Genomic DNA, 72,089 nt, shown 5'->3' on the forward strand with positions numbered 1-72,089 from the left:
AATACCAACAAACATGTTTCTTGCTCTCGAGCCTTCTTTGTTCAACCAATATATATATATAAAAGAGATGGTTGTAAGCATCTGTAAATAAAATTATGAGTCTTAGCATCTTAAATATTGTATCCATGAAGAACATAACCTCAATATTGATCTCTCTTACAAATTTCCTTCCTTTATCCCATATTACTTCAAATCCTACACCATTTCTCTTCTCATCAGCCTTCATTTTCATGTCATTGCTTTTTCTTACTTTTCTTAAATTCCTCAACCTAGGAGACAACAAATCAACTCAACTTCCATTACCTCCGGGTCCAAAACCATGGCCTATCGTTGGCTGCATACCGGCTATGCTTAAAAGCAAGCCTGCGGTGTTTCGATGGATTCACAATCTTATGAAAGAACTAAACACCGAAATTATTTGTATCCGTCTAGGGAATGTTCATACAATAGCCGTGACATGTCCTAAACTTAGCTGCGAATTCTTAAAAGCTCAAGATTCTAATTTCGCAAGCAGACCGATAAGCATGGCCTCACAGATTACTAGCAACGGGTACTTGACAACAGTACTTGTTCCCTATGGGGAGCAATGGCAAAAAATGAAGAAAATTGTTGTATCTCAAATGCTTAGTCAGGCGAAACATAAGTTTTTCTACGCGAAAAGACTCGAAGAAGCCAATCACCTTGTTCGATATGTGTACAACTTATGTACAAAATCCGGAGGGGGTGGCTTAGTAAACATCAGATATGTTTCACAACATTATGCTGGAAATCTGACTAGGAATATAGTGTTGAGCAAAAGGTCTTTTGGGGATGGAAAGAATAATGTTGATGATGGAGGACCTAGTTTTGAGGATGAGAAGCATGTTGGTGCAATTTTTACTATCCTCGCTAATACATATTCATTTTGTGTTTCAGATTATTTTCCATGCTTGGTGGGATTTGATTTTGGTAACCATGACAAACTTGTCAAGGAGGCTAACATGATTATGAACAAGTATCAAGATCCTATAATTGAAGAAAGGTTTCAAAAGTGGAGTGTTGGCAATGGTCAGGAAGCTGAGGATGTACTCGACATGTTTATTACATTAAAAGATGCTAATGGAAGCCCTATGCTTTCCAAACAAGAAATTCAAGCTCAAATAATTGTAATGTCTCTCTTTCTTTCTTCATCCACTAGGTTAGGTATGTTATATTCATTTGAGAAATTCTACTATAGATCGGAATCAGTAGTGGTCTCTCTGCTCATGATATTATCTGAGTAGAGGGAATACTACTGATCCCGGTCCACAGTAAAACTTTTCTATCTGTTAGACATCTCATATTACTAAATGAGAAAACTATATTGCTCCTTAAATATGTGAGGCATTCCTCACTCGTTGATGTATCTTTTAGTGGTGAGTTATACCTTTATTTACATGTTATCACAGCTATCAAGTGTCAGAACCTATTCTTAGAGGCTAGACTACTTAAATATTTGTTTGCCCCTTCACACGCCAAAACAATAGTTTTGGCATGGGCTAGGGCAAGACAAATATATAAAAGCAACCGAATCCCATCATTCAAACTACTTTTACAATTTTTTAGCTTTATGCAAGCTAAAAGGGTGCCGTTTTTTACCTGGAACGGCCCAAGAAAATATATACCCAGTTTATTAGGGCTAGATTTCATTTGCTAGGAATGAATTGTGCACTCCTTAATTATTGTTATTTTTTATGTATAAACATTCAAAATATATCAATTTAGCACTCATAAATAACAATAAGCATATCCTATAAGTGAATTATGGACCTGTTTCTGGATAGAGGGCGCGCTCAAGGGCGGAACCAGGGGGGTTGGGGTGGGCTCGAGGTCCGGCAGGCCGTCACAGAATTGAGAAATTTTTCTTTTTTAGTAATGGTGTCTGGTAATATTTTGGAGAGAATTATATTGACTATGTGTAATATTATTTCAATGTTTAAAAGTAGATGAAATGGTTAAAGATGCTTACTTCTATCTGAGAACGATAAGCATATCCTATAAGTGAATTATGAACCTGTTACTAGATAGAGGGCGCGCTCAAGGACGGAACCAGGGGGTTGTGGTGGGCTCGAGCCTTGGCAGGCCGCCGGAGAATTAAGAAATTTTTTCTTTTTTAATAATGGTGTCTGGTAATATTTTGAAGAGAATTATATTGACTCTGTATAATATTATTTCAATGTTTAAAAGTAGATGAAATGGTTAAGGATGTTTACTTCTATTTGAGAAGTACGTGCTGAACCAATTAAGAGGGTACTAGAGCACCTGGTGCCCCTTTTAGCTCCGCATATTGTTATTCATTTTGTTTACATTAAAGTGAAGACGTCTTTTATTAAATCTATTATAATTTTAATATTATATGTATGCAAAGATTATTCCATGTAGAATTACCATAAAAACTGATGTTTAATTTGCAGGAAATAATGGTTGCAATAGTGGACAATCCTTCAAATGTTGTGGAATGGGCACTGGCAGAGATGCTAAACCAACCAGAAATCATGGCAAAAGCTGTAGAAGAATTAGATAGAGTAGTCGGAAAAGAAAGACTTGTTCAAGAATCAGACTTTTCACAGTTAAATTACATCAAAGCATGTGCAAGAGAAGGGTTTCGGATCCACCCAATAGTTCCATTCAATCTACCTCATGTTTCCATGGCTGATACAACTGTTGGAAACTACTTCATCCCCAAAGGTAGCCATATCTTGCTGAGCCGTGTGGGTTTGGGACGAAACCCTAATGTTTGGGATGAGCCTGAAAAGTTTAAACCTGAGAGGCATTTGGAGGAATGTGATCACCTTACATTAACTGAGTCCAATTTGAGATTTATCTCATTTAGTACAGGAAAAAGAGGATGTCCTGGCGCGGTAATGGGATCTTCGATCACTTTGATGTTGTTTGCAAGGCTTCTTCAAGGATTTACTTGGAACATACCTTCTGATCAGACTTCAATTGATCTAACTGAGTCTTTTGAGAGTTTGGCTCTTGCTAAGCCTTTGGTTGTATCAGGAACTCCTCGTTTGCCAGCCCATCTTTACCTTGCTTAATCAACCTGAGCTGCTGACGCTTTAGCCAAACTGCTCTGGAGTTGCATTGGTGGAAGTCTGCTCTAGATTTCTGCAACTCTTTTATCTATGATCATCTTTGTTTTATTAAGAAATTTCATTTTGATTAGTTTGTTTTTTCTTTCCGTTGTATGAACCTTTTTCTGTTTCTTTTGATAATATTTGGGTCCAGTTGTAGATGTTGTGATATGTTATGTTATTGTATCAAGCTATATAGATGTTTAGCCTCTTTTATCTATGATCATCTTTGTTTTGATAGAAATTTGTTTTCATTTGTATAAATAAACATATGTTTTTCTTTAATGTGTATGCATTAATAAAGACATGAAAATACTTTTAATTATTTTAAATATATTTTTATGTATTAAAAAAAGAAATGCCTTTATTCGTCTTTTTGCACAAACCGCTATTATCAATCAGCTAATTTTTTACCAAACAGATCTACACAAAAAGTTAGTCAAATCAGCTAATGTAATCAGCTAACAGCTAATTCCCAAACAGGGATTATAGAATCATAAAATACTTTTTTGAACAACAAAAAAAATAAATAAATAAAAATGAAATAGAGCTGCAGTTTATGAAAACTTGCAAGGAGCTACTGTTCCAATCAGCAGCTGTATTTATCCAAAACAACAATCAGCTGTTTTTATCTCTTATTTAAGGCAATGCAGCAAACCGGAGGTCTAAACCATATAACATCATCTCAAATTAATGACTGATCCTAAATGTATCAAATCCTAAATGTTTTATATATATAGCAATGAGGCTCTAGGAAATCCTAATATCTTCTATATATAGCAATGGAAGCCTTCAGTGAATCCTCACTGATGATGGTAGAGAATCCTAACATCTGTAGCCTCTTGTATTGGAAAAAATTAAATAAAATTATATATTAATTTAAATACTAACATCTGTGGCCTCTTGTATTGAAAAAAATTGAATAAAATTATATATTAATTTAAATACCAACAAATATGTTTCTGCTCTGAGCTTTCAACCTTCTTTGTTCAGCCAATATATATATATATATATATATATATATATATATAAGAGATGGTTGTAAGCATCTGTAAATAAAAGTATGAGTTTTAGCATCTTAAATATTGTATCAATGGAGAACATAACCTCAATATTAATCTCTATTACAAATTTCCTTCCTTTATCCCATGTTACTTCAAATCCTACACCATTTCTCTTCTCATCAGCCTTCATTTTCATGTCATTGCTTTTTCTTACTTTTCTTAAATTCCTCAACCTAGGAGACAAAAAATCAACTCAACTTCCATTACCTCCAGGTCCAAAACCATGGCCTATCATTGGCTGCATACCGGCAATGCTTAAAAGCAAGCCTGCTGTCTTTCGATGGATTCACAATCTTATGAAAGAACTAAACACCGAAATTATTTGTATCCGTCTAGGAAATGTTCATACGATAGCCGTAACATGTCCTAAACTTAGCTGCGAATTCTTAAAAGCTCAAGATTCTAATTTCGCAAGCAGACCGATAAGCATGGCCTCACAGATTACTAGCAACGGGTACTTGACAACGGTACTTGTTCCATATGGGGAGCAATGGTTAAAAATGAAGAGAATTGTTGTATCTCAAATGCTTAGTCCGGCGAAACATAAGTTTTTCTACGCGAAAAGACTCGAAGAAGGCAATCACCTTGTTCGATATGTGTACAACTTATGTACAAAACCCGGAGGGGGTGGCTTAGTAAACATCAGATATGTTTCACAACATTATGCTGGAAATCTGACTAGGAATATAGTGTTGAGCAAAAGGTCTTTTGGGGATGGAAAGAATAATGTTGATGATGGAGGACCTAGTTTTGAGGATGAGAAGCATGTTGGTGCAATTTTTACTATCCTTGCTAATACATATTCATTTTGTGTTTCAGATTATTTTCCATGCTTGGTGGGATTTGATTTTGGCAACCATGACAAACTTGTCAGGGAAGCTAACATGATTATGAACAAGTATCAAGATCCTATAATTGAAGAAAGGTTTCAAAAGTGGAGTGTTGACAATGGCCAGGAAGCTGAGGATGTACTCGACATGTTTATTACATTAAAAGATGCTAATGGAAACCCTATGCTTTCCAAACAAGAAATTCAAGCTCAAATAATTGTAATGTCTCTCTTTCTTTCCTCATCCACTATTAGTTATGTTATATTCATTAAAAAAAATTGTATTGTAGATCGAAATCAGTAATGATCACTCCGCTTGTGACATCATCTGAGTGGAAGAACCACTACTGATCCTGATCTACATTAGAACTTTTCTATCTGTTAGACATCTCACACTGCTAGATGAAGAAGCTATATGGTTTTTTAAATATGTGAGGCAATCCTCACTCTTTGAGGTATCTTTTAGAGTGAGTTAGACCTTTGTTTACATAGTATCAGAGCTATCCCGTGTCGGAGCCTATTCTTAGAGGCTAAACTACTTAAATATTTGTTTGCCCCTTCACACGCCAAAACAATAGTTTTGGCATGGGCTAGGGCAAGAAAAATATATAACTGAATCTCATCATTCAAACTACTTTTACAGTTTTTTAGCTTTATGCAAACTAAAAGGATACCGTTTTTTACCTAGGAATGAAATGTGCGCTCCTTAATTTTTTTTTATGTATAAAAACACTCAAAAATATATCAATTTAGCACTCATAAATAACGATAAGTATATTATATGAGTGAATTATAAACCTCTGGATAGGGGAACCAGGGGGGTTGGGGTGGGCTCGAGCCCCGGCAGGCCCCGGAAAATTGAGAATTTTTTTTTTCTTATTAATGGTGTCTGGTAATATTTTGGAGAGAATTATATTGACTCTATATAGTATTATTTCAATGTTTAAAGGTAAATGAAATGGTTAAAGATGCTTACTTCTATTTGAGAAGTGCGCACTGAACCAATTAAGAGGGTACTAGAGCACCTGGTGCCCCTTTTAGCTCCGCATATTGTTATTCATTTTGTTTACATTAAAATGAAGATGTCTTTTATTAAATCTATTATAATTTTAATATTATATGTATGCAAAGATTATTACTCCATGTAGAATTAACAGAAAAACTGATGTTTAATTTGCAGGAAATAATGGTTGCAATAGTAGGCAATCCTTCAAATGTTGTGGAATGGGCACTGGCAGAGATGCTAAACCAACCAGAAATCATGTCAAAAGCTGTAGAAGAATTAGATAGAGTAGTCGGAAAAGAAAGACTTGTTCAAGAATCAGATTTTTCACAGTTAAATTACATAAAGGCATGTGCAAGAGAAGGGTTTCGGCTCCACCCAATAGTTCCATTCAATCTACCTCATGTTTCCATGGCTGATACAACTGTTGGAAACTACTTCATCCCCAAAGGTAGCCATATCTTGCTGAGCCGTGTGGGTTTGGGACGAAACCCTAATGTTTGGGATGAGCCTGAAAAGTTTAAACCTGAGAGGCATTTGGAGGAATGTGATCACCTTACATTAACTGAGTCCAATTTGAGATTTATCTCATTTAGTACAGGAAAAAGAGGATGTCCTGGCGCGGTAATGGGATCTTCGATCACTTTGATGTTGTTTGCAAGGCTTCTTCAAGGATTTACTTGGAACATACCTTCTGATCAGACTTCAATTGATCTAACTGAGTCTTTTGAGAGTTTGGCTCTTGCTAAGCCTTTGGTTGTATCAGGAACTCCTCGTTTGCCAGCCCATCTTTACCTTACTTAATCAACCCATCGTTTTCTGAGCTGCTCTGAAATTGCATTGGTGGAACTCTGCTCTTTATCTACACAACTCTTTTATCTATGATCATCTTTGTTTTATTGAGAAATTTCATTTTGTTGTTTCTGTTTTTTCTTTCCATTGTATGAACCTTTCTCCATTGTAATATGTTGTTGTATGAACCTTTTCCGTTGTGATATGTTTTTGTATCAACCTAGTTCAGATGTTTAGCTTCTTTTCTATGCTTAGATTTCCCCGTTTATTTAGAAAAATCTAAAAATATTACCTTTTTATTAAAATAATGAGTAAATCACATGTGGCCATTGACTATACCCTTGTTAATACTGGGGTTAAGGTGCAAAAATACCCCTAACGTTTTTTTATCAGGAGCAATTTTACCCCTAACGTCTAAAATGGTGCAATTTTATCCCTAACGTTGGAAGCCAAGAGCAATTTTACCCCTAACGTTGAGAAATTAGGTCTATTTCAGACACTATTATAAAACACAGATATTTTTGTTTTTTATTATGCACCAATTGTATAACAATTCGTTTTAAAAAAAAAAATCATATTTTTTATAATTTAATAATAGAATTGGAGATTAATATTTATAAATTCGGTGAATTTTTTGAATATTTTTGTCTAATTCGTACAAAAAGACAGTATATTTTTTTATTTTTTTATTTTTTTCACATCCCAACATATACTTGTGACTTGTTACTGATAAAAATGACTCACATGTGAAGTGTAAATAACAAAATTCATTACCGAGAAGATAGTTTGATGAATTATTTCTCAAATTGAACCAATTTATCAACGTTAGGGGATAAAATTGCTCATGGCTTCCAACGTTAGGGGTAAAATTGCACCATTTTAAACGTTAGAGGTAAAATTGCTCCTAACCCAAAATGTTAGGGTATTTTTGCACCTTAACCCTTAACACTGTGGTCATTACATAATTGGATAAAATTAAATTTAATGTATCATTCATTTTGCATCGCTCGGCCTAGCTGGTGATGCTATCATGAATATGTAGTAACTAATTGGATAAAACTGAATATAATTTGTCAAATTAAAATTGTATAATAGAAACTAGGATTATATCCATTTGGGTCTCTAAACTATAGCTTCAAAGTCAATTAAGACCCTAAACTATCAAAATCATCAATTAGGTCCTTGAACTAAGCAAAAATCATCAATTGAGTCCCTATTATTTCCTAAAATCGGAAACTGTGACTATTTGATATAGACTGTAATAAAATCTGTGTTGATTCAAAATGAGTTTGACAAAGAATGTATGAAATTGTTCAACCGAATGATTTTCGATGAGGCATCAATTGAAGATTTTTGTTTAGAATTGGGACTCAATTGATGATTTTTAGCTAGTTCAGGTACCTGATTGATGATTTTGATAGTTTATGGTCCTAATTGACTTTGAAGCCATAGTTTAGGGACCCAAATGGATGTTATGCCTAGAAACTATCAAAACAAAAAAATGGCCAAAATATTAACTTACAAAAGCATAAAAAGGTTGAAATATTTTTGGCATTATAGGAGGGTAACAAAAGTTGCTTAAAAAAAGAGAATTATAAAACTAGGTCAAATGGGAGGTCCATTTATATTTTCAGACTCATTATCAACCAATTTACATATATAGACTATGCCCTGAATACTTTCCCGAAATGCCCTTTATATATATATAAGAACTTATGCATTTCACCCCCTAACATTCGCGAAAACTCGAACGACAAACACCAAAAATTCGAAACGGCCAACATCTTCAACACCACCAATCTTTACATTTCTTCTTCCAGCGACTTCCAACCGATTCCAATGGCAAGAACCGACAAGAAGATATGTTATTTTGCGATTTAAAAGTAGGGTTTGCAAATTTATTGTGTTTTTTCGTTGGTTCATAGCTTCGTTTTGTTAGAATGATACTTAGAAATAGTTAAAATCAGTTGTGGCGACCAAATTTTACAGAATCGACCAATTCGCGAATATGAGTTTACTTCGCGAACATCGCAATATGCGAAGTAAACTCATATCCACGAAGCAGTCGAGGCATATGCTATTGTTCCGCAATTGCGAATTCGCGAATATTCTTCTCAGTTCACGAATTTCATATTCGCAAAGATAGTATTTAATTGACTAATTTGATCTACTTTATGATTTGAAAGGGTGATCATTCTAAGTCTAATTCCAAAAAGAGGAAGAGGACATCAAAGACACTGAGTATCAAAGATACCTTTAGGTACCCCTACGCCTATGATACGAGAGCTACTATCACAGTTCGTTCTAATGCTGAGGTGATGAAGAAAGTGAAAGAAAGATTATCCACAGTGCAGTTGGCCATGTTCAGGAAAACATGTTTCGGGCATTTGGTGGACTTCGAAGTGTATTCGTTGTCCTCTCCTCTATGCCATGGGGTTCTTACAATGGAGATCAATCCGAAAGAGGGTAAATCCGGAGAAATGTGGTTCAACATCAATGGTGTTGAAGTGAAATTCGGTCAGCGTGAATTCGCACTCATAACCGGATTGAGACTAGGTGATCCGTTACCAATTTTTAAACGGATGAGCAATTATAAAAGGGAAAACAGATTGAAGAATCTCTACTTCGGAGGTAGAGAGATCATAAATCACAAAAATATATTTGATACCTTCTTAGAGACTAATTGGGCGAAAAAAAATAACGATGATGCGGTGGCAATGGCTATGTTGTTCGTTATACATAGGTTCCTACTCACAACTGATCCATTGAAAAAGGGTGATGACAATATCATCAACCTAACTGATTTCCCCACTGTATTTAACTTGTTTCCATGGGGTGTGCCTACTTGGGATGAGCTGTACAAGACGATGGAACGTGCAATCCCAGGAAGGAAGAAGGCATTTGACACGTACAACGAGGAAGAAGGAAAGAAGAAGACCGTCCCATATCAGCTTCATGGATTAGCACAAGCATTCCATGTATGTTTCCTATATTCATGTGATTTACTTCATAGATTTCAACTGTAATGATTTTTATTTAATACTTTGTAGGCTTGGATACTGTAGATATTGCGTGCACCCCCTAAATACTATTTGAGGAGACCAAAGACCGTTTACCCTCGTATATGTCGGTGGATAAGTGCAAAGAATATAACTTTCGCAGAAGCTGAAGAAATATTTAAGGTAAGTACATATGTCTTGTGTACAGAATTAATGTGTGCTTTGGATGTAAGTAACATGTGCTTATGGAGTTGGGTTTGATTGTTCATGTGTTCAGTCAGCTGATGTGCAAGCATCTGAACTTGTTATTGAGGAAGACGAGGCAAAGTGCGATTGGCATGCGCCAATGAAGGATTATTTAGATGGGAAATCCGTAGACCTTGACCTTGATGTGTTATTCGAACCTTATAAGGGGTCTGAGCTAAGTGAAGAAGAGGAGAACAATGAGGAAGAGAATGAGGTACATAATGAGGAAGAGCATGAGGTAGAAAGTGAGGAAGAGAATGTTGTAGGTAATCAGGGCGAAGAGGATGTGGAAAATGAGGAGGAAGAGTATGTTTATATAGATGAGGAGGACAGAATTAGAAACGAGAAGAGGTGTAAGAAGAAGAATGAAGTGAATGTACATGCAAATGAGGAAGAAGAAAGGAAGGCAAGGATGCGGGAGAGATTTGAAATGTTGAAGGTGGAACTTAAAGATTCATTAGCAGATGAATTGGTGCGGAAGATGAGATCGGAGTTCAGTGAGTCTAATAGGCAGGAGAGGGTGGAGTTGAAGGAGAAGTTGAGGGCAGAGTTGAAGGTGGAGTTGAATGAGGAGTTGAGGGCAGATTTGAGGGCAGATTTGAAGGATGAGTTGAGGGTGGAGTTGAAGGAGGATTTGATGGCGGAGCTAAGGGATGTGAGTAAGGCAGATCGGATGGGAGAGCGTCTTAGATGTGATATGTATACGAATTTCGACTTTATGGGGGGAAATAGGTGGGGATGTAGGGGAGGCGAATGTTGTAGAACAGCATGGTGGAGAGGATAAGAAAGAAGATGGTGAGAGGAAGGAAGAGCATTATGGAGAGGATAAGAAAGAAGAGGGTGAGAGGAAGGAGGAGCAGTGTGGGGAGGTGATTGAAATCGGCGATGACACGGAATCACAAGAGATGCTCTCTGAAAAGGAGGAGCAGTGTGGGGAGGTATACGATAGTTTATATATATGTAGTTTTATATTTACTTTTAAATATGTTCCTTACAGTGTGTTCGGTCGTTATGTTTTGACAGGAAGCAATTATCACTTTAAGCGAGAACACACAAGCCATGATAGATGATGTGCATAAGACTCAGCCGTTAAGGGCGGTGCGACAAAGGAAGCGATCACATCATGTGACAATACCGTTCACCGAGGAAAAGAAAGGAAAAAGGTGTAAGAAGGTGGCTATGAAGGTAACTAAGCAGGTAGCCAAGAAGGGAACTAAGAAGGTAGATCAGTGCATGGATCTTGTCGTATCACATAGTCCCACCATTCCTAGAGCACCTCCTGTACCTATGTCATGGTCAGTCCGGATTGATAAGGACGATATGTCTACTTATGAGGTATGGAGGAATTTTTGCAGTAAAAAGACGTCAAGGCCCGTTAAAGGGGAGGTATTGCTTATAAATACAAGCTGAGACACCGGGAAAATATTGGGACGGGGAGGTATTGCTTATAAATATTATGGTTTGTTTGTTTGTGATGCATATGTTTGTGAAGCATGTGTTTGACTTATGTCTATATTTCTTTTTTAATTAGCACATCGATGCATTCCTGTATCTATTGCGGCGCCAGTCGTTCGAGAATGGTTTAGATGCGGACTGGACTACATGTGATAGCCAATTCACCGGATATATACAGTTGTCATATAATATGGATATGGGCCACGTGTGTAACACGATCAATGGTAGAGATGACATGTTTATGAGACCATGGAAGGGTTTGAAGCGAATATTCATGCCATTCAACATCAAAGGAAACCACTGGATATTAGGAGTGCTAAATACAACGAATATGCACATGTACATATATGATAGTTGTCTTTCTAATGACAGTGAGGAGAAGCTTGGTCAAGTACTCCAGAGGCCCATGACCGTACTTACATACGCTATTGGCAAAACCATAGGGTGGAATGGTCAAAATCAGGACAATCGAATAGGGTGGATGATAGGGGTCAAAAACCCCTATCTTTTAGTACGGTTTTAAGGACTATTTTGTATCTTTTATTTCCTTTTTATTTACTTTAATAGCAATTTATTATTGTTTTGTCAATTTTAGGTTTTTAAATTACTTTTTAGCTTTTTATTAAATATTCATAACTTTTGTCAAATATTTTGTCACTTTTAATAAATTAATCTCTATTTGTTATTTTGAGCTTTATCTGTACCCAAAATTAAGAAATTAACCTACCAAAAATAAATCAAATTTGACTTGGTAATTAAAAAGGATTTTTGGTAGGATAATTAATTAATTTTGGGTGAATTATCTAAATAATATTTTATAAGATTATGTGCAGATTTTTAGAGATAAATGTGGAGATTTTTAAGGATGAGAATCAAAGACCCACTTGGCACATCAAAATCAAATAAAAGTCATGCAGAATATTTTGGCAGATTTTTATGGATTATTTTTGGGCTTTTTGTATTTAAATAATTATATTTTATCCCCAAAGATAAATTAGTTTTTATTAGATAATAATTGGAGAGTTATTTTTCCATTAGAATAGCTCTTTGTTAATTAGTCTTTCGTTAGGAAAGCTTTTTATTAATTAGTCTTTCATTAGGAAAGCTTTTTATTAATTAGCATTTTATTAGAAATAGGTTTTATTAATTAGTTTTCCATTAGGAATAGGTTTTAGTTTTTCATTATAAATAGTTCCATTTGTTAGGAATGATGGTCATCTTTTATCTTTGTAAGTTTCTTAGCTTTTCACCTGGAGAAATCCTCTCCACCTCCTCCATATCCTTCAAACCTCCATTGAAGACACCTCCGAAGCTCCGCTCACCGAGGATTGCTCAAGCTCCATCCTTAAGTCCTAGGAAGACGCCTGCATTGGTAGACAGGTTCCCTGAAAGGGATTTTTCTTCTTTTATATTCTGTCTAGCCTCTGATCCATGTTATGAATCCTAGGCTCATTGTATCTTCGTGACAATACTTTCATCTTTGATATATATTATAGTTTTGTTTATTCAATTGTTTTATTACTTTAATCTTTGTCTTAAGCTTTGTCTGGTTGGTTTAACTCATTCGATAATCCCAAAATTAAGTTGGCACATATTGCGAGCTGAATCTGACCTTACAAGGGAATCACGAACTAGCGACCTCAAGAGGATAGGTAGGGTTAATCGCCTCGGACACAAGTGACTTAGATTAGGTTTTAATTCAATAGCTTAAACAATCTATTTTCATTATCATCGTATCCCTTCATGTTCCTTCGGATAATTGCATTGGTAAAAGATCACCTAGGAGTAGTTTAACTTAATTAGGGGTAGAGTAACTTAATTAGGCGTAGAATAACTTAGTTATAATTAGATAACTTAGCCAGGAATAGTATAATTCAACCTAGGAGTAGATTAACTTAAGCAAAACAAAACTCAAAACCCCGAAAGCCTAGATAACACCTGAGACCAAGTAATTCGATACTTGCAGAAATAAATCCTGTGGACGATACCTGGACTTTTCCAGAATTTTATTACTTGATAACGACGGGGTACACTTATCCCTTAGTGAGTCTCCTTTACGGGAGGCGCATCAAGTTTTTGGCGCCGTTGCCGGGGATTTATATCTTCTGCAATATCGAACCAAAGGTCGATTTGTTAGTTTAGGCATTCCTTTGTGAATATCTTTGTGAATATCATCTATACTTGTTTATAATCGTTTATACTTGTTTATATATAATCCTTTATACTTTTCTTTTTGTGAATATTTGTTTTTAATTTTTATTGTTATTCCTACCGATTCTTCTTTTTTGAGAAAATGGCTAGAAACAATGGAAATAAGGAGTCTGTTACGCATTTGCTAAACTTCCTATCTACTCACGAAGATTAAACTGACGATTTGTATGCCTCAATTAAAAATTTATGCATACAAAAAGGGATCCTAGTTGATTCAACCGCGGACGAATCAATTAAAGAACCCAATTTGGTAGGTCAGGTTGATCAGGTAATATCTTTTCCCATTAACAATGAAGAACTGATCCCTAATTATGAGAAACCAAAAGTTTCAATATTAATTGAAGAATCAGTTGAAATTGAGCCTCTAGAGAAGAATCCAAAAATATAAGAGTTCGGATTTGCTCCATGTCCAGAAATTTTCATTCTCTTTGATCTACCTAGAGAATCAAAAAGGGAGCAAACTAAACTTTTTCATAATTTATTTAAATTTGATCCTTTGTTTTCATTAAAATTCTTTGAAACTGATAATCCGTTTTGCAGGTACGGATTATTTATTCAGGAGTTTGAATTCCTAACGCGAATGTCAGCATACACCTAGGCGGGAATTCTATGTCGAGCTCACCGACTATAACGTATCGCTTCTTGGGAGGCAATCCAAGTTTTAATAAAACTTTTCAGGTTTATTTTATTTAGATTATACATTGATCTTTTAGTTTAGTTTTTAGTTTTCTTTTACGGTTTTTTTAAGTGTTCGAGTTTATAAAAAAAATATATATATATATATATATTCGGACCTTCTGCCTGCCAGCTCGCGACGAGCTGGGAAAAAAAATCGCCCCGGGAGGCCCAGCTCGCCGAGCTGGGCACTGCCGCCCAGCAGCCCGCTGGGCACTGCTGTCCAGCCCGCTGGGCACTGCTGTCCAGCCCGCTGGGCACTGCCACCCAGCAGCCCGCTGGGCACTGCCGCCCAGCAGCCCGTTGGGCACTGCTGCCCAGCTCGCTGGGCACTGCCGCGCAGCTCTGCCGCGATAAGCAAACTGTTCGGGATTTTTAAATCCCGAACGGAGTTGAAAAATAATAATAATAATAAATAAATAAATAAATAAATAAATAAATTTCGCGTCGCGTTGTTTTATTTTAATTTGTTTTAGTACGTTATAATCCCAAGAATTGTACACTCTATCCGAAGTTAAAGTTTCGTTATTTGTTTTTGAGGGCTGAAAACCGAATCTAAGATTGCATAACAACTAGTTTAGGTGTAGGACACAATCCTTGTATCTGTAAAAGTATGAGCTAAAGTTTGCATTTAGACCCTACTTTTGAAGAAATGCTAAAATCATTACTTAGGTAGATAACTTAAGAATTGAAGGCATGTGATATTAAACTTGAGTTTGGGGAGAACTAGTAAGCACAAAATTGAAACCCAAAGAATTGTGAGTTGAATTTGAGCCTAAGAGCGAACATTTTTTCTTGACATTTTTGTGTGAATGTCTTGACTTGTGGAAAGATTACAGATTTTGAACCTAATACTGAGTTGAACCTACATGCGATGATTTGAGATGTTAAACGATGAATCAGCCTCATTAGAATTAACCTTTTTCTTTACCTTATTTTATCTTTTTCATCTACTCTAGGAAGCCCCTTTGAGCCTGTATTTTTGTAGTTTGTAGATTTTTCTTTCGCTCTAACTCATTTTTTTGCAAACCATCACTTGGTTTGTTACCTAACCCAAATTTTTGCAAAGCTCACATTGAGCCTTTGTTTTCTTCTAGCGCTTTATCTTTGTTTATGGCATCATAGTAGCAAGCCAAAAGGCTAAGAAGTGAATGAACATTACTATCGAAAAAGAAAAAAAAACAGAAAAAGAAAAACAGAAAAAGAAAAGAAAAGAGACGAACAAAAAGGGGAGAACTTCATTCCCCAGTTCTTAAAATCAAAACGTCTCAAGAAAAAAATAATGAATAAAAAGCTCAATCACTTCATATTTGCTAAAGCCATTTTAACTTTGTTTTTTTTAGCGCTATAACTATTAACCCTTGTTGTACCTTTAACCCTCTAACCACATTACAACCCCAATTCGAGGCTGTTTTTGATATCATCAGAGTCATGTAGCATAGTAGAGGAACTCGGATGAACGTGCAAAGTCAACGTAATCCTAAGCAAGAACATAAGCCGAGAGTAAACACTTTGGCCACCAAAATTGTGTGAATCGAGTGAACTACCTATGGTGAGGTGTTTTACTTAGCTATCCCCTTAAGCTTGTTTAATTAAACATGTATTCTTTTTCTTAAAAATATGACCTGTGATAATTGAAATGCGGCTTTTGGATATCGTGTCTCTATTTTGTACTTCCGAATGCATGTAATTACAGATGCTCGAAATTGTGTCAGTCACCTAGTAAAACCAGGAGGTTTTCTAGCTTGGGGACAAGTAAAACTTTAAAGTGTGAGGAGGTTTGATAGGGGTCAAAAACCCCTATCTTTTAGTACAGTTTTAGGGACTATTTTGTATCTTTTATTTCCTTTTTATTTACTTTAATAGCAATTTATTATTGTTTTGTCAATTTTAGGTTTTTAAATTACTTTCTAGCTTTTTATTAAATATTCCTAACTTTTATCAAATATTTTGTCACTTTTAATAAATTAATCTCTATTTGTTATTTTGAGCTTTATCTGTACCCAAAATTAAGAAATTAACCTACCAAAAATAAATCAAATTTGACTTGGTAATTAAAAAGGATTTTTGGTAGGATAATTAATTAATTTTGGGTGAATTATCTAAATAATATTTTATGAGATTATGTGCAGATTTTTAGAGATAAATGTGGAGATTTTTAAGGATCAGAATCAGAGACCCACTCGGCGCATCAAAATCAAATAAAAGTCATGCAGAATATTTTGACAGATTTTTAGGGATTATCTTTGGGCTTTTTGTATTTAAATAATTATATTCTATCCCCAAAGATAAATTAGTTTTTATTATATAATAATTGGAGAGTTATTTTTCCATTAGAATAGCTTTTTGTTAATTAGTCTTGTGGGTTACTAAATCCAGCCCCATATTCACACTTCCAGCCCCGAAAAAAGACCTAACCGCCCTTTGAACAAAAACTGAAAATTTGAATCCCTCCCAAACTCTCTCAAAGTCATTTTCATCCGAATCAAAGACAACACGTTTGATGGAAGACAATCCGTTATCACCGAGAGTAGACGGGAGTGATGCTACGTCCGAATTCGAGGTATTTTTCTGATTTAACTTCCTTGCATTTCTGTAATTTGAATTGGAAAAAAAATCTGGTTCGGCAATCGGGCGTGTGAGCATCACGCCCCACCTCATGGTGGGGCGTATGAGTATCACGTCCCACCATGTGGTGGGGCGTGATAGCCACACGCCTCACCGTGAGGTGGGACGCGATACTCATACGTCCCACCATGAGGTGGGGCGTGATACTCATACGCCCCATCATGTGGTGGGGCGTGATGCTCACACGCCCGAGCATATTTGTGGCTGTTTTTCGGGTTTAGACACCGAAACGCTGTAGAAATGTCACATTTTGGAATGTAATGTTCGTTTTTAATCATTTACAGGAGGTTTCGTGGGAAGAATTTGACGGAAACGGCATAGATTACAGCTCGCAGTTTTTTCCCAAACAAACATTTCAAACATATCATGAAGCTATTAACTGGGCAAAACAGACGGCAATTGGGATCGGGTTTGAGTTAACCACAGCGTCGCACAAGACGGGGCGCAAGTCAAAGTGGATATTGGTTAAATGTGCTCGTGGTGTTAAGAATTATAAAAGGAAAAAGGATGTGGATATGGATGTTATACTACGGAAGAATACAAAAACAAAGTACTGTGGTTGCAAATTCCAGATAAAGGTTATGGAAATCGGCGAATTGGGCGGTTGGGTGGTGAATGGGATTCCTGGAGATAGAGGACAGCACTGTCATCAGTTGGCTGTATATCGTCAGGGCTACAGACAGATGAGCGGACTAAGCCCGACTTCTAAAAAACTTGTTCGTGAAATGAGTTCAGCTCAAGCTAAGCCTTGTGCTATTTTTGCTGCAATCAAAGAAAAACATCTGGAGGATTGCCCGACACAAAGACATATCTATAACTACAGGGAGAAAATCAGGACTGAGAGCTTTGAGGGTCGGGATGTAATCGGTCAGTTTTATCGGCTTGCTATAGATAAGGACTATATACATTGGACGCAAGCGGTGCCGGGCAGCAATATCGTGACTCACTTATTTATGGCACATCCAACATCGATCACACTGTTCTGATCTTATTACTTGTTTGTTGGTATGGATTCAACATATAAAACAAACAAGTATAAGATGCCATTCTTTGAAATCATTGGAATGACGCCTTCAAACAAAAACTTCTTGATCGCATATGCAATCATGAAGGATGAAACCGAGGGTAGTTACATGTGGGTGTTACAAAAATTGAAGCTTTTGCTCCAACCTGATGTGCATCCGACAGCCATTGCTACAAACCGGGAGTTAGGACTGATGCGTCCGGTTCGTGAGGTATTTCCTCATTCTCATCATTTATTGTGCACATGGCATATTAATAAAGATGTGGAGGATAGAGTTGGCAAGTTGAGTGGAATGAAGAAGTTTGGTGAAATTTTTAAGAATTCCAAATGGAAACGTATAATTGAAGCCCCGACAGAAGCTGAATATGAGGCGGCAGTGGTAGCCATGAAGAATACTACTGGCAACTGGCCTGGTGTGATTCAGTACGTGGAGACCACGTGGCTAGTGCATAAAGAGAAGTTTTGTCGAGCATGGACGAACAAGGTGTTGCACTTAGGAAACACCACAACCTGTCGAGTGGAGAGTTCACATGCACAGTTGAAACTGTGGTTGAATTCATCTACTGGTGCACTTGATACAGTGTGGGCGAAGGTGCACAGGGACATTGAGGCTCAGATCGAGGCGATCAAGTAAGACATTTATTCTGTTATTTGCTTTAATCTTTTAAAATTTAATACATTAGTTTTGTAATCCTTCATTGTATATAATCAGATACTCACTCGAGGACTTGAGAAGAAGATCTGCGGTGAATCAATGTGGAGAACCTTTCACGTATCTCGACTTACACATTTCACATTACTGCTTGGCTGTACTAAATGATGAGCTCAAGCGTATGCACGGATTGAGTATGGATGTTGTAAGTGAATGCGGATGCGTGTTGCCCATGACTCATGGCATTCCGTGTGCATGTGAGCTTAAAACATATATTGACATAAATGAATCGGTCCGTGTTGACCGCATCCATCCTTTTTGGAGATCTCTTGCGTTTGAAGGGTTGAGTGACATACCAGTTACTGCTCCAGTATATGCTGACGGGTCTGGGGATCACCGATTTTTTCAATCTCTTGTGGAAAAGGTTGAAAAATTAGATCCTTCAATGGTGCGTAGCATATCGATGATGATTCATGATCAGATAAACCCGGAACAAAGTGGCTTTAAAGAACCTAAGGTCAAAGACACTGTTAGGGGTAGACCAAAGGGAAATTCATCAACAAAACGAAATCCGAGTGCATGGGAGTACAGTCAGTCACCACGAGGTCGAGCACGGTCCTCAGGTTCGAGGAGTAGTCGTAGTCGAGGCCGTTCTTCATCCTCATCTGTGCATAACAGCCAGATGCCGGGTATATTTTATTTCATTTATATATATGTTGAAGTTAAAGTAAATATATTTTTATTGATAAATTTCATATATTAATATTTTCAGTCGGATTTGATGCGGATATCGCCAGTTACCACCATTTACATCGGGTTCAACGTCTCATCGTACCATTTATTACTGGATTCCATAATGTTGTAGTAGATGGTAACTGTGGATTTCGTGTTTTAGCTGATGTCATCATTTATAACCAAGAGGAGTGGAAGCTGATGAGAGTGCTCATAGAGAATGAGATGCGGGCAAACCGTGATCTGTATGCGCCAGTGTACGGGAACGGATTTGATGCTGCCCTCACACGTATTAAATGGGCAGGAGCGGGTTGTGGTGAGTCCCACTGGATGGTGAGTTCGGATGACTTATTTGCTGCTGCATCTGTATTGAACGCAGTAATTTTCCTCTTTACTACAGAACAATTAGGATGTTGCACTATACTGCCGATGCGTTCGGACGATGGAAGACCACCAGAGCGAGAGATTGTGATTTGTCATTTAGGGAGTTATCGTCACTACATACGTCTTTATTTACATCCTGCGCTTCCAGTGCCTCCCATTGCCACCCAATGGCGATTATTTTGTCATCACAGTGTTCGTCACTTGGAGAATCTATACGCTGAAAGGAGAGAGGCTTGGACTAGATTATATTAGTTTTATATGTTGTTATTAATAATATTTATTAATTAACTTATATTATTTTTTGGTTTTAAGTACAATTCTGTAGTTACGGGTTTAACGGACTATTTACGGGTTTAACGGCCTATTTACGGGATAAAAAAGCTATTTTTTTTGCCAATCCGATACGCGGGCGTGCGTCCATCACGCTTCACCTCGCGGTCGGACGTGATAGCGTCACGCCTCACCGCGTGGTCGGACGTGACAGCCACATGCCCGACCTTGCGGTCAGGCGTGAGGCTATCACGTCCTACCACACGGTGAGGCGTGCGGCTATCACGTCCGACCGCGAGGTGAGGCATGATGGCCATAAGCCCGCGTGTCGGATTGGCAAAAAAAATAGCAATTCCCCTTCCAAAACCCATGAAAGGGCATTTTTGTCCTTTCACGGGGCTAGGGGTGGGAAGTGGGGCTGGGTTTAACAACACCCTTAGTCTTTCGTTAGGAAAGCTTTTTATTAATTAGTCTTTCATTAGGAAAGCTTTTTATTAATTAGCTTTTTATTAGGAATAGGTTTTATTAATTAGTTTTCCATTAGGAATATGTTTTAGTTTTTCATTATAAATAGTTCCATTTGTTAGGAATTATGGTCTATCTTTTATCTTTGTAATTTTCTTAGCTTTTCACCTGGAGAAATCCTCTCCACCTCCTCCATATCCTTCAAACCTCCATTGAAGACACCTTCGAAGCTCCGCTCACCGAGGATTGCTCAAGCTCCATCCTTAAGTCCTAGGAAGATGCCTGCATTGGTAGACAGGTTCCCTGAAAGGGATTTTTCTTCTTTTATATTCTGTCTAGCCTCTGATCCATGTTATGAATCCTAGGCTCATTGTATCTTCGTGACAATACTTTCATCTTTGATATATATTATAGTTTTGTTTATTCAATTGTTTTATTACTTTAATCTTTGTCTTACGCTTTGTCTGATTGGTTTAACTCATTCGATAATCCCAAAATTAAGTTGGCACATATTGCGAGCTGAATCTGACCTAGTCAGTGCCTATAGGATTGACGACCCTATAGAAGATTAAGCCCAAATTGATGAGCCTTAGAGCTAGTTTCGGCCTTACAAGGGAATCACGAACTAGGGACCTCAGGAGGATAGGTAGGGTTAATCGCCTCGGACACAAGTGACTTAGATTAGGTTTTAATTCAATAGCTTAAACAATCTATTTTCATTATCATCGTATCCCTTTATGTTCCTTCGGATAATTGCATTGGTAAAAGATCACCTAGGAGTAGTTTAACTTAATTAGGGGTAGAGTAACTTAATTAGGCGTAGAATAACTTAGTTAGAATTAGATAACTTAGCCAGGAATAGTATAATTCAACCTAGGAGTAGATTAACTTAAGCAAAACCAAACTCAAAACCCCCAAAGCCTAGATAACACCTGAGACCAAGTAATTCGATACTTGCAGAAATAAATCCTGTGGACGATACCTGGACTTTTCCAGAATTTTATTACTTGATAACGACGTGGTACACTTATCCCTTAGTGAGTGTCCTTTACGAGAGGCGCATCAGTGGACTAGGCTACCGGACACTCCACAACAGAGAACAACACCGAACGATTGTGGGATGCTGGTGTGCATTGTTTCTCAACTTTTAACAGCTGGTCGGCAGGTGCATGAATTAGACCCAGAGGATGGAGATTTCTTTAGATTACGTGTTGTCCTTGAAATTTTCCATGGCAAACTGTATAAATTTTGAGTTGTACTATTTGTGTTATATATTGTGCCCATTTTGTGTGTTTACAGATTTTCGTATAACATCATATTCGCAAACACATAAATACCCGAAGTTGTTCATTTATTCGCGTAGTAAATACTGCATATTCGCGAAGTTAACCATGCATATGTGAAGCACATCATCTTCGCGAACATACCTCCTGCTCCGCAAACTAGTGTATTCGCGAAGCCGCTTGCAGTATACGAAGAACTGCAGGTTCGCGAACATATCTCCTGCTCCGCAAACACATATATTCGCGAATTCGCATATCCTCACATTCGCGAAGTTGTACATTTATTCACGAATTTGTTTCACACAAACTAAAACGCACATTATTTGGATACAACAACACAAACTAAAACACACATTATTTGGATACAACAACACAAACTAAAAAAAACACATTATTTGGATACAACAACACATAAACTACATTAATCCCTCATATCAATCCCAACAGACTGCTCGTTCTCAAAAATCTCTACAGCTTCATGGATTGTGTCGATATAACCAGATGGAAGACTTGACCATGGTGTTTCGGCACGTCCCCATACTTCACTGCAATTGTTTTTCTACGCACTTGCTCGTTGGAGAGAAATAGATGCATCACGAAAAGCTTGCCAATTTACACATAAAGAAGTTGGATAAGCATCATGAAGCTCATAAAATGCAGTAGACGGTGTCACTTTCAGGAAAAATATTACAGAAATATGTTTCCTCTGTGTATAGTTTGCTTTAAAAACCCTCGTGTTTTCAAACAACAATCGAGAAAAATACGCATTCCATGCATCAAGTGGCATAAACCATTTCATAAATGTTTGTATGTTTGCAGGAATAGTACCTCCACATAGACCGTCACACCATTCAAATAAAGAAAATTTCATTGGTATGTAATGCATGTAGCATAAGAACCAACACATGTGCATTGAGCTCCTGGGGAACTCTCCCCTTATTGGAAGTTTGAAACAAGACATAAACGGGAAATCAGGATGAAACATTTCCGGTTGAATAAATGTTTGTCCATAAGAGCGGACAACATCATATTGATATTCAATCATCTTTTGAGTACACTCAGACTGGTTGAGGGTTGTGATGATGCTATATTCCATGGGGAAGTTGGATGGATCCATTTTCACAAGTGGGTGATAATGGAGACTGAGATGTGTGGGTCTTATAGAAAGCATAAAACGAACTATCTCATGTGCTATCTACTGAATCATTACAGAACCCACTATCCCATGTGCTATCTACTGAATCATTATACAGAACCCACTATCTCATGTGTTATCTACTGAATCATTATAAAACCCACTATCCCATGTGCTATCTACTGAATCATTACAGAACCCACTATCCCATGTGCTATCTACTAAATTAGTAAACATAATCTTACAAAACATAATAAAGCTTCATTAGAATAATTAATCTCACAAGGCATAAGGATACATGTTCTTACAAAAACATAAGGATAAATTTTGCTCTTATAAAAACATAAGGATAAATTTTGCTCAAACTAATTGTTCGAAGTCCTAGAACTTCGTGAACTTGCTATTGTACTTGGAGTTTGACTTGTATTTGGCAACGGTCGGTGACAATTCAACCTATTATCCCCGCTATTCCCACATCGGCTACATACCATTGGCAATGGGTTTTCACCTTGTGACGGTCTTCTGTTCTGACTTCTTGGTCGTCCAACTGGGGCAGAACCTCTTACAGGGGGAAGCAAATTCCTTGGAGGGTCACAGTTTGTCCACTCCGTCTGGGGTCCGAGTGGGTAGATACACTCTGCGTAAGCTAATCTAACTGCGTTGTTGGTGTAGTATTTATCAACCCATTGATATGCGTTACTTAGTCGATTCTCACATGCAACTTTACATACATGTTTACAAGGAAATTGAGAAAGTTGCCATTACTTACACGTGCATGTACCTGCATTTAAGTCAACAAATCCCCCTTTTCCTCGGTCCCCAATCTGAAATGTGTGTTGGTTTATTCCAGTGAATGTACATGGTATAGCTTTCGTAACATGTTTCTTCATCTTCCGTTCATCGTACATTGACAGATAATGTTCTCGTGCTCCTGGAAATGGAAACATGAAGGTAATGTATTTATGTATCATCTAAATTCCAGAAATGACAACGTATAAAATATTTACCAGCCGCTGTTTGTCTTTCATAGAACCATCGTTGGATAGTAGTTCTAATGTACTCTATCAACATTGTGATGGGCAAACGTCTTCCTTCAACCATTACCGCGTTCCATGATTCAGCAATGTTTGTTGTCATTATGTTATAACGACGGGTATGAAAATATGCACGCGACCATCTCCGGATACCAGCTTGCTCTAGATATATTGCTGCTGGGCCATGTAGCTCACGTAGTCGAGCGAATGCTTCGATAAAATCTGAAACCTTGTAAGCTTTAGCAGCTCCCCAGTACACATCGTTTATCTTTCTAACTGACCTGAATTTGGCCTGCAGGTTCATTTTCAAATGGTGACAACAACATCCATGTATTGCATTTGGAAACACCAAATTCACAGCATAGTCAATTCCTTTGTGCCTATCAGAGATGACGGCAAAATTCTCTATGTCCCCAATACATTCTTTGAGCTTGGTCATGAACCAACTCCAAGCCTCGTTGCTCTCGTTTGGTCCAACCCCAAAAGCGATAGGATAAATCTGGTTATTACCATCTTTCCCAACTGCAATGTACAATTGTCCTGGATACTTACCTTTTAGGAAGGCTCCATCAACGCAAATGACAGGGCGAATGTGTTCTTTAAAAGCTCTAAGTGAAGGACCAAATGCCATAAAGAAGTACTGAAAATGATCAGCATCGTCAGTTTGAATATGTGTTACCGTACCTGGGTTGCATGCTTTCAACGTCTCACAGTAGTCCGGCAACAACATGTATGACTCTTCCGGTGAACCCATCACATCTTCTATCGCCCAATTCCTTGCTCTCCAAGCCTGCATATACGACAAGTTTATTTTATAGTGGGTCTCAAAATCTTTCACAATGTCCTTTGGTCTAAACACTCTACCCTGGATATCAAACTTATCCGAAAGTAGTATGCCAGCCACTCGTTTCCCCGCTTGCCTGTGATGTGGTAACAGTTGATCTCTAGAACATGTGTGTTTGTCCATTGTATCCATTCTTCGGAGCCTAAACAAACTTGAATTGGATATCGCAATTCCTCTAGCACGCCATTTACATACATCTGAATGTCTACATCTAACCTCAAACATGGACTTGTTAGACTTGTACACTTTCCATTCGAACCTGTTATTCACTGCGTAAGTGCATCCTGCAATTCTCGTTTGTTGGAGAACATGTCGTGTACCTTTAAACCGACGACCCCTTTCGATGAGCTATCTTCAATAGTAAACTTAGGTGCATCATGGATCTCAGGTAGCCATCGAAATGGATCACTCCTCTTCCTTATTGTTTCTACATTCTCTACCAATACCCTGCGTTGGGGAACAGCTTCGCAATGCGATTGTCTCGGAGGGGTAGGTTGTCCATCATTTACCGTTTCCTCTGTGTCATCATGACCCCAAATGTCATCATCGTACATCTGGTCCTCCGGACGATAAACCGGATTCGAGCTAATATCATCTAAACTAGGAGTGTGGGATGCAATATTGCACTCAGTGATTGGTTCTTTTCCTGGCCTATGAGGTGGGCATTCAACAGTTGTGTTGTCTACTTCAGGAGTTGTTTCAAATTCAACTGTGGCATTGGCATCACAACTTGAATGAATAACATTCTCTACCTTTATGACTCGCGGTTGGATTGTTCGTGACTCAAAATTAGCATATAGTGGGGTAACATCGTCAGTTTTCATCCAGCAATAATCTAAAAAACACTTAACATCACTTGAATCAACAATCAGAACTACTGCCCCAGGTAGTTGCTTTGGACCGTAAGTTAACTGCATAGTCATACGCAGATCAAATGACATTGGATCAACATGAGCAGTAGTGTATACTATCTCTTGCAGCCTTTCCAAGCTCATTCTCGGAGACATCTTCAGCAATTTCTTCTCACCCCCCTCGTATGTCATGTTCTTACCAATTGTTTTCCACCGGCCATTCCACATGATCACACACAATACAAACTGGGCTAACATGCTTCTATCAATAATAAACAAAAAAAGAATGAGATAACAGAATGAAATAACATAATGAAATAACATACACTTCGCATAATTCGCAGTTATTCGAATATGCGAATTCGCATATATCGCAAATACATTCGCATACTTCGCAAATACGTAAAATATGCGAAGTGTGCGAATCCAATAATGGAACATCATATCTTCGCATACTTCGCGTATATTCCATATGCGAATTCCGCGAAGTATGCAAATCACAAACGCATACACAACCTTCCATCAACTTCGCATATTAAGATTTCGCGAATCGCAATCATAATCTGCAAAGAACGCGATCTTCCGCGAATAACTTCAAGTACATATTTACAAATTTCTAACCTCAAAAACAACATCAATAAGTTAAAAGCGATTTAAACATATGAAACTAACATCATACTTACATGACAAGGATTGGGCTTGGATTGATGTGTTCCAATGAAGGATCTTAAGGAAAAATAAGAGAGAGAGAGAGCTGTGAGACTCGCGTAAAAGAAAAGAAGGGGGTGAAATTCTGATTAAGTAACTTATATATATGAAGGGTATTGTGCGTATTTCAAAATAAATCAGTCTATATATATAAGTTGGTTGATAATGGGTTTGAAAATATAAATAGTCCTCCCATTACACCCATTTTTTAATTTTCCCTATAAGAAAAAGGAGGGTAACAAACCTGTACTAGGAAGAGCAACTTAGTTAGCTTTAAGCATTAAAAATGATGCATTAGTAATCTCAACATGTAAATAACATTATTAATGCTTAATATGGTGGTTTAAAAATCCCCGCTTGGACCGTCAGTCAGTCGCTTTTTATAACACTGTCAAATCTTCAATGCCTCCAAAATTTCTGTTAGAAAGGAGAAATATTAATCCAGAAATTATAATCTAGAGTTTGCATTGGCCCTGTACGCTAGTTTCTTTTTTATTTTCAGAATAATGTAAATTTTAACTAGGGCAATTATTTACTGCAACTGGAGACAACATATTTAAAGACTTTGACAACAAATTCGTGAAAGATAAAGCGTGAACCTATATGCTGGATTAAGCTTTAATGCAGATAGTTCAAGAGATCCCACCAACCAATCAAAATCTATAACTTGCACCAAATCTAGTCAGCTACACTAACTCATAAATTCTAAAGTTGACGTAAAAAAAAAAAAAAAAAGGTTTCAACTAATGAGGCACTACAAAACCAAGGCACGAAATCCTGTAAATTCAAGAGCCTTTTGAAGGTTTACAAGCTCAGTTCCTAAGCCAGAACAGTGTTACTTCTTCGGCCATCTCTGTATTCCAAGATTCAAGCTTTTGCATCCATCGAATATTGAATTTTTGAGTCCTGCACGAGCAATACAGATCTCACCACCTATTATTGGGTGGTTTCACCTTGTAAATACGGATAATCCAGTTAGAAGTTGTAAATGCCTCTTCCAAGTGTTCGAGTTTGATGTCCTTGTTTCCAATTTCAACACCCCTCGCGCGATCATACCTTTCACCACAGAAGAAATCACAAGATTATAGTTATTACAGAAGCTGATTTTGGTTATCCTTGATTTAGGAGTCAATTAGCAAACCAAAACCCTAATTCCTAAGACTAAGAACACACTTATTTGCAGTGCCAGGTAGAGGACTAATAAAAATATTCATTTATGGAGTTGTAGTGCCATCATCCATCTGCTCTGATTAAATTACTATTACGCATACACAAGACAAAACAGGATCACAAAGCCGGCTCATAGGGAATATTCATAACCATGCCTTTGGATGCGGTTAACTGAGATGCTAGTAGTGTTAACTTTAAATAGAGAACTATGAACTTACCCTGCGGGCTTTCCATATTCTGTTATCATCTCCCCAAACCGATAATAGCATAGCTTGTACCTGTTCACCAAAATTAACAGTGTTACTTGTACACCAGAAGTTGCACCAGATGGTCTTAAAATGACATGACAACGTAAAATTTCAATTCAATCCATGTTAGCTGCTGCCATCGATTATGGAACACTACAATGCACAATTCCACTACAAAATAATTTACTTGTTGATTTACATTATGGTAGAATAAAATATGGTATAACGGATAAATAAATTATTTCATAGAGAAAATGAGCAATAATTAGTGATTCCATCATCTAAGTATCTAATGAAATATTCAGCTATTACCAAATTTCGCGAACTCTTCACATTATAGTTTTATCCAGATAAGTTGCATATCATACCACGATAAGCAATTTATGGCATACATATCTAACACACTAACACAACATTATAATAGCATTCACGAGCTTACTTCTCCTTTTATACCTGTGATCACTAAGAGACCAACCTAAGAGAAAATGAATAAATTGATTACATCCTAATAAGCACTACCTTGTAGTTAAGACTCATAAAAATATTTGCTTCAAATTCTAATTCCCTCTTAATTTAGTTCAACCATAAAATAAACAAATAAAATAATAGATTAGTAATTCATTGGTTAAGATTAATCAAATAATAAATCATGATTAATAAATTAATTAATAATGCAAATAAAACCATATAGTTTACATGTGTCAGAATTTAACAGTTCAAACATACATGAGAGTAAGCTATGATAAGTCTACTAGTGTAGTGAAACAAGAAAACGTAGCATCAGTTTACAGTCTATATAAAGTTACAATGGTTTTCCGAACATTTTTACTTTCTTTTCTATCTTTCGTGACATAGGTACTATTTTCTTTTCCACTGAAATTTATTTGTATTAGGTTACAATATTTGGCTATTACTTTCTTCCACTGTACATTAACAAATTGCAAACTCTGGGTTAGCAATACAGAGTTATTTCATCATCTAAGTTAAGCTTAGTCCTAAGTTTAATTATACAAATCCTTATCCTTTGATATGCCTGATTTGATACATCTGATTAAAAACTTAGACCACCTTTTCTCTCTAATTTGAGGACTCACTCTCTTCTTCTTCACTCTTACAGGAGCACAATTTATCCTCAATGCAGTGCATTGATCAGCTTCCTCTAACATAAGCAGAGTCATGTCAGTTGCCCCTCTTTCACCTTCTATGAAAGTCCTCCTAACTTCCGATTACAGCATTCATTTTATTCCTAGTCCTTGTATATCCACATGTATCCTCACCTTTATGATGGGACATGTTCCCGCACCAACCAAAAATTGTTGCCACACATCATAAAAGATTAAAATCTAGTTTAGCTAATGTTTTTCTGCTGTTAATTATAAGATATTGCAACCACAATAGTTTCCATAAGGTATCTTATGCATGCGTATTTGTACAAAAAGGAAATTAAAGTGTTGAAAAGGAATTAGGAAGAGAACATACACATTTAACAAAGAAGGGGAAAGTTATGCATAATAAACTCAAGTTAGTTGTGGTTCACTTAGTTAAACAGCACAACATAGACAAATTGGAACGATTGATAAATGAACTGCTGAACCAAGACTGAATCATCAAAAATGAATAATGGAAGTTCCAACCTAACAAAATTTGCTGCTTTAACAAATAGAGAAACAGATAAATTATCTGTGGCAGATATAAAAAGACAGGAGTGGAGGCAGACAAAAGGGCAGACCATAGGATAAAGTACTAGGAGGCAAGAACTTTTTGGCCTTGCTTGAAATGAACAAATTCCACAAAATGTTAAGGAATTTATTTGCAATCTAAAATTGTTCCTTGGAATGACTTGAGATTTCAATTGTACGAAATTTTGAGGAAGACAACCAAATTCCGCCAAATTAATAAATTCAACAAATATAGTAATTTTTCAGAGAAAAAACTGTTCATACTTCAAGAAAATAAAGCAAATAAAAACTCTAAGGGTGGATTTGGTATGAAGGAGGGGAAGAAAGGGTTGCACAAAAAAACAAGGCATGTATGTAGAATGTGCCTACTCTCCCCTCCCCTCCTCCAAACCATCATTCACATCAAGCACACCCTAAATTTTCATTTATTCCAAGAAAATGTTTGGGAATTCAATATTTTCAGTTATTGCATACCAAACATTAAACTCATTTATAATATAATTATCAAGGGAATGTATCTATATTCTATAAATAAATTCTACATTTGATTTTCATTCATTCCAAATGGGGTATTAGTGATAAATTGTTTTACAAAAGAAAAGTATTAAGGTGTGATTTAGAAGCATAATAACTTTAGACTATAAGATACCAAGACATCCACCTGAAAAAAACTAAGTGGAACTATCACTGAAAGAACGAAAAATAAAATTGGAAATGGAATGAGAAAGGTAAGATCTGAACCTCCAAAGGATATAAAAATAAAACAAGGTCACTACAGTCATACAACAGTGGAGATCAAACAGTAAATGGCAACCGGAATGCAAAATGTAAGATTTTAAACTCCAGCCAACCACATCAAAAACAACTAACTTCAACTTATCCTACAAACTTATTGTTTGAGACATCTAATATGTAATATATAGCTATAAATAGGTTACATCCATAGTTATTAAAGGCGCATGGCGCACTAAGGCGCAAAGGGTCCTGGAGCCTTGGCGCATGGCGCACGGCGATGGCGCGCGCCATAGCGAGACAAGGCGCACCGACAAAAATAAAAATTATAAAACTATTAAACTAACATAAAAATGCAATGAATACTAAATCATGAAAATATCTTAAGCATAAATAAATTTAAAATGCAAAATAAACCCCATATTAGCAAACTTTAAAGTTGAATACTAATTCCTAAGTTCTACTCCTAATCAAAACTCTCCAAATCCATCACTCCTCATCATCACTATCACACTCCTCATCTAAAGCGTCATCATCAAACTGATCCTCTTCATCCTCATCAACAAACTCAGTTTCTTCTTCCTCCTCATCTCGAACAACTACATGGGCTTTTCCTCGATCCTTGGAAGATGATACTTTAGCCTTTTTTCCTACTCTTCTAGTGTTATATGCAATCTCTTCAACTCCAGCAGCCTTACCAACTAAACCCCATGTTAGAGTTTCATCTTCAACTCTTCATGACTCTGTCTCTTCGTCTTCTAATTAGTTTAAAACGTATAATCTCTCTCCTCTTTAATACTTTTTGTTAATAGAACATGTGCTTCATCCCAGATATATAAAAAAACTGCCCATAACTGCCTCTAACTGCCAAGGCGCGCCTTGGTGCGCCTTTGGCAATTGCATTTGGCGCAAAATGGCGCACCAGGCGCGCGCCATGGCGATTGCGCCTCGCCATGGGGCTGCCATGGCGCTAAGGCCTGCGCCTGGTGCGCCATGCGCCATAGGCGCGCCTCAGGCGCGCCTTTAATAACTATGGTTACATCAATTGCCAAGTGACTTGAACAGGAAAACTAAAACTGGGTTAACCACATCTTGACCAAACATTTCAATTCCCACTCTTTTTAACTAGTGGATCCTAAACATTCCTTTTGCTATGTTATTTAAGGTAGTGTTCCACCTAAAGGTGATATCTTTGCATCGATACTTGCTTTTTTTTTGTTCCTGACTTGCATGAAGGGTATGAGCTGATGTTCGGGAAGCACAGGAGACTCGTGATCACTCCAATAAGGGGCCCTCTTAATAATTCAATTAAATTAGAATTTAAAATTCATAAATATAATTATTTTTATTATATATATGTATATTTCAAAACTATTTTAGGTCAATTCATCATTTTAAAGGCCCACCTCTACCTGAAGGCTCATGAGGTTCTATCCTCAATGCAAAATCTGCAAAAGGTAGGCCAATTTTTGAGGAATGTACCTAGGCATTGAGGCACATTACTTAAAAGTCAAAGTGCAAGACATGGAAAAGGCACACCTCTCAAACACTGTCCTTATATTTCTTTTCCTAATACTAATTTATTAAAATTTAATTGATCAAACAACCAATACCATTCATGCAAACAAGACAAATTAATTACCATTTATTACATCAATACCATATTAAAGAACCTTCTCCATCTTACGCTTTCAAAACAAAACAACTCCTTTTCTTCATATATTTTCTTTTCTCCTTTTCTTCTATCTTATACTTCTAATGAGTACCCCTTCTCCTAACAGCTTGCATTAACATCAAGGCCATGGACTTTATTAACTCAATAAATATGGATGCTACAGTGGACCTAATTAATGCAGACTGCAGAACATGATAAAGAAAATGATTATTGACATGGGATGCAATAGTTGGAGTATCTTTACGTTAATGTAAGTATGTAACATACAATGAAGAATTAATGAAGAACAAGAACTTACATGAGACAATTCAGCATCTTTGGAGCTGCACCTTTGTCAACACGATACTCACCATTGACAAGGTAATCAGGCTCCTTGATCACAGGGAATACTCCACCGCCAATTCTTACCATCCACAGAAACCTAGTACAAGAGGACTGCATTAGTAAAGTGTGAAAACACACTATCCCAAAACATTAAAAAGCTAAAACTGTTCACTAAGGATCCTTATGAGCAGTCAGACAAAATGTTCATAGATATGTAAAGTTAAACGTAAATTTCCTTGATTACTCAAGACGCAAAAAAAAAAAAAAACATAATGCTTTTGAAATTTCAATTTATGTTTCTTTTCTTTTGTAGATTCAGGATAGCTGTAACAGTAAATATTAATTGCACCATTTGGATAAGGTAATGTTTAAAATTAAGAAAGCAGAAAAAGTTTCAAGGATAGTAACCTATTTCAAGAGACATTAATATTAAAAGCATAATTGTGACTTACTTATTGATATCGTCTGAAGAATAACCTGTAACACCCCCAAAGACAACTAATACATAATCCACATCGAGTGATCTCATTATCTCATACGCTTCATCCTCATAAGATGACATTGCGCGTCCAACAGTAGCAATGTGTGTATTGTTCCAGGTATTATTGTCAACAATAACTGTTCTGTTCCCCATTGCAGTAATTTGATACCCATAATCCCACCATGACATCACCTTAGCATCTTGAGGTGTATTCTGCCGTAGCCAAAAATATGCTTCACGGTAATCATCAAACATTACCCTGTTGCCATGCGCACCCCTTGCAGCCAAGACAATTGAGGGAGATGAGTATGCCTCTGATGTCACCCAGGTACAGTGTGTTGCATACCTGCTGAGCAAGTAGAATGCACCAAGAAGCAATGCAATAGCACCATTCTTTTGGAAAGGCTGAGATTGATCAAGTAAACCCTGCTTGTGCATCAAGTATCAAGAATTAGTGAGGGCCCCAGTTAATAGACTCAGCAGTACAAAACAACAATAAACATTTCTCTAAGGTGAAATTTTTTAGTAAACTTCATGTTGTTGACCTAGGATACGAGATGGTTAGAAAAAAAAAAGACTCAACACAACAGCTCTTATAAGATTCAAGAAAAAGCAATTCCATTTGTTTATTTCTCCTTGTCACTCTCACATTTCACATGATAACAGTTCACAATAGATCCACGGAAAAGCAACTTAATTTTAATTTCCTCAAGAAATAAATACCTTCATTCCTGAGAATGACTTTATATTACTGTTGCTTCCATCACAAAGCATAATTGCATATAAAGTTCAAGTAAATACTTGTTGAACATCTATATATACCTTCACTGTTTGCTTTTTGACAGTAATGAACTTTATCAGTTAACGTATGTACTTAATGATTCACTTTTATGTGTAATGAACCTTCATTTTATGAAATTTGACTTGTAATGAATATTATCTTTTTTTTTTGAGCGTTTGGTGGGGGCAGCACTTATAAATCCCTGTAAGAATTAGAACTTTTGAAATTTTTCTTTGTAAGATGAAAATGTAAAAGCATTGATAGTTATCCTATATCAATATCCAAAGAATATAAATTGAGAAAAGTGAACCGTTTAGCACCAAAAACAACTCATGCTCTAGTCAGGAAACTGACTAGATAGTCAATTGCATTATTGTTCAAATATTTCTTGAATATTTATAAAATGCTTAAAATATTCAAGCTATTAGGCATATGAATTCCTTATGATGAAAAAGCCAAGCATATTACTATCATGCAGTATACATTTGCCTCTAATCAGGATAAAAATGGAAAGAAAAAACCTAAACCAAGTTCAAGGACATCTCACCTTGGAAGAAGCCTTTCCACTGCTACTTCCTTTCATAGAACCAGTTTGGACAACCTTGTCCTTTGACCTTAGCAACAATGTCAAATTTTTTATAGTGGCTGAAACAGCAATAGCACTGATAAGACAAACAGCAGGTGTAGCCACTAGAATCAACCGAACCATCACACCAGCAAAATACATGCTTGTGAGACCATACATCACAATAAATATTGTAGCATCTGATAGCCGCTTGAAACAGAAATAAAGACCAGCAGGGAAAAGGAAAAGTAGGATATGAAAATCAAACATGAAAGATGACCAAGCTGTTGGCTGATGCTCAGACACGGATGCAATGATCGGTATATGATCCTTAGCATATGTAGGGTCCAAAAGAGAGTAAAACCGGCCAGTCCATGGAGAAATGTAACCAGATGCAGTACCAACTCCCAGAGCAATAGCACTAACACCAATTATACCGGTCATTGCGATCCTTAGAAAGGCTTGGAATAATTTTGCATCATTTAACATGTGTTTAACCCAATCTAAGAAGTAAAAAACCTGCATAGTTAGGTCAATTTTAGAGTGAGTATAGATCCCAAACAGCCCAACAAAGGAAATGATAACTAAAAAGATATCACAATGTGGGAAGTGCACCAAGACACAGGCAAAAAAAAAAAAATTTGTCAAATAAGGTTCCAATAAGTTCTCAACTTGTCCCACCTCTTAATCCAATAAATGAAATATTTCAGTTATTTAAGCTTGAACTTCTGGTAGTGAAACAAAATAATTCAAGCAAATATAGACACCAAGTTAATTTTCTTAATACAGCATTAAGAAAAATAAAAAGGATAAGGTGCAAATTTGGAGAGCGGATTTAGGCTTTGCTTACAAAACAGTGCAAGCTTGAACTTCTGGCAGTGAAACAAAATAATTCAAGCCTCATTAGTGGAAAGGTGTGTTTTTTTCATTAAAAGAAAATGTGCAATTTCAAGCGTTATGCAATAAGATGAAATTGCACATAAAAAGAACCATCTTCGATTAATAAAACTTGAAAATGGACAGTCTTGGTAAAAGTCAGGTTTTTTAAGATTTTATTGTTTCCTACATGGAGGCTAAATCCGTTCTTCCCAATAATTAGCTTAAAAATAAAATGAAAAAATATGAAAGAAACCTGCATCAAGAAGAATACGCCCATTGCAGCCATATGCTCTCCAGATTGAACATGTTGGAAACCCACAAACCGAATCTGCATAGCAAGCAGCATCCCCAATATATACATGGAATTATATGCAACATAAAGCCTCATAGAATATCTCCCGGTAATCAACAGAACCAAAACATAAAGTGGGATCAAATTAATGATAAAAACATAACCTCCCCAAGCAGAAACCATATAGAAATAACCAAAAGCTGAAGCCAAAGACCAAGCAAGAGAACCCGTGTTCACAGCCTTAACAAACAAGTAAAAAGTAGACAGAAGAGCGAAAATGGCAACCGCTTCATTATCATAAGACCCAGCAACTGATCGAGAAATATACCCAGGACATATGGATATCAACGCAGCAGCAACAAGACCAGCACCAGTATCCCAAATCTCTTTACCAAAGAAATACGCAACAAGAGTAGTATTGGAGGCGAAGAATGGAGCGGTCAACACACAGACCTCTCGAATATGGACGGCAAATCGGAGGAATCGGAGAGTCCAGTAAATGAAAGCGGCGGTAACCATGAGACCCGGATAGAGTGTACCACCAACGATACGGCCAAGAGGATACCAACTCTCATAATCGAACCAATTCCAGAACTCATAGAAACCTTTCTGAGTCAGGTAGAGAGTGGTTCTGTAATTGAAGTAAGGATCGAATTCGTGAATCATGGACTCATAGCGGAGAACACTAAACAAACGAGTAATGAAGGCTAGAATGTAGATGAGGCCGAGGATGGAGACACGGATCAAGAGCTCCTGCTGCTTAGTCTTTAACTTGAGTGATTTGAGAGAGTATTTGCTAAGCAGATCTGACTTCATAGAATTCAGATTCAGAGGCGGAGTGGATCCAGATTTTGTAGTGCCGTTGATGGGTTCTGTTTTTCCTACCATTTTCAATGGGAAATGATTCCAAAATTTGAAATTTCTTGAGGTGGAATCGAGGAAGAAGATGAAAAATTGAGATTCAGATTATGGACGAACCATAATATCCATATTCTGATGAAAAAATTGGGGAAGAAGAAGAAGGGAAATTTGGTGGGGCAAATGGAAAGGAAAAAAAGGGTTGAGTTGGGGTTTATAATGTGAGAGTGTGAGAAAGAGAGACGAGAAGGAATGTGACAATGGGCAGTGAATCAGTGACTAAACATAGTTCGGGGATTGGATTGGATCAATCAAATGTAAATGGGCTTCTTTCACTCTATATACACTATACAGGATAAGATCCAAATTGCTCCTTTTTATTTCAAGGAAATTACATATCAAATCACTTTTCATTTTTATTTTACTTTTATCATTTTCTGTTTTTTCTGTTTTTTTAGAAATTTTATCAAACTTCCATTTTTTATTTTTACTTTTATCATATATCATTTATCAGTTACATTTTCTTAAGATTTTTAATTAATTTATTATATATTACTTTAATTTAGAATTTCAAATTTAATCAACGATTCCACTACTCTCTATTTTGTATGGGGATTAAAATCTGATGTGTCCCCTCCTATATCCCTCATTCATTTATTTACACCTGGTAATATAATCCTAATCAGCAATCAGTAATTAATTATAATTCTAATGAATGTTAACGTGAAGATTAACGTCCAATCTCAAGTCTGTTAACTTCTTTCCTTCTTGGTTTAGCAGCAACACGTTTCTCTTCCAAATTTTGCTTCCCATCGATAAACTAATTTCCTCCTCTTTCGACTGTAGTTTAGCAGTTTCTATCAAACTCATTCAATCATCGTCTTCTAATTTATCCTTCTTCTCCAATTTAGGTCTCGCTCAATCATCAATTCCTGCAAAATACTTTGTCTTTCTATCTTCCAATTGATCATTCATCTGTCATTGTTGAATTTGAAACTAACCAGCTAATTCCATTATTATCAATACCTGCAAAATTGTGATGGGAATTTAAAATTATTCAATGTAGCCGTGAAGGATTGGGCCTGCAGTGTCTTCGTTATGAAATAAGTAAGCTGCACTCAAGTAATTTGATTTGCTATCTCAAGTTCACTATAGCATATTCCTAATGCCTTTATTGACTATCTTTTTGTAGGGGATATTTCTCACCGTGTGGTGTGAGTGCTGCTATGGAGATGCAGGCAGAAGCAGAACATAGAAAGAGATTGTTTTGTTTTTGTGTCAGTGTTCAAGCTATAACTTCTTTGTAATTTAAGAGATTGTTTTGTTTGTCACTAGCTCAAGAATTTTCCTTTTCTGAATAGAGTGTAGGGTTATTCTTAGCCATCCTTGAAAGTCAAAAGGAAGTTTCAGAAGTTCTTCTGCCATCTTTGATGCAGCTGGGTTTGACAAATCTATTGGCCAGTCTCTTGGCTTCTGAAATGACCAAATTATCAGGTGAAAAGATACCTGAAAGGTATGCATTGATTCACACAGTCGATAACATTAAGATTTTCATGTCTTTTCTGCTGTCAGTTAAGCAATTTCCCCATAGCATATGTTAATGTTTCCCTTGAAAATATCTCGTGTTTGTTGTTATATTGGGAAGAATGTGGAAACTGTATTTACCATAGTTACTTGTTAACCTCATCTTGTCTGATTGTACCAAACTATAAAAGTATATTATACCTTGCATATTCCACATTATATCAGCATTCTAACATATTAAGCTATTGGGATTGTCCATTTTCTAATCTAGAGGCTTAATTTCTACCATCGGAAATTTTGACTTTAAAATCCTCAAATCAAAATATTCATATGATAGGGGTGAAGCAGTTTTGACTTCATAATATCTCAGTTTACTTACTGGATTTGTTAAGAGTTTGTAGAAGTTTGCTCTGTTCCCTTCTACAATATGTTGTCATGTCCATTTTTTTCTATGCTTGTATTGCAATATTCTTCCCTTTAAAATGTATTCTGACTGTTTTAATTGATGATCAATTCATGCAATTTTGCAGGTACTCTGTTCTTGATGTAATTCTGCGTGCAATTGAAGCTCTTTCCACTGTAGATTGCCTTTCCCAAGAGATATGTTGTAATAAAGAACTTTTTCAACTAGTTTGTGACCTGGTCAAACTCCCAGATAAAGCAGAGGTATGTAAAGGCCAGACTTATTGAATAATTGCTGGTTCTACTTCTCTCTCTCTCTCTCTGTGTGTGTGTGTGTGTGTGTGTGTGTTATTACTGTCCAGTTCATAACTTGCTGAAGATTGACAGTTTAAAAACCTGGACTAGGAGCTGAACATATGTTCATACTTTCTTCTTCTTGGACTGCTTCTTAGGCTAAGGAATTTTGTGCTCTTACCGGAAAGGTCTATTACAGTTTATCTTTATGATTTTCTTTATGTTGATTAGTTCTCTGGTAATTCTTGTTCTTTTGAATGTTACAAGAGGTTACGTTCTTCTTGTATGGCTGCAATGTGTTGATTGTTGAAGCAGAAGGTCTAGTTTCCAAGAAATGTGCTGATTATACTGCTAGTGACATTTACCTTGTTACTACTTGTGTCGAGTCCACCAGAAATAGCAATGACCTTTGACTTACTTTCTGACATGAAAGTGGACTAAATATTTACAATTAAGAATCTTTATCGTATATTTTTTTCTTTGACAAAGAAGTGGGTGGTACTTGACTAGTTCTGATTTCTGAATGCTTGGGCTTGCTCCTTATTTTTTTTTTGCAGGTTTTCAACTCATGTGCTACTGCTGCAGTTTTAATCGCAAATATTATGTCCGATGTACCTGATTTTGCTTCAGATATATCACATGGTAATTTGAATATGATTCTTTATCAGCATGATTCCTTGTTGGATCAAGCTCTTAACTATACTGGAGGTAATGCCCTGGAGGTATCCAGATCTGACTTTTTTACAGGGGTTGCTTGATATATTTCCTCTTGTCTCTGATGATATGGAGGCACAGAATGCTCTCTGGAGTGTTACTGCAAGGTTACTGGTTCGAGTTAAAGAAAATGAGATGGACCTATCTTATCTTTATCAGTATGTGCTGGTTCTGGCCAGCAAAGTAGACTTGATTGAAGACATTCTTCTTCACAAAAAAATTGGATAGTCAAAATGAAGACTCCAAAGGCTCAACCGCGTCTGATATAAAATCAAGTTCTAGAAGTATAACTGTATCCTCCTCCTGGGACTCTTCTGAGAATAGTGTATAATGGGGATTGTAATTTTGCTTGACCTGTTGCATATTGGGCTAATTGGTCGACAAGCCAATTGCCTCCCCTTTACGCTCGTGCCTAACCATATTACATGTCCCAAAATCCATTTACGTGCTGTCTTATATAAATATTCTATCATTGCATTTAAGTATATATGATATATATTCTGAATTAACTTTTTAACAAACATTTTTAAATATTATTCTTTATATATTTACCTTCTCCACTTAAATTGGTGTAAATATAGACTGCCATTCGAAGCAAATATTTTCTTCTTGAAAACCTTATGCACTCGCAACACACTGTACTTATATGTATATAACATCCTACTATTTACTATTTAGTGATTCTTGTTGTCCTTGACTATAGCCACAACTTCAAAGAATAATCAGTATTTTAAATAAGTGGACTGCTTCAAAGGAATGTCATGAGCTAGATGAAGTGATGGAAGAGCATTCTACTGTTGATGTCAATGTTGGTAGATTACTTGACTGCTTTATAAACATATTGGCTGCTTCTTTCTGTGTGTGTTTGCAGTTATTACTCGATCTCGATTCTTGAGAAAATGTTACTTTTGATTGTTTTGGCACACATAAGATTTCAAATACCATATTGTTTGACATTGTTCTTTCAATTTACTGTATTTTCAGGTAGGAAAAATGGGGTCACATGACATGCTGGAGAAATGGCAAGACTTGGAAGGTATTGATTCTTTTGCATTTTACTTGACCCATTCTCAAGGGATGTAGCTAATATATCTATAATTACATTACAGGTGATGTGACCAAGATTAGTAGAAAACAAAATCCTGAGGAAGAGATTGGGAAGCAATATTTGCGCTCAACAAGAAGCACCCGAAAATCAAGTTGATGCTTTTGGATGTTTAGTAAAAAAGAGACAATAGAATACAAAGCAGAGATGTAGTTTTAGCAGTGTATCTTCAACTAGGATATGTTCAATTAGTTGAACATCCAATGTACTCATTTTTCTTGACATCAAGGTAAATAAAGTTGATCAATTGTGAAATTATTTAATCAAGTCATGGATAAATGATCTTCCTACTTGTGTGTATACTTTGTTGCCTACATTCACATGATTGACAATGGAAAAGGCCTGTCATAATTTTGATATGGTCGGCCAAGCCAGCACAATTCTTGTGCACAGCAAATAAGGAAGCTCAGTAAAGTTTGAGACCAACACAGCAACATTAATAAAAGCTAGAATAAAGGATTCAATTGGGTAAAATTTTAATTTTGGAATTAAATTACTCCAAAAGTTTAAGGGATAAAGTGCAAAGTAGGCCTATGGTTTTTGGGGAAGTATCAATTTAGCTTGTACGTACAAAATAGCATCAATATAGGCTTAATGCTTAAAAAGGTATCAATATAGGCTTCAATAACGGATTGGACACATCATTCCTATTACTCCGTTCAGTTCTGATTTCTCACTCCACGTACAATTGACATGTTTCGTTCCACTATCGAGGCCTAAATTGGTACCTTTTTAAACGTTAAGTCTATATTGGTGCTATTTTGTAAGGGCCTAAAATTGATTGAGGGCCAAATAAAATGTCATAACCAAGCGACATGCACAAACAGAGCACAACGATTCATGCCAACTAAATTCCAATCTAATAGCCAGAAAAAAATTCACAAAGAACATCGGGATGCCAAATCATAAAGTGAGATAAACTTAAGACAACTCAAAAAGGCTCAAACTAAAAGAACATATTATTAAATAAGATACCAGAAACAAAATCCTACAATATCAACAAGTATATGAAGAGGCAATTGTAAAACCAGTACCAGTTTCTAATTCTACATAATCCTATTTAATACAACTCATAATCCTATTTAACTTTAAACTCTCAGTGTAAAAAACACAAAAGCTCCTCTAATATCATGTCTTTGCTTCATAATATCAATGTTCATCTCATAGATCGTTCCTTCTTTTACTCACAATTCATCTTGAGTTTTATTCATCGGATCATCTTCTTTGGTAGAAATTGTGTATGCACTCACAAAATGATATTTTCCTGAAATTTTATGGAATCAATATTTTTAACATGTTAGTTTTTTCGAAATTATAAGTATATGAATAAAACATACTTATAGACGAAACTCTATTCCAATTTGTTGTAAGAGGTTGATAAGTTGGCATAGAGCCTTGCTGATAAGATACACCAACATTGGAACCTCCTAAATTCTATACAACATCGCACAAGATAAGACATATAGAAAAATAAGTAATAAGAATTAATTAAACATACCATAAACTCATCAAATAACGATCATCAGTATTGAACCTGAACATATTGATATGGTGATGCGAACTGCATGTTTGGACGCAACATAGGTGATGTAAATTGCATTCCTGGAGGAAAAATAATAGAATTGAATTGTGGATGGATTCCATTCTGTAACATATATCGAGGTATATGTTCATAAAATTCAATATGGGTTAGCAAAACAAACATAAATAAGAAAGTTACATACAAGTTTAAACAAGTTAATTAAGCAAGTTATCAAAACACAAATAAAAAAGCTTCAGACCTGTTCATTCATTTGATTTTGTGAAACAGAACTTCTTATAGAATCAACACATTGAGATGTCACATTAGGACAATCTATTTGTGGTTCCCTTTGGTGTCTTGGTGAAGTATCTACATCTTTCTTAGATCTTTTACTTTGGATAAGTTTCTCTAGAGCATTCTTTGGTCTGATAGAATCCTCTTTACGAGAAATTCTTTCTTTAGCCTTTATTCCTTTCACTATATGTTCACCAAACTCATCATTAACAACCTCATGTGTAGTATTATTAATCATTGTGGTGTCTTCGGGAGGTTTTTGACAAGTCCTTAAATGTGTCTTTACATCAGCTAAAGTTTTGTGAAGAGCATTTGAAGCAATTTCATAAGCCTCATCAGATTCAGCAGCAATTGTTGCCAATTCAGTGTGTAATCGAGCCAAGTCTCTATAATGCCTTGCCATTTTCCCTTTTCGATCATCACCATCATTTGTATTTGGATAAGACACATTCGATACTTGATCCCTAATATCTTTTCTCCATCTCTTTGAAATGTATTGGCTAGGAATGATTTTCACATCATTAATTGAAAGAATCTTTAAAGCATGTGAACACAAAATTATAGCAAATTCAAATTTCTTGCAACTGCATGAGATAGTATTATCAGCTGAATCAAATGTCACTATATGATGGAAACACTTTCCATGAGCAGTCACCTTATATATCTGCATAGTTCCAATGTCATTAAACAACTTAAAGGTGCAATCATGAGCTTTACGTAACTCAACTTCGAACCATTTAAATACTGCCGGTGTATATACTTTTGCTGCATCCTTTAATATCTTCATAGGGAATGATAATTCAGGCCATTGTGTGGCTAAAGCTTTAGCCATTGCAGGATCTTGGTCGGTCAATATGCTTTTCGGTTTCTTCCCTGACATTGTATTCACAAAAGTGTCAAACAACCAAATAAAAGTTTCAGCGGTCTCGTCATATAACAATGCAGCTCCAAAAATAATTGTTTGCTTGTGGTTATTAACACCAACAAACATTGCAAATGGCCTTCCTTCTTTGTTTTTCCTATAAGTGGTGTCAAAACATACTACATCACCAAAGTAATCATAGTCTACCTTCATCTTTGCATCAGCCCAGAAAATATTAGTTATCAAATCATCTGCATCAACTTGTATAGCATATGTAAAACTAGGATCATATGATTGCATTTTTTTTGTAGATATTCCAATACACCACCTGTATCCCCTGACTTCATCTCTCTTGTTCTCTTTGAACGTAAATAGTTCCTATAGTCTTCTGCAATAAATCCAAGATGCTCTCGTCCACCAGCTTGTATACTTAATAGCTCAAGAGTTTCTTTTGGATCTAGTCCTGAATCTTCAGCCATGTCAGCCATAACATTTTGTGCTAGAGATATTTTTCTATGAGATCGAAATCGATGTGTCTTTCTAGGAGTTGAAGTCAAATGAGTATGATTAGCAACAAATTTTGAAACAATATACTTTTCAACCGATGAATCATATCTAATCTTCATTCTTGCCTGACAACCAAATCTAGTCTCTGCACGATGAACTTTGACATATATACTTCTCTTGTTTTTTTCATGTTTACCTTCGGCTAAGCAAACAAATATTATGTCTCTCACAAAGCCAGTGGATGATGTATGTGCTTTACTCAACCTAGTACCGAAACCGAATTTATATGCATATCGATTATAAAAATCATGTGCACTATTTTCTATTTCAAACTCCATACCAACTACAGGGATTCATTCTTGACACATTCTTGAATGAATAGAGTCCATATCACAAGGTTTGCCTACTGATAGTGATTCTGCTTCATTATATTCATTATTCACTTTGATAGAAACTTCATCGTCATTAGTATCATGAGTTTCAACCTCCTGCAAGAAATATAAAATCAATGTGTTACGCACTCAAGAGTGCACAAAATATTTTATCTATATCAAAATTTAAATAACGTAAAACAAACGAATCAACTCATAAGAAAATTAAACTCAACAAGCTAATTCTATTTCAAAACTCATAGATTACAACATAGAAAATAAAAGACATTTATAATTATTTGTTATTCCTTAAAAATGATAACACAAGAAACCAGAAAAAATAGAAAAATAAAATGAGCATAAATGAACCTGGTTACTTATCATTATCACATATTTAAATATTAATATCATGAAATAGAAAAAGTGGAAACTAATGATCAATTTTCAATGAACACACCCATAATTGTAAATAATAGCAAATAGTGTAGCAAACATATAATGAAAGGAAAGACACATCTGAGTATCACCTGCAGAAACATATAAATTATAAATTAGTCAGGTATATAGAAGGATAAATGTTTGTTGCATTTTCATTATGAAATTGGACTGCTATGTACCTTTCACATTCCATTTATTAACAAAACATATTTATAGGTGAATTTTGACTAACTTAAACTACATATTCTAAAAGAAAAAGAGGAAACATTTAGTTTTGAATGTCGATATGCATATAAATTTCTTTTGTTAACCGGCTTACAACCAATTTTAAGCCGGTTAAAAAAACAACAGATAACACCAATAAAATTAACATTAAATCATGCATTGAGGCAAAATGATTGAGGAAAGTATAAGATGTATAATAAGAGTGATAAGAGGACAATTTTGTTGAGATTTGAATTGATCATAGCAAAATTCAATAATGATGCTAGGAATGAACTTCAAAGCAGCACAAAACAGAATTATCAAATCTGAAGACACAGTAAAACCAAAACAATGGAGAAATAAAAAAATACTTGGACTTTATTTTAAATTACCTTTGTTGCACTAGTACAGAAATGCTTACTTGTGTCGCACTTTTGTGCGACACAACAGGGGTGCGACACAAGAACTTTACATCGCTCTTGAGAGCGACACAAGCTACTCATCTGTTGTGTCGCACTTGTCAAGCGCGCGATACAATAGAGCGATAACTCTTGTGACGCGCTTCTAGAGTGCGCGACACAACATATGATAATTCTTGTGACGCGCTCCAAGGGTGCGCGACACAAGCTTCCTGATTAATCTGGTACACTTTGTATCGTTCCTTCTTCACGCGCGACGCAAAATATTGATATTTTTTAAAAAATATATATATATTTTGGATTGAATGGAGCTCTAATATTGAAATATAATCAAGCATAAATATTACCACAATAATCCGACGTAATTGTAGGCAAAAGGTTTTTCGTTGAAATAGGGAAACTGTAATGAATGTTGAACCAACTAATAAATTAATAGCAGTGCACAATGTAATGATCTTTTTTTTTCAAGGACATAGTCAAATAAAAACTCTTAATCGAAAATCAAATAAGCAGACAAGCACATGAAGTAACTAGAGATTAACCAGGGACATACCATCAGAAGATTGCCAATGTTTTCCTCTGAATTCATCCAAGGTTGAAATGCAAATGGTTTTGTTAATTGTACAGACTTTGGTGGAAGTGTGCTCAAAGAGTCTGAAGCACAAAATAAAAAGTTACAACTAAATACAAGAGACTGATAGACTAATACTTAGATATGTACAAAAATCATGATCTGCCAAACAGCGATAAAGAGAAATAATTAGTGATTATGAGTGATTGCAGAGAGCTAATATTTGGAACCAAATGCACAGAAATTATGAGTGATTGCTAAAATTACGAGTGATATTTGGAACCAAATGCATAGAGTCTTTGAAGATAACCCTTTTGTCGAAATAAGCATACAAAAACAGATATGGATATACTACCTTTAGTTGGTCTCCAAGATTGATAACAATGGAGTGGCGCATAGGTGGGACATCAATCCATTGGCCCACTCACTTTGTCATCCTGGAAAAGCAAGATGATACCACCAGCATCTGTGTGTGCTCAGTCCCTTTATAAGCTCTAGCTTTGGGCATGGCAGGTAGTTGCTAACTTTAGTGCCAAAGGTTGGACCTTTTGATCCATTAAATGCTTTTTTCAGATACCCCTTTTCAAGTCCAAGATTCTCACATAACAAATCTAGAACTTCCTCTGCTAGTTTCTCTAACTTCCCTGCAAATTCCTTCATCAATTTCCTGTATTCATGAGCGAGATCAGGAATTTCAGAAATATTAGATTGGGGAAGATGGCGGATATGGAAGCTACTTTCCCAATCCATATCTTTGATCTCAGTTTCGACAGCATCAAGCCCTTTACTTGCTACCATTTCCTTGAATCTCTGCTCCATACATTTCTGGTAATGTCCCTTTGTCATCCTCTCTACTCTGTCTAACAACTCTGTTTCAATTCCATGCTTCACCACCTGAAAAACAAACCCACTTAATTAATTCATTAATTCATTGAACATGATTCGAATAAAGATGGCACCCTCCTTAGTTATGACAACACAGAAACTACATAATTATATCTTTCTATAATTAAGTTGATTTCCCTCGAGTTGTCGAGTTCGAATTATGGTTTCCCTCGAGTTGTCGAGTTCGAATTCTGGTTTAGCGTAATAGATTTTAATTAATAAAGGAGTCAGTGACTCCCAACTTTGCCATTGTCCGAAAACCGTGTTTTTACCATTGTGAGTGGATCCACCGTGTAAGAGCTTCCAATGGTAAAACTGTTCTCGTAGGTGGATAACCTATGACTCATTTCAGCAGCAACTGAATGCCATGGATTTACCGCATGAATATAAGATAATTTGACGGTCTGGCCCTTGTCCACTCTGTACAGCAATTATTAAGTAAAAAAAATAAATCATCAACTTAATATACATGAAGCATAACAACTAATAGGCAAATCCATACCGATTATCATAAATTGGATCAAGAAAATCCGAACTTCAGATCAGATCAACTTTGTGAATGAAAAGCCAAAATATATATATATATATAACTAATGCAGTCGACTATTACACAAATGTGATATATATATATACACAAACACAAACACATGTTAATCTCAGTACTCTATTTCAAGAAAATCATATTATAACACTTAATAATAGATTAGTATATCAGAATTTAAAAAAGTTCCAAACAAGAAGATAAAGAATGCATATAACAATTGTGAAATTCCTACTTAAATTTGGAAGTCTCTTTAAGGAGGTAATAGCGAGGCATAGTTAACTAGATTCTCTAATAAAATATAACATGAGGGAAATGTATGAAACTAGAAGAACATCAGCATACATATAACTTTTTCTTAACCTGGCCTGATTTTTAAACAGAAGAAAAAAAACTACATAATTCGGGATTTATGGTATATGGCTAAGAACTACAAGTAGGCTTGGCATCAATTACATATAATTGATCCTGACCTTATCACTTAAATATGTTGTCATGACACAAACACAACCTTAGAAACCTTAATTAAAAGGGCTAAAAGCATATTAATATCAGGCCTCAGTAGAAAATATTCATGTTGCACTCACGTGAAAACAAAATTTATTAGGAATGAAACAAAATCATGATCTTGAGTGTGCAGATAAGAACTCCAAGTCATAAAAGTTCCCGTCTAAGCTATCTATTGTAGCCAGAAATATGCTGGTCATTGCCAAAACTATACCAGGGCCCAGAGATATAAACTAGCCTATATAGAATGCGGCTCTAACTTCAATCCCACAACTATGTATATGGGATGGCCACTGCTACAAGTCATAAAAGAAGCAATCACACGTTTGATAACATTAGGATATTATCATAAGGACCAAAAGGGGTAATTACCTTAAGATATGCCACGTAGCAAAGGAAGCCGTCTGGCGGATCATCCTAGATCAGCTCTAAGAGATCCGTCGGCGGATCTCTTAGGCGAATCTCTCCATTTACCTAGATAACGGCTGGCCGCCGTCTCGGCCATAAATGATTATTAAATGAATCATTAAATAGTCTCAAACCGCCAAATTAAGAGTAACTTGTAACCGCCATTAAATGAGCATTAATGGAGGCTTTCTAGTTACCTAGGGGTTACGAATTCCTCAACTATATATAGCCTACCTTTCCATGCTATCAAGGTACACTTACTTTTATATTCTCTAAGCTTCGTCAATATAGTTTATTCTCCCTATATTCTACTGACTTTGGCATCGGAGGGTCCCCGGCCGATCCCAACGGCGCCTCACAGGGACGTGATCCGATCAGAAGTTTCTCTTGTGTTATCAATTGGTGCGGTGAAGGTGGAATCCTTGATCAAATAAAGGATTTTTTCGTTCACAGTGAAACATCATGACCGATGAAGGACCAAATCCCTCCTCTGGGATTGAATCACTGATAATTACACCATCTAGTGCTGGACGCATAAACACAACTGCTCCTACAATAAATATTGATGGAAATATGCCCACTGCCTCTTTCATCGATATGTGTGTTCAGGATATTGAGGCACGATATGGGCTTGAGATAGGGAACCGCCTACGGGCATCCATGACTATCCCTCCGCGTTGGAGTACAATATCTACGACATCTGTCTCATCCTTACCTCCTTTAAACTTTGGTTTGGGACCGGGTGCCCATGGCTCTTCATTCCTTCAAGCTCATAATATTGATTCCATAATAACCACTACGGCACCAGGTGACGGACGACAGGTTAACAGGGAGTTATTTCCTGGCGAGGGAAGTCGAAGGAATGATACGGTCCCACCTGGCGGATCGGGGGTTCCAAGGTTTAGTCTCGATGGACCAAATGTACCCAGGCGTCCGCGGACAAATTCGTCTCTTGGCGGATTCAAGGAGCCCATGCGTAAAAAGAATAAAAATAAGCAAGTAGGATCCCCACGCCGTGGTAGATCTCCTCCATCTACTGGTCGTAGAAGAAGTAAAAGGCCAGAAATAACATCTCATATAGGTGGACCACCGCCGCATCCATCTTCGGGAACTGTTGGACACACCTCGTCAGGAGGCCAGCAAGGAGGAAATGGTCCAACTCCACCAGGCAGAGGGGGTAGTGGAGGAGATGGGGGAGGAAGGGGAGGGAACGGACGTGGTAATATAGGAAGACATTCGCCATCAGATCCATCGTCTGAGTCAAGTTCTTCTTCTTCTTCTTCTCCAAGTAGATCGCCACGAAGGGGTCGCCCCAGGGCGGATCCGAAGAATTTTGATGATAGGGTGAGGGCCCTAGTACTCCAAATGAACGAAGAAAATGCTAGGCATAATCCATTCGCCAATAGGGATTCGCCTTTTGCAGCCTGGATCGAGGCAGAGGAAACCGACAGAGCTTTCAAGATTCCCAACCTTGCGATATACACAGGCAAAGATAATCCGGAGGCTCATATTCGAAAATATCAAATCTTAGCCAGACTCAATAGAGCTACTGAACCCGTGATTTGCAAAATGTTTGTCACCACACTAGGAGGTCCAGCTTATTTGTGGTTTCAATCTTTACCTCCAGGCTCAATAAACAGCTTTGATCAGTTGAGCAGGGAATTTTGTGCAAAATTTGCTGGATGCATCCCTGCAGTGGTGAAATCCGGAAAGCTTTTCGAATTAAAGCAAAAGGCGAATGAGCCCCTCCGAGATTATGTGGACACTTTCAACCAGTTGTGTATACAAATAGTTGATGTCGATATCTCCGTAGCTGTGGAATGTTTTGTGAGAAACACTACATGTAAAAGTTTACAAGAGGACCTCATCCGCAAAAAGCCTACCAGCATGGCAGAGTTGATGGAGCGTTGCAAAGACTTTATAGAGGTTGACGATATTCGCCGAGGTTCTCCATCATCACCAAAAAAAGACAAAGGCGAATCTCGTCCCCGAGATCGGGACAGAGACAAACGTCAAGATTCTTCTTCTCGGAGCAAACGAAGGGATTCTAGGAACAAATCGACGTTCGTCACTTCCTTCACACCTCTCAATGCTTCTAAGAGCGAGGTTCTTATGTGGATCGAGAATAGTCAACACAAACGGAGCATTTCATACCCCGAGCCAAAAGGAGGGGAGTACACCAATAAAGGAAAGAATCCTAAAAATTATTGCAAGTATCACAGGAAAAATGGCCATGATACAGACGCTTGCTGGGAGTTAGCTCGAGAAATTGAGCGACTCATTGAAAGAGGAAAGTTGGATCGGTTCATCCAAACAGAAGGAAAGGAAGATGATAGATCCAAGGAGGACCCAAAGAAGAAAGGAAAGGGTACCATCAATGTCATAGCAGGCGGACCTGGCTATCAGCCAGCATTGAAAAAGGCGAAGACAACCACCCTTGATAGGACATCGCTAAACCGCCCCTTCTGGGACACGGGTCCTGAGATTTTACCCCATGCGGACGCACTGGTCGTCACTATGACGGTCGAAGGTTGGTAGATGAAGAGGGTAATGATCGATACGGGAAGTTCATGTAATGTCATTACCCGAGGAGCATTCGCCAGACTCCGGATTGATCCCGTCCAGGTGGAGCCAATGGTGGTTGACATTTTGGGAGTGATAGGTCATACCATTCAGACGAAAGGCCAAGTAACTTTGGATTGTGAGCTTGCTGATAATGATCAAGTTTGGAGAGGAGATTTGGAGTTCTCGATCTTGGATGGACAATTAGCTTATAACATTATCCTTGGACGACCTTTTATCTCCGAAGTTGCAGCTCTTATCTCTATTCGCCATTTGACGCTTTATATTCCCACGGTCAAGGGAGGTGTGATGGTCAAAGGTTGTCAAAAGGTAGCCCAAGAAACATATACGGCATCCTTAACGATTCGCCCTCAATCTAAAGAAGAAGATGAGGAAGAGCGTGTCACAATGGCCCTAGGTGAAACCGAAATGTACTTTGTGGCAGAAGAGAAGCAGGTGCGAATAGCTAAGGGGCTACAGGGCAAGATCCAGGATGCGATCACTAAAGTACTTTGTGAAGCTGAAGATGTCTTTGCATGGAAGGACGAAGTTCTCCCGGGAATCAGCCCAGATGTGATCACCCACAAGCTTAACATCGATAAAAAATGCAGTTCCTGTGGCTCAGAAGAGGAGAAAATCATGGTCCAGAAAGGCAAAAAGCGATAGAAGAAGAAATCGCCAAGCTCCAAAAGGCGGATGCCATTGAGGAAGTACTTTACACTCAGTGGTTGGCGAACGTAGTGCTAGTCAAGAAAGCTGGCGGATCTTACCGCATGTGCATTGACTTTACGGATCTCAATAAAGCTTGCCCTAAGGATAATTATCCTTTGCCATGCATAGACATGCTTGTAGATGGAACGGCTGGTCACGCAATGTATTCATTTACTGACGTAAAGTCAAGTTATCATCAAATCCCGATGGAGCCTTCAGATAGGATCAAGACCTCGTTCGTAACTCATCAAGCGACTTATTGTTTTAAAGTCATGCCCTTCAGGCTCAAAAACGCAGGAGCTACCTATCAGAGGATGATGAACAAGATATTTGCAGACAGTAAGACTGATAATTATTCTGTCTATGTAGATGACATGATCATTAAAAGTACAACTGTGGAGAAGCATGCAGAGGATATAAAGGGGGTACTGGACGTACTTCGCCACCACAACATCAAGTTGAATCTAGAGAAATGCACTTTCGGGGCAACATATGGCAAATTTCTAGGGTTCATGATTAGCGAAAGAGGAATTAGCCCAAATCCTGACAAAGTCAAAGCAGTCCTAGAAATGCAACCTCCTAGGAATATCAGAGAAGTACAACGCCTCAATGGGTGTATCATAGCCTTGGGCAGGTTTATCTCTTGCTCAGCTCGTAGATGTCAGCCGTTTTTCGAAGTTATCAAGGGACAAAAGGCGTTTGAGTGGAATGAAGATTGCCAAAATGCATTCGAAGGAATCAAGCGGTTCCTTACAGAGCCACCCATGATGAGTCGACCTTTGAAGGGGGAGGATCTATACATGTACGTGTCAGTTACGGATAAAGCCGTATGCACAGTCATGGTGCGAGAAGAAGATGGCCAACAATTCCCCATTTATTACGTCAGTAAGGTTTTGAAAGATGCTGAAACCAGATATTCGAAGTTGGACAAAATGGCACTGGCTGTCGTAACCACGGCAATTCGCCTTAGGCCATACTTTCAGGCGCACACCGTGATAGTTCGAACCCATATACCGATGAGAAAGGTATTACAGAAGCCGGACACTTCGGGAAGGTTGATGGAATGGGCGATTCACCTGGGCGAATTCGATGTAAGGTATGAAAGCAGGTCATCTTTGAAAAGTCAGGTCCTGGCGGACTTCGTGAATGAATTCACTGACGAGGGGATATCTCATCCCAAGCCTCCATTAGAAGAGTGGTCGATGTATACCGATGGAGCATCCTCTGCAGATGGAGCTGGTGTAGGAGTTGTGATCAAAGGTCCCCACTATATAAGATTGTGATATGCAGCAAAGTTAAATTTCCATGCTACTAATAACGCTGCTGAGTACGAGGCTCTAATATTGGGCTTACGCCTGCTTCAAGAAATCACCCCGGAACAGATCGTGATATACAGCGATTCTAAACTAATGGTCAACCAGGTGATCAAGAATTACGAGGTGAAGGACGAGGTTCTAGCCAAGTATGTAGCAGAAGTCAAAAAGATTCTAGATAACCTTGAAGCTAAAGAAACTAAGTGGGAATTGGTTCACATACCAAGGGAATCCAATACAGAGGCTGATCAATTGGCCAAAATGGCTTCTTGTGAAGTAAACTGGGCGGATCCAGATTGTCCTTTCGAGGTAAAAATGGCTCCGGCATTCGCTATTAAAGAAGTGTTCGTACTCACAACGGTGGAAGATGATTGGAGGACAATCATCCGCCAATATCTACTGAATGGAACATTACCTGAAGACAAGGAAGAGGCGAAGAGGATTGTCAGGAGATCAGCTTACTTCTCCTTTATCAATGATGGTCTTTACAGAAAATCCTTTAGTCATCCTTGGCTAAAATGCATTCTACCAGAAGAAGGGCAGCAGATCCTCAAGGAGCTGCATGAAGGATCTTGTGGGTCGCATGAAGCATCCGCCACGATTTTGAGGAAATCCAGGATAGCAGGTTTCTACTGGCCCACAGCTGAGTTAGATGCCCAAAGTTTGGTGGAATCTTGTCACAGTTGTCAGATTCATGCGAATGAGTCACACACTATCAAGCACATTCAGAGACCAATTATTGAAGGACGTCCGTTCGCCCTTTGGGGAATAGACATCGTTGGCCCGTTTCCTCCAACTCGTCGGCAAAAGAGGTATGTAATAGTAGCAGTGGACCATTTCACCAAATGGGTAGAAGCCGAGGCCGTTTCCTCCATTACAGCAGAACAGATAGTGGAGTTTGTCAAGGATAACATCGTAGGAAGATATGGCATTCCACATACCATCATCACTGACAATGGGACACAGTTTAACTGTGGCAAATTCAAAGCTTTTTGTGAGGGATTGGGCATCCTGAACAGATTCACCTCCGTTTATTATCCCCAGTCCAATGGAATGACCGAAGTGACCAATCGAACGATTGTAAAAGGGATAAAAAAGAGGTTGGGTGAACACGACAAGAAATGGGCGGACCAGCTTACAAGTGTTTTGCGGGCCTATCGCACCACCCCAAGAACTGCTACGGGAGAAACGCCATTCGCCCTTTCTCATGGAGTGGAAGCCGTAATCCCCGTTGAAATACAAGTCCCCAGTGATCGAGTGGCCTTTTACTGTGAAAAAGACAACGATAAGCGATTAAGGGGGCGTCTGGATCAGGTTGAGGATCGCAGGAATCAATCCTATGTACGCATGGCAGCATATAAACAGCGGATCGCATCCTATCATGATAAAAATGCCAAGCTTGTGGATCTAAAGATAGGAGATCTTGTGCTTCGCAAGGCTGATAAAGTCCAATCTCGAGAAGGCAAGGGCAAGTTGGGGATCAATTGGATAGGTCCATACCAGATAGTGGAGAAGGTGGGACCAGCCACATTCAAAATACAAGATACGGAGGGCAACACCTTGCCACGCACCTGGAACCTCCAAAATCTCCGCAAATACTTTGTTAGAAAATAAAGTGTGGTCTTGAGTACTCTTTTTCCTTTAACAAGCTTTTTCCCATGGGGTTTTTCTTGTTAAAGGTTTTGACGAGGCTCATCTATAAAAGACATGTCCGCTGTAATACGGTGTTCATCCCATTAATAAATATCATTGGTTTTATTATTCATGTTCTTTTTATAATTTACTGCTGCAATATCAATATTCCAGTCTTAAAAAGAAAGGGGAGGCACCCAACGTTCTCCACATTCGTAATACATCGCTATCTTAAAGCACATAAGAGGATCAATCTTATGGGCGGATCCGTCTTAGGGCGGATCCCAATCTTCAATAAGAGTTAAAACGATCCTTGGACGCAAGGTCTTTACACTCTCTTATTCCTTTTCAAAAAGGAATTCACAAGTCCTACGGGCGGCTCACTTCACCTCAAAGATAGGTAGCAAGTTGAACCCCTGGGCAGCTTTACTTCCTCTAAAGAAGGAATAGAACAGCTCCAAACCTTCACAAAGGTTCATATAATGAAGTATGGCTGGCCACCTACTTCAAACAAAAATCCTAAACATACTCACATTAAAAAACACTGTCCTGCGCAAGGATAGAAGTAGCATAACGTTTATACATAACAATGTTTGGAATTATGCTTGAAAAGTTTTTACAAAAACTTGTTAACTAAATGATAATAGGGGCATCTTCTTTTGTGCTTCCTTCGCCCCCAACGCTCACTTGAGGGTCTTTCTTCTCCACAGTCAGAGATCCGCCTTCAAGAGATACTTCCTTATCCCCTTTTCGTTCAGAATCAGCTTTGGACGGCATCTCCTGGAGGTCATCCAGTGCAACTGTGGTAGAAGGTTTGACGTCTGGCAGGGTTCCCTTCATCCATTTTCGCACATAGTTGCGAAGGTACTCCTTGGCATTGGGCATCTTCTTGAACCTTGCCACATCTTCCGGTTCAGGGACAGCGAACTCAGGATCTGTGAAATCAACTTCAGGATGGGATAAAGAGAAGTACGCCATAAGCATCTCTCCATAAAAGAAGGCTTGTTCGCCCGCTGTGTATTCCGCCTCCCCAAGAGCATCTTCATGGCTTTTAGCATCAGAAGCTATTTTTGCCTTCAGGTTTTGTATCTCCTCGTCTCGGAGGACTAAAGCAGCGGTAGCGGAGGCTAGGTTCGCGTTGGCAGTGGCAATAGTGGAATTGGCATTTGCTATCTCTTTCTCTAGCTTTTCAATAGTTGCCCTATTCGCCACATTCTGAAGAACTCCATTCTCTAGAGTGCGCAAACGAGCATACAGCTGAGAAAAAACAAAAGGATTTAGCCTAAGAACGAAACAAATCATCACATTCTTTTAAAAACTCACCGAAAGAAGCTCAGACTTTCCCTTATGGACGTGGATCGATTCAGGAATTTGGTCATAATCCTTTTGTACTTCTCCCACCTGTCCTAAAGCTTCATCCAGGTCATTTAAGAGAGATTCATTCTCAAAAGTTCCTTGAACCCCAAACTTGGCGGACCAATATCCGTCGATATCAGACTTCGCCATCTGCTTAAACAGGAAAAATCATACGCCGATTTAAAATCAGATGAGCAGGAAACAAAATCAAGAGACTAATTACCTGAGCCACTTTCTCAGTAGGTTTGGCGGATTTAATCGCGTCCGCCATTATCTTGGTACTCCCAACATTATTGGGCCGCCTCTTCTTCAGCGGCGGATCGATAGCCATCTCCATAGGGCGTTTGCCCGTATCAGGTTGAGGGTTAGCCGCCTGATTTTTCTTGCGGGCTTCCTCTTCTTGAAACATCCTGCGCGTCTCTGCAAGAGCACGATTTGCCTTAGACACACCCCTGTCAAAGAAGATATCAAAATAATTAAAGCTCCTGAATTATATAAAGTACCTTGATCAAACTGAGTAATTTTTGAATAAATGAATTGATCCTCCACTCGACGGATCAGAGGAATGTCACTCATCATGAAGGCTAAGGCATCCGCATACGTCCATGCATCCGCCTTAATTTGCTTCATGAGATCCGCCACCTTTTCATCACTGTGTGTTAAGATTCACATATCGCCCGCCATGTGTAGCGGACGAGAATTCCAGACAGAAGGAAAACCTAACGGGTCATCCTCCTTTATCTTCACGTAGAAAAAACTCCCGTCCCAACTATGAACGTTGGACATTTTGTCGTAAAAGGGCGAATAAACACCAAATTTAGCAAATGTGAGATAAGACTCCGACTTCCTCCTGGAGGGTTTGTGAAAAGCTCTAAAGATTCGGCCATTATACACTACACCTAAATTTGACGCAAGATAACAATCTAACGCCATGTCAAGCCAGCCATTGGGGTGTAGCTGGCTAACGGCGATGTCAAAATACGAAAGGATATCCGCCAACATCTGAGGAAGAGGAAGGCGAAACCCTCTCTCAATATGACTACAAAATACAGTAAAGAAGCCCATCGGCGGATTGGAGGGGCGTTGATGAGAAGCTGGGAGTTGGGTTTCGTAATTTTTGATCCACGGAAAGCGATCCGATAGACTCGCCAAATCCGTGGCACTCATACGAGACGAAGTGGACTCCGCTCGAGGATTCTTTTTTCTAACAGGAACAGAAGAAGAGGCCATTAAACCCAGAAACCTGTTACGGGCACCGGCCGGGGTAAAACCGGAAAAGAAAGATGGGTTTCCGGTGGAACGAGTCTGGTAAGGGTTACGCGCCGAGTTATTGAACTCAGTTGAACCAGAATTAATCTCGCCGACAGAAGATTGGGAGTTTTCCGACGAGGATGTGGTCCAACTAAAATCTAGTTCAATCTTGGGAGAAGGCGTCGAATTAAAGAGCTCGGAAGTTGACCCAGAGGATGAAGATGAACTTCTAAACATTCAGAGTAAAAGAAAAAGCACTTACATGGAAATGTAGAAGCTTGAGTAGGATATTTGAAGTTTCTGAGGAAAAACTTCGAAAACGGGAGGAGATGGAAAATGAGAAAGGAAGAGAAACTCCGGAAGATGAAAGATGGTTTTTGAAACATTCCTAGGGCCGTGTGCTATTACACGTGTCGATCCTCAAAGGACGTTGAACAGAGTGCACATTAAATGCGGAAGCATAAGACGGCGCGCAGAAGTCCAAAAGCCCTAAAGGACTTTAAAGGCATTTTTTGGGGGGGGGGGGCTTCTGATAACATTAGGATATTATCATAAGGACCAAAAGGGGTAATTACCTTAAGATATGCCACGTAGCAAAGGAAGCCGTCTGGCGGATCATCCTAGATCAGCTCTAAGAGATCCGTCGGCGGATCTCTTAGGCGAATCTCTCCATTTACCTAGATAACGGCTGGCCACCGTCTCGGCCATAAATGATTATTAAATGAATCATTAAATAGTCTCAAACCGCCAAATTAAGAGTAACTTGTAACCGCCATTAAATGAGCATTAATGGAGGCTTTCTAGTTACCTAGGGGTTACGAATTCCTCAACTATATATAGCCTACCTTTCCATGCTATCAAGGTACACTTACTTTTATATTCTCTAAGCTTCGTCAATATAGTTTATTCTCCCTATATTCTACTGACTTTGGCATCGGAGGGTCCCCGGCCGATCCCAACGGCGCCTCACAGGGACGTGATCCGATCAGAAGTTTCTCTTGTGTTATCAACGTTATATACAATGAACTCAACATAAAATAATTTCCGAATCAAGACAAAAAGGTCTTGCCCATAAAATTACTTATAAGTATTCTTGAAAATTCGATGCTTCAAGTAAGCTAAAAACAACATTATTCATCGTTAGGAAATACAATGAACTCAACATATGGTATCTCAACTCAAAATCAAACCCCACAACAAAACACAAGCCACAAAGAAAGTAATAAAGACAACAATCAAGACTATTTTATGAGACTAAATATTGTATAAAAAAAAGACATAACATGTGACATATATAAGGAACACATTAGGTTAAACCTTAACTGCCAAAAGGCCTGTTTCTCACTGCCTGTTTTTGCAACTAGTTGTGCAGTTCTTGTCTTATTGATTGATGGTGGTTGAGTGAATAGAACGTTGTAGTTTCAATTGAAGAGGAAATACTCAAAATCCGAATCACAGATCCAATAACCAATACTTGTCTAATGTTTTTATTAGTTACATCCTAAAAAAACAAAGAGATCTGCAAATTATATAATGCATAATCTTATTTCTATATTTCACTTAACATGATATTTAAAGTAAATATATTTTGTATTCACACAAGAGATAGAGCAGAGCAGAGCAATTCATGAATATCTTTTGCTTCATCATGTAAGCATGGCAATTATATATTTTATTAGGGAAAAAGGTTAATGAAATATCTTTTCCTTCATCATGTAAGCATGCCAATTACTTTTGCTTCACGAATATTAAATAATAACTGTAAAAGGTTAATGAAATACTTAAAACCATGTTTATGTAGTAGAATACTTTCTGGTATGTGTTCACAATAATGCTGGATGTCTTTGCTAAGCCAAGAAATTAAGTTTCAGTTATATCATGTAACTCTAACCTTCCTTGACTTAGAATCCTATGGTTATCTAAGAGGAATGACAGTGTATCAAGGGAGGTTTCAACTTCAGAACAAACTCTAGCATGAGATATAAACTACTTAAGGCTTGTGTCGATGGGAACCGAGTATTATGCTATACTGAAACAAAGAGAGACAAATGATTGTAGGAGACATTTTCTATATGTAGACCAATTAGATTTTCACACTTTTCAATATTGGGGTCTGATAAAAGGCATCAACCATACAAAACAAAGATAAAAACATCCACAAGACCAAAGTGAAAGAGCAAACGCAGCTCATACATCCTTCAAAAAGAACCCAAAAGCTAATAGAGGTAACCGGCTAACCATATACTCAAAACCCCAAATCTCCTATAGCTAGACAAGGACATAAATTAAATCTTAATTCCAATCAACCATAAGCAATAACAATGAAACGCAAAATTAACACTAGAATAATAGCTTAGAAAAACAACTCAAACTCGTAAGTGGAAGGAATTCAAATCTTAATCTTGATCGTGTCACCCAAAGGAACACATAATTAACACTACAATAACCCACAATAACCACTCAGAAAAACAATTCAAACTCGCAAGTGAAAGCAATTCAAACCGTAATCAGGATCGTGTCACCCCGAAAGAGTTGGAGCTTTTCCATCGTATCTGGATGGAGAGATACAACAGAGTTTAGGATTGAGGAGGAAGCAGAAGCAGTAGGAGGCGTTGAATCCGATCGGAGGCTTTGAGGTGGCACAAGCCTTGCCACGGCGGAAGAAATGTCAGGCGGCCGGCCGTATAGGGAAGAAAGGAGGTGGCGGCAGTCGATGGGAAAGAAGAAACAGAGAAATAGTGATTTTTTGGATCTGATTTTTAGGGTTCAAGTAGGGTAAACGAGGATGAAAATCTATTGGATAAAAGAACTGAAATCCCCAATTATTTATCCTTCTTCATAGTTTACATTTTTTTTATTTCAAATCATTTTAATAAATGGTATAAATCTGTAAGAATTTGTTAATCTATCAATATATTTTTTTTAAATTTATTTTTTTATATTTAGAAAATTATGATTAATATATAGAGTAATTAATTTATTAGGTTGGGATGTGTTTTTGAAAATAGTTCACTGAGAAAAAGGTTAGGGACCTTACCATGTGTTTTTAAAAATACAGGGACTAAACAATATGTTTTGTCAAAATAAAGGGACTAATAAATTAACTACCCATATTAATATTATACCAATTATTAATTAATAGTTTTATACTAATTAATAATAGTTATAGCATTATTTTTTAATATTATAATTAATTAAATTATTTTTATTTTTAATTAATTTATATGGGATAAGTTTTTAAGTTTATATGTATGTACATGCTATTTGATTTTCATTCTTTTTTTTTAATTCTTTTGTATTTTAAGAAATATGAAGAAAAAATAATTATATTCAAATAGTAGTTCGTATTAGTTGTGTCGTACTTTTAAAAAGGAGCGACACAAAGATAACACTCTCCTTGTGTCGCTTTTATAAAAGCGTGTCACAAAGATAATACACTTCTTGTGTCGCTTTGGTAAAGGCGCGTCACAAGCTTGCTTTTGTGTCACACTGTAAAACAGGCGATACAAGAAGTAACTCGTTTGTGACGCACGCTCTTAAAGTATGACACAAGTGATGACACAGAATACTTAGTTGTGTCGCGTTTACAGAACGTGCGACACTAGTTACTCTGTTGTGTCGCTTTATCTTCAAGCGCGACACAAGAGGTGCGACGCAAGTGAGTATTTCTGTACTAGTGATCGCTGCTTGAATTTAATGCCATGTAACTTTCACCTTCCATGAATGGTATATAACTTTGAATTTTGTCTGCTTCAACCTTATGAATACTAGATTTATCCTTCAAGGATTTGTTCTGATCAGTAATAACAGCAATAAAAAAATCAAAAACCAGAATGAGAAGAAATTCTAATGGGAAGGAAGAATTAACTAATCGATAGAAGAAAAATGGAAAGAAAATATGGAGAGACTGCGTTGGTGCTGCTGAAGGAAAGTGATGAAGTTAACAGAGTTGAACTGAAATTTAAGAGAGTTGATCAATTTTAAATTCACAATTGTGTTGGTATTGATAATAACAGAATTAACTGGTTAACTTGAAATTCAATGAAGACAGACGAAAGATCAATTAGAAAAGAAGGATCAATTTTAAAACAGTTAATTTCCTGATCCATAAACACAATATAATTATTATAATTACAAATTAGGAAAGGAGAAATTGATGGCAATGTTTGTAATTGTTCTTTGATTTCAATACTTGTTTTTTTAAATTCAACATGCATTTCACATGTACATTAATAATGTCTGGCCATTTTGTGAGGAAAATATATAAAAAAAATAAATGGTTCATCTTATCTTCTCATTATATTTTTCTTCTTTATTGTTTTTGTATATTTGTTTTCACATTTACATAAGTATTGAAGAGATTCAAGTAATACACTGTTTTTTAATAAACATGGATTTTTTAACTACTAATCAGTCTTAGGCCTTGTTTGATAAACCACTTAATTGCTTAAATTAAAATGTTAAGCACTTATTTAATTTAATTGCGTTTGATAACAGTTGTTTCTCCACCACTTAAATTAGTTAATTGAGTTAAAAACCAATTATTTTGATAAGTCAAAATATTTAACTTAACATTTTAAGTTAAACATTATCAACTAATATTTTTATAAAAATTAAATCATTCAATATTTTCAGCACTTATAATATTCAACACTTAAAATTCAGTACTTATTTTTTCAGTACTTAATTTTCAGTTTTATCAAACAGCACCTTAGATAGACTAGTCTCCCTATATTTTGAGTATTTATTTTATTTATGTTTTTTAGTTTTCTTATAACATGATATTTTAAAAATTCATAAAGCCATGCTATAACAATGGAAAACTATTACCATATTCTTTCATAAAATTTGTCTTTTAATTTTAAGGATTCTTAAGATCTATTGATGCTATTTTAAACTAGTTCTCTTGATAAATTGAATGTAGATATGGACAATCAAGGTTATTCAGCAATGAAAAATTCACCTACCTGCAAGAAAAGAGGCATAATGAAAAAAACGAATTTCTGAAGCATTTTTAACAATACATAAAACTAATATTGCTTTGATCTCTAAAGCATTGGATACGAAGGATATGGAAAAGGATATGTCACTGTTGGAGATAATGTTCCTATTATCTCTGTAAATAGATTCTTATCTAGTTAGAGTTTCAATTTGTCTATAACCCTAGCTAGGTAGAGTTCTAATACGATTATACTTGTGTATTGTATTCCTATGCAAACTACTATTGGCTCACTATAAATACAAGGCCTCTGAGCCATAATCACTAAGGTGATTCAAACCATTTATTGTGTTATTACTTATCTCTCTCTATCTCCATAATCTTCCCATATATCAAACTATACATTCAACATGGTATCAGTAGTATCAACTTCCGCATCCTTCGAATCCTCTGATCATCCTCAATCACCCACCTATTCCCAATACAAAGCCGCCACCGCCGCAACAGCCGCCGTCGTGCACATCGCATCTACCGGCGCTTCAACCTCCGCGGCTGCCCAAAACACGAACGACGCCTTCGATGGATCGTTCGCATCGTCGGGATGGCGGTTCACCTCGCCGTTTGTCACCGGCGACTCCGACTTCCTTGCCGCACCAACAGCCACGGCAGCTGCACCTCCACAGCGCACAGTCGGCGATTCCTTCCCGCTAGAGGTTCGCGCAGCTCTCGAAGCTTATCAGGCGGCCAGCGCACGAGCGGCCAATGCCCAGGCGCATCCTGCGCCAACCTCCTCCGCGTTGGTTGCCCCGGCGCAACTTGCGTCTGCCGCACAAGCGCCCCCCGCACCTTCTGCCGCGTCTCCTGCGCCCTTCGCCTCTGCTGCCACTGCCCAGGCGCCCCTTGCGTCTTCCGTCCTTGCGCAGCCCGCGCCAATTACATCCACGACAGCAGCTCGTGATCAGCAGTTTGTGCAAACCGCGATGCTACCAACACCGACAACGTCCGCCGCTGACGCTGCGGTGCTAGCCGCAATTGCGGCATATCAAGCGGCTGTTCTGCCTCCACGGAATCAACAACTTCCGCAGCAGCCATCTATTCAATCGCAACAATCCTCGGCACCTCCAACTCTATTTTCTCCATCAGTTCTTGCTGCCCTAGCAGCGTATCAGGCAGCTGAAGCCAGTAACAAACATCAGGTTATTTCTGAATCTAATACTTCACCGTTTTGTTACAATACTCAATTAACCCGTGATCCCTCACCATCTTTCTTCTCTAATTCGTTTCACAATACTGTTGATGCACCGTCAAATAATGTTAGACACAATTTTATTTCCTCCTCCATCCCTCCTACTACAAACAATCATGTCCATCCATAACCTGTTTCCACTCATGTTGAACAACCAAGACAACCACCCACAAATATCAACATTAACATCAAATTAACCCCGCACAACTACAAAGCATGGAGAATGTCCATGGAATCTACCCTTCAAACCTATCATCTTCTTTCCCACATTCTTAGTTCAACACCACCTCCACCCAAATTTATTTCTAGAACAGGTTTTGTGACATCTGCTGCAGATTTAATCATAAATCCATCTTTTTCTCAATGGGATGATGTAGAAAATGTGGTTAGGACTTTGCTCCTAAATTCCATCACCGAAGAGGTGTTTCCTGATATTGCCTATCTCAAATACTCACATGATATTTGGCTAGCTTTGGAGGATGCCTACAGGCTTATTACAGGTAGCAAGCAGTTTCAGATGGGAGTCGAACTGCATGAGCTTGAGCAATGGGGAATGTCAGTCACTACGTATATGCAAAAAGTGAAGTCCATCCTTGATGATCTGGCTGCCTCGGGGAATCCTTACCCTCGACATCTACTACCGTCAGTTCTTTACAAGGGTTTAGGAGAAGAGTATCACTCCACTGTCCAGAATCTTGTAACTCAGCGCGGTACAAACATCAACTATTAAGAGATTTTGCACAGTTTGAAAACAGTTGAGGGCATGATTCAATCAACCAGAAAGAAAACTCTGCTTCAACCCGATGGTGTATCAGCACATCGGGAGGCCAATGTGTCCACCATGGAAACAAATCAATCAAAGAAGCAGAATCCAAAGAAGAGAAGAAGTGGCAAGTGCTACAATTATGGTGATCCAAGTCACTGGGCTGATAAGTGCAAAAGACCAAAGAACAATTCAAGAGCCCACTACAATCCTGGACCACAAGCACACATGGCATGGCAACAACCACCAAATCCATTCATGGGTCCTAATCAGCCGTGGTATCCAGACACATGAGCAACTAATCACATGACGGCAAATCCGACTCAACTTCATCAAATGCAGCCATATCCAGGATATGATACAGTTCAGTTTGGCAATGGTCAAGGTTTGCAAATTTCTCACTTTGGAAATTCAAATATCAATAATTTGAAAATTAATGATGCCCTACTTGTTCCTAAGCTTACCAAATCCTTACTATCTGTACAAAAATTTACCCGTGACAACTCATGTTTCTTTGAATTTTGGCCTAACCATTTTCTTGTGAAGGACCAAACAACTGGGGAAATCCTGTTACGGGGCCCGAGTAAAGATGGGCTTTATGTGCTTACACCCACCCTGAAGGAGGCGCTAGTCGGAGAGAAGGTGTCTTTTGAAAGGTGGCATGCACGGCTTGGACATTGTCAGAATCAGACAGTCAGCTCAGTTCTCAAAGGAAACAATCTACCCTCTTCAAAATCAGTTAGCAATTGTTCTTTTTGTCCATTGGGCAAGCTTGCTAGAAGCCCTTTACCCTCTATTAGTCGCTCTAGCACATTTATTTTTAAGAACTTACATCTGGATGTTTGGGGGCCAGCTCCAGTTGTTTCTTGTCTTGGTCACCGTTATTTTTTAATAATCATTGATGAATTCACTAGATTTGGATGGGTTTTCTGTTTAAAGAATAAGAGTGATGTTTTTTCAACCTTTTGTGATTTTTATGCCATGATCTCTAATCAGTATAGTGCAAGGGTTAAGAATATTTACTCAGATCTTGGGGGAGAGTTCCAAAAACTACAACCTTTTTTCAAACGACATGGCATTATACACAAAATTGTATGCCCTCACACTCATGCACAAAATGGTATAGCTGAGAGAAAAATTAGACATGTCGTTGACACCTGCCTTACTTTGTTAGCCAATGCATCTTTACCTCTCAAATTCTGGAACTATGCCATGATACACAACATTAGGCTAATCAACTACTTACCCACCAAAATATTGAACAACAATTCACCCTATTTCTTGTTCTACAAGAAACAGCCTGCCTATAAGGCATTACGCATCTTTGGCAGTAGTATTTATCCTCTTCTTCGTCCATACAACCAGCACAAATTTGATTTTCGTTCCAAGCTATGTGTCTACCTTGGTCCATCAGAAAATCATTCCGGGGATATTTGTCTTGAGTATGCCACCGGACGCATATACATCTGCAAATTTGTGCAGCACAATGAAGAAGTATTTCCTGCATCAGCAGTCACTGCATCATCACCTTCATCTAGCAATTCGGGGGTAAGCACATCGTGTCAACTACCATCTTTACTCGGCCCGTATCCAGGTAATTTCTCTAATCTCAATCCTATATTATCTACTTCTAACTTGGTTCCATGCTCCCAACCCATCACACCTGTCCACTCTGGACCTCACCCTGGTACCCCAATTACTCCCCCTGACTTTGAAGCCACAAACACTGCTCCACTAGCTCCATGTTAATGTTTGTCACCAGTGGTCACAGCTGCATCAACACCTGTTCCTCAGAATGATCTTAGCACACCAGTTGATGTTGTGAACATCACCACACCGGAAATACAGAATGCAGTACCTCATGAAGAGAACATCATGCCACAAATAGAGTCTCCTCCTCCTGAAACTGCACCACCTGCTCCTGTTCCAACTGCAAGGCCCAGACCTCGCAATGCACCGCTAATTGGTCCACATCAACATTATATGCAGCTTCGACAGTCGTCTCTTCACTCAAGAGGACGATTTGAGGGACTTCTAGCTACACATCCAAATGGCACAATGGATCCCACATGCTTCAGTAAAGCCAACAAACAACCCGAATGGCGTACAACAATGTCTGAAGAGATTCAAGCTCTTCTGGACAATGGCACCTGACAACTTGTACTGAGACCACATGATCAGCATGTCATCACCTCCAGGTGGCTCTTTCGTACAAAGAAGAAGTCTGATGGAACCATTGATCATCACAAAGCCCGTTTGGTAGCACGGGGATTCATTCAAAAAGCTGGGATTGACTACAAAGAAACATTCAGTCCAGTAATCAAAGCTACAACCATTAGGTCTGTCTTTGCCATTGCAGCAGCAAACAACTGGTTCATCAATCAGCTGGATGTCTCTAATGCATTTCTACATGGAAACTTATCAGAGACAATCTATATGGAACAACCGCAGGGTTTTCGGGATAGTGACCGACCAGATCATGTCTGTCTTCTCAAAAAGAGTCTTTATGGATTAAAGCAAGCACCGCGAGAATGGTTCACACGCCTTCGAACATTCCTCCTCTCCCTTGGGTACAAAATGTCACAGGCTGACAACTCTCTGTTCATCAGACGCACCGACACTGAAAAGACTTACATTATGTGCTATGTTGATGATATACTCATAATAGGTAACCACCCTGCACACATCACCAACACTATTGCAGCCATTGAACATGAGTTTCCCATTCGCAACCTTGGCAAGGCAGAATACTTTCTCGGAATTGAGATCAAATATGAGAAGGATGGCATTCACATGTGTCAGGCCAAGTATGTGGCTGACATCCTAGACAGAGTAAAGATGATTGACTCCAAGCCCACACTAACGCCCATGGCCACCACGCCAACACTTTCAAAGGAGCTAGGCATCAGCTTAACCTCTGGAGATGAATATCAAAGCATTATGGGAGCACTTCAATATTTAACATTCACTCGTCCTGACATTGCATTTGCAGTTAACAAATTATGTCAGTTTCTGCACTGTCCGACTGATGAGCACTGGAAAGGAGTTAAGAGGGTCTTACGTTATATTCAGGGCACATCAGACTTTGGCATAGTCATGTCCATCAAACCAATACATCACATCCATTGTTACTCAGATAGTGATTGGGGAGGGTGTCCTGATGATCGACGATCCATGGGTGCCTTCTGTGTCTACCTTGGATCCAGCATTGTATCGTGGTAGACCCGCAAGCAACCCATAATAGCCAGATCCTCAACAGAAAGTGAATACAAGGCAGTGGCAAATGCCACAGCAGAACTCCTATGGTTCAAATCTCTTCTCTCGGATCTCGGATTTCCTTTACCCACCCCGGTTCAGCTATGGTGTGATAATGTTGGAGCAATTTATCTCACCTCCAATCCAGTCTTTCATGCCCGTACGAAGCACATTGAGCTAGATTATCATTTTGTTCGTGAACAAGTTCACAGAGGTTTTCTCAGTGTCAGATTTATTCCCACCGATGATCAGGTTGCAGACATACGCACCAAGCCGCTAGCTCCGGCTCGCTTCACGATGCTACGCTCTCGCCTCTTTATTCGTGCCCGCCATCGGCTTGAGGGGGGGTGTTAGAGATAATGTTCCTATTATCTCTGTAAATAGATTCTTATCTAGTTAGAGTTTCAATTTGTCTATAACCCTAGCTAGGTAGAGTTCTAATACGATTATACTTGTGTATTGTATTCCTATACAAACTACTATTGACTCACTATAAATACAAGGCCTCTGAGCCATAATCACTAAGGTGATTCAAACCATTTATTGTGTTATTACTTATCTCTCTCTATCTCCATAATCTTCCCATATATCAAACTATACATTCAACAGTCACCTCATAAGTGGAATATGAATCGTAATTTACTTATTATTTAATATAGGAATGAGATTTTTTTTATTAGACCAGAGAATTTCTATTCATGATGTGTCTCAACTACTATTGGGGGTAAATGTAATTTTACATTTATTTACATTTTTACCATAGGTTATAATTATAACCTAAGTTTGCCAATTTTTATATTTATTCGCATTCAAACCATAGGTTATAATTATAACCTATCGTTTATCATTTTTATTATTTTAGTGTGAAAATAAAGGAAATAAAAAGAAAAATAAAAGAATACAGAAATAAAAGAAATAAAAAATAAAAAATAAAAAAAGAAAGAGTCAAAAGAAGAGAAGAATGTGGGTTAGTGGATGACAAAGTGGGAAAATGCCACTAAACTAACTTCTAAATGCAGGAAAATCCGAAATCGATCACTGACCACTTTTGATTAAATTATTCGGGGAGACAAACGTTCAAGAACATCAAAAGTGAGCTCGGATCCAGAAAATAGACGTCCCCAGCTTTTTGGATCCATCTTCAGTAGCACCATAGGACGAACACAGAGAGAGCATGAATTTTATGAAGTCAGCTGCAGAAACACAATGAATTTTATGAAGTCAAACTACACAAGCCAAGTTGAGGCTTAAAAACAAGGAAGCACTACTCCATTTTGTGCAAAGTGGAATCATGACATGAGTAGTGGGTAAGTGTGTGCTTAGTGGGTGTAAATCTTTCCTATAAATAACATTTCTTCCTCTTCAAACCCCCCCCCCCCCCCCCCAACCAAATCAACAACAAAAAATAATCAATCAACAAATCAAATACAACAAATACACAACACATATCAATCCAATTCTCAAATATATTCAGCCTATTCATATCTTTTTGGCCAAATTTGGTCCCAATTCGGTCCATATTCATCACTAAACACAATTTTCAAGCGTCCGAGCCAATTCCAATCATCAAACCCTTGATTCTTATCATCGATTTTAGCGGGTAAATTTCATCAATGGTGTACAACCTTTGCCTCATTTCACACTTTGGTGTACAACCTTCAATTTGTCTCACTAATATGTACGAACTTATAGGTGACCTCCCACTATGGTGTATAGCAGGTAAAAATGACCGGTCAACGCAAAGTCAATGCGTCACATCAGCGGGTTGACCGGTCAAAAAGTCAAAATTTGACCATTTAATACAAAATTACTTTTATATCCCCTTATTCTTCCTCCTTCCTCTTTCCCTTTCTCTCTCTACCTTATTTTTCTCTAACTCCTTCCTCTACCTTATTTCTCTCTCTTGCAAATTTCTTATTCATTTCTCGTGAATTTTATGATGTCTATTTAAAGCGAGAATCTCTCCCCCAAATTCATGGATTCCCTCTTTGTGGTTCAATTTCAACTCCCCTTTTCTGGGTTTCTCATGAACATTTTCTCCGTTGCAGGTTGAGATTTTGATAGTAATACAGCCGCTTCAATTTCTACTTTTTCCGTCTGCCCTAAATTTTGTTCTACCTTCCTTCCTTGTCGGGGTTTTCAATCACGTTTGCCCCTTACCCACTTCACAATATTGGGAATTTCGTTTCATATCCACTTTAATGTCAGTTGGGTAGGAGTATTTGCAGGTAGGCGAACAAATCCAAGAGGAACTTGGGCCTATGCAATTTTGATTGGTTATTTCGTGATTTTCAAATTTCTTCCTTGATTGGTTATTCAACAATCCATTATTCTTTTTTTATTTCTTTAGTCATTCATTGGATTTTTTTGTTTCAAGATTTTGTATTTGTGAGTGATATGTTACTTTAGCTATTAAATGTTTGTCTTTTGTTTATTCATGGAGATTCTAGTATTGTGTTTATATTTGTAATCTGGTTTTCCAACATATTAAAGAAATAAGCTCTTTCATATATATGTTTCCACACATACTTGTTGAATTTTGGAGGTTGCAAACTTCCTCTTATCTGGATATGAATATCTCACCGCAAGGGCAGAGTACATTCAGAGTTGAAATCATATTTTTAGGCAGTTAACCTTTGTACTGACGCCTTAATTAAACAAATTGATTACTTTTATTTTTTTTGGTTTTTTATTTAGTTGGAACTAGCTTTGTACCCGTGCAATGCACGGGATTTTTTTTAATCTTGTAATTAATATGTGAAAATTATCCAATAAAATAATTAAGAAATATATAAATCAGTTATTGGCCCATGAATTGATATTATAGTAAAATTTCTTCACACGTGCATATATAAATTGACCGTTTCTGAAAATCGAGTGTGAATAAATTAAATGAAAATATAAAATGAGGATTCAATTGATGATTTTGATAGTTTAGGGTTCTAATTGACTTTGAAACCTTAGTTTAGGGACCCAAATAGATCTTATGCCTATTCATTTTTGTATAAATTACATAAAATGCTAATATATATTTTTATATAAAATTACATAAAATGGTATAGTCCAAATATTCCAAAAATTAGACAATTCAAATGGTATGAATAACATTGGTTCTAAACTCATGGAGAATCAATATATATATTCTCTAGTGAATTAAAGATAATTTTTCCTTCAACTTAACTTATAACTTATTCATAACAATTGAATAATTGTCATCCAAAGGTGCAGCAACAAACTACAGATGTGGGGAATTAAACATTTAGGTGGAAAAACAACGCAAAAAAACCATTCAACCCAAAAAAATTAAGTTAATAGGTAACACTGCAGCGAACCAATAAAAAAAGCATTTCTCTTCGCAATACTGCTAGAAGCTCTGACCGGTACCACTGACTTGTATGTTCATATCCACCCAAATTTTAGCCGTCCCCATGGTCTTGGTGCATTTTAGACACACTCAAATTTCTCTCTTATCCTTGATGTCTACCAAAATCAATTCAACCCTTTCCCAATGAAATGAAATTGAGAAATCAAGAAATAATATTGAAATAATGATATAATGATAAAATACTATTTTTATGCATTACTGCCATTAAACTTCAATATAGGATTAGCGTAGGTTGAATATATAAGTTGTTTTCTATCAAATTAGAGTGTTCCATCTCCTAGTTTAATGGCCAATCTAACTTGATGTTATATTGAGTTTACCTCCAATTTTCAATCAGTTGTTTCTGTGAAAGAACAGATAAGCTTAATTACATAGAGGGACAACATGAACCCCAAAACACAGTAGAAACCGTAAGAACAGCAAGAAGGATAATGAGCAGAGATATACCATAATCACAACAGTTAAATCTGAAAAGGAATAGAGGAAGTAGCAATGGGAGAGAAGAAGAGATATACCATAAATAGAGGAGAGACTGAAACTTCTAGTGATCCAGATGGAGATTTACAAAATTGTAGCAGCGAGTATCGAGTTTGGAAACAAAAAACCTCGATTAGAGAAAAGAAGAATACATTAAGACATCACTAAAAATACAGACGTAGATGAATACACTAATTGGAACCTCAGGTGCCTTAAGACATCACTAAATCAAGATCACATTTAAGAAATTTGACATATTTTTTATTTTTAATAATCATATAATTACTATTCTAATAATTATTTATTTTATTTTTTAATAACCCATCTAACTAAACTGTAGTTAATCATGTATTTATATTAAAAAAGTTAAGCGAAAAACATAATAAGCAAGTGAAATTACAAAAAATTATATTATAAATTATTGGAGTAATACTTATAACTCAGTAAGAGATCATATATATACACATGTATATACATTTGTTTAATCAAATTCCAATGACAACAATGATTTACCATAGTGTTTTTAGTTTTGAACAGCATAGGGTTGCTATGGCACACATAGTTAAAATACTCGTGTAAATGAACTGTGCAAAAATTAATTGATAGCATCCAATTACAATACTAATGTAAATGAACTGTGTAAAAAGTGTAAAAATAAATTAACATGCAATCATTATAAAAACCTGACTAAGAATGCAAAGTAGGCAAGAAATATCCTAATTGGCGTCATGCACTACACCTAATAAGGTAAACGCAAATGCCTTCCCCGTATGAATTATGATTTTATGCTGCCCATTATTTTTCTAATTTATAATCATGTGTTTCCTATATGATTGTATTCTGCACATCATTTTTCTGATTTCTTGTACTTGAATCTCAAGTGCAAAAATGGCGTTGATTCAACTCGAGACTATACAAAATAACATATTAGAAAACCTGCAGCTATCAAAACTTCTGTTTACCAAAGGCATAGTCCTAACTATATGCCAATAGATTAAAATAAAAAAGAAGTTTACTAAATATAAGAAGAAAAAATCCTATGTCCTAATTGTAAGAGACCCTCATTTGGTTAAAGGAAGTGTCCTTGATTTGGAGTTGCAGAAGAAACAAAGGGTAATTGTTGAAACAACAGTTAGCTTACTACCAACTCAATCTAGAAAGAGTCCAGTTCCATTGGCTTTTCTTTCTAGTCTGTTGAGAACTGCAATTGCAGCAACAACTCATTACAGATCTGATTTGGAGAGACGAATCAGCCTTCAACTGGATCGAGCAATTCTAGTTTTGCGCATAAATGTACCGCCTATTCTAGGTGGAGTAGAGGCTTTTAAGCTTGCTGCAAAGTTCTGCTACGGTGTAAATGTTCAGATTACAATATCAAATGTTGTTATTATGCTGTGTGTCTCCCATTACCTTGAAATGACTGAAGATTTTGCAGAGAAGAACTTGTTAGCTCGAGCTGAATCTCATCTAAGGGAAATGGTTCTTGCCAAAATATGAAGTTCCATATCGGAACTTCAGTGCTGCGAAACCCTCTTGCCCATAGTTGAAGAGATCAATCTGGTTGGCAG

The 72,089-nt window shown here is 37.4% G+C and overlaps 5 protein-coding genes and 1 pseudogene across 11 annotated transcripts in view; 3 read left to right on the plus strand and 3 right to left on the minus strand.

Annotated features, from left to right (window-relative positions):
* The first annotated feature begins 125 nt into the window (after positions 1-125).
* Positions 126-3,059, plus strand: LOC136217340 (tryptophan N-monooxygenase 1-like). The gene is made up of 2 exons (XM_066003943.1): positions 126-1,145; positions 2,433-3,059. Exons 1-2 carry the CDS (start codon positions 126-128, stop codon positions 3,057-3,059), a joined length of 1,647 nt encoding a protein of 548 aa, XP_065860015.1.
* A 1,129-nt stretch (positions 3,060-4,188) lies between these two features.
* On the plus strand, positions 4,189-6,795 carry LOC136217347 (tryptophan N-monooxygenase 1-like). The gene is made up of 2 exons (XM_066003953.1): positions 4,189-5,208; positions 6,169-6,795. The coding sequence occupies exons 1-2, from the start codon at positions 4,189-4,191 to the stop codon at positions 6,793-6,795; spliced, it is 1,647 nt and encodes a 548-aa protein (XP_065860025.1).
* A 20,164-nt stretch (positions 6,796-26,959) lies between these two features.
* On the minus strand, positions 26,960-36,326 carry LOC136225584 (dolichyl-diphosphooligosaccharide--protein glycosyltransferase subunit STT3B). The gene is made up of 6 exons (XM_066013667.1): positions 35,167-36,326; positions 34,017-34,553; positions 32,660-33,114; positions 32,182-32,304; positions 27,768-27,827; positions 26,960-27,435 (listed from the first exon to the last, which is right to left on the minus strand). The coding sequence occupies exons 1-6, from the start codon at positions 36,091-36,093 to the stop codon at positions 27,306-27,308; spliced, it is 2,232 nt and encodes a 743-aa protein (XP_065869739.1). The 5' UTR covers positions 36,094-36,326; the 3' UTR covers positions 26,960-27,305.
* Positions 36,327-36,852: 526 nt separating this feature from the next.
* On the plus strand, positions 36,853-40,369 carry LOC136217356 (uncharacterized). The gene is made up of 10 exons (XM_066003962.1): positions 36,853-37,170; positions 37,256-37,340; positions 37,425-37,576; positions 38,118-38,253; positions 38,841-38,925; positions 39,014-39,224; positions 39,593-39,635; positions 39,701-39,805; positions 39,982-40,033; positions 40,107-40,369. The coding sequence occupies exons 2-10, from the start codon at positions 37,290-37,292 to the stop codon at positions 40,199-40,201; spliced, it is 930 nt and encodes a 309-aa protein (XP_065860034.1). The 5' UTR covers positions 36,853-37,170; positions 37,256-37,289; the 3' UTR covers positions 40,202-40,369.
* Positions 40,370-43,640: 3,271 nt separating this feature from the next.
* LOC136217365 (1-aminocyclopropane-1-carboxylate oxidase 1-like) lies at positions 43,641-47,639 on the minus strand (annotated as a pseudogene).
* Positions 47,640-71,397: 23,758 nt separating this feature from the next.
* LOC136225601 (uncharacterized) overlaps positions 71,398-72,089 on the minus strand; it is a 2,687-nt gene continuing 1,995 nt past the window's right edge. For 5 of the 7 annotated variants that reach the window (XR_010687194.1, XR_010687192.1, XR_010687199.1 and 2 more), the window contains one exon: positions 71,398-72,089. This exon is cut by the window's right edge. Coding sequence is in view for 1 of the 7 variants with exons in the window: in XM_066013685.1 (XP_065869757.1) it covers positions 72,036-72,089 (54 nt within the window). In the remaining 6 variants the exon portion in view is untranslated. The other 2 variants (XR_010687189.1, XR_010687187.1) reach the window with 2 other exon arrangements.

The sequence above is a fragment of the Euphorbia lathyris genome, chromosome 1 (genome assembly GCF_963576675.1).
Source record: "Euphorbia lathyris chromosome 1, ddEupLath1.1, whole genome shotgun sequence".
Lineage (NCBI taxonomy): Eukaryota > Viridiplantae > Streptophyta > Magnoliopsida > Malpighiales > Euphorbiaceae > Euphorbia > Euphorbia lathyris.

Coding starts and splice junctions, on each gene's coding strand:
- LOC136217340 (XM_066003943.1), top strand. CDS start 126: ATGAAGAACATAACCTCAATATTGATCTCTCTTACAAATTTCCTTCCT. Junction 1,146..2,432: donor AAATTCAAGCTCAAATAATT/GTAATGTCTCTC, acceptor TTTAATTTGCAG/GAAATAATGGTTGCAATAGT.
- LOC136217347 (XM_066003953.1), top strand. CDS start 4,189: ATGGAGAACATAACCTCAATATTAATCTCTATTACAAATTTCCTTCCT. Junction 5,209..6,168: donor AAATTCAAGCTCAAATAATT/GTAATGTCTCTC, acceptor TTTAATTTGCAG/GAAATAATGGTTGCAATAGT.
- LOC136225584 (XM_066013667.1), bottom strand. CDS start 36,093: ATGGTAGGAAAAACAGAACCCATCAACGGCACTACAAAATCTGGATCC. Junction 32,305..32,659: donor TCTTCAGACGATATCAATAA/GTAAGTCACAAT, acceptor CTCTTGTACTAG/GTTTCTGTGGATGGTAAGAA. Junction 27,436..27,767: donor GAATATGGAAAGCCCGCAGG/GTAAGTTCATAG, acceptor CTGTGGTGAAAG/GTATGATCGCGCGAGGGGTG.
- LOC136217356 (XM_066003962.1), top strand. CDS start 37,290: ATGGAGATGCAGGCAGAAGCAGAACATAGAAAGAGATTGTTTTGTTTT. Junction 37,577..38,117: donor GGTGAAAAGATACCTGAAAG/GTATGCATTGAT, acceptor GCAATTTTGCAG/GTACTCTGTTCTTGATGTAA. Junction 40,034..40,106: donor GAAATGGCAAGACTTGGAAG/GTATTGATTCTT, acceptor ATTACATTACAG/GTGATGTGACCAAGATTAGT.